The sequence below is a fragment of the Coloeus monedula genome (genome assembly GCF_965178545.1).
Source record: "Coloeus monedula genome assembly, chromosome: 14".
NCBI lineage: Eukaryota > Metazoa > Chordata > Aves > Passeriformes > Corvidae > Coloeus > Coloeus monedula.
Window position 1 is genome coordinate 2,931,799 of NC_138794.1, and position 72,089 is coordinate 3,003,887.

Below are 72,089 nucleotides of genomic sequence, written 5' to 3' on the forward strand. Positions count from 1 at the left end.
TATTCTGACTGAAGAGATATTTAAGAAGCTCTTCTATTTCGCCATTAACTATTAAGGAATAACGATCAGAATTCTAGAAGAGGGAGCAATCTCATTTAAATGAATCTGTAACTCGTAAAGACAGAAGGCAGGTCGGTGACCTAAGAGCAACAGTCTACTTGAGATTTAATTTTCATTATGTTGTTCATGAACACCCAGAACACTGCACTATAATGCACAAATGGATACTGACATGGATCCTGCCAATTTTGCTCTACAGATCATACTTTTACATTATCTTTCTAATGGGCACTATATCTTTAGCTTGCAATGACATGACTCCAGAGCAAATGGCTACAAATGTGAACTGTTCCAGCCCTGAGCGACATACCAGAAGCTATGATTATATGGAAGGGGGGGATGTAAGAGTGAGAAGACTTTTCTGTCGAACTCAGTGGTATATGAGGATTGATAAGCGAGGCAAAGTGAAAGGGACAAGAGAAGCAAACAACAATTACAGTAAGTAATATTTTTGCTTTTCCTAAGTTTTTAGCAATTTGCACATCATTGTTTCCTATTCATTGATTTACCATAACTTCAAAAGCGTTTTGTATCGTGTACTGGCCATTGTGTAAAACAAGTTTTCCAATTAATTGTATAGCAGGACATTTGCTATTGATTTTGAAATGCGTCATTTTAAATACTACATTGTAGATCTGCTAATGTATTAGTTACAGCTGGGAGCTATTAGCAAACAGAGAGCCTATTTTAACAAGTGAACTAAGGTTGTAAGTACGAAAATGTATAACCACCAACTCTGCTCATAAAATACTCCTGAAACATTAAACCACATTTATGTCGTGCACAAACTACCTAAAAGTTTGGTGTGTGTGAGTTAACAATTGAAACACAGCAATACTAGAAAGTTCAATGGAAAGAATTATGTAAACTCTCTTGCAAAATCTTTTAGATAGTTTGCCAAGCCAGGAACAAAATCTATTATAGTTTCTGCAGTTCATTATTACAATGATCATGATGCTGAAAAAATATTCTCCCCCTTTCTTCCACAACCATGACTCATCTAGAGAGAATGGACATACAATATTTTATGAAGCTGAACCAAATACAAATTCTGAACTGGAAAAAGAATTGTTGTACTAATATGTATTTTCCACACCAATACCTATATAATCTTTGATTTATACTTGAAAGGATCAATTTTTACAGTCACTATTTTTGCCACTTTGTCTTTTGTGTTGTTACAAATGTATTGTTTATTTAGAGAAACATGACATCTGCTTGAAAAGACATTACTAACATGCGACAGGAAAATATATAGGATTATATTGCATATTTCAAAACAAAATTATAAGGAAAAGGGGCCAGAGACATGCTGGTCTAGTATTTAGAGACAAATAAAAGGACAAATATATTTCCAAGAATGCTGTTAAAAATAGTTTTAATTTGTTGTATATAATAGTGTGCTTTTTATAACAGCAGCAGCCAAAGAAATCCATAAATCAAACTTCAAGAAGTGTTAGTGTGGTTCAGCCTTCAGCTGAGTGCTTGTTTTCTATCAGAAGTGCACTTTCGCGTGCTACGCGCCGGCCTCGTGGGCTTCATAATTTATTTCTTTACTTCATGACTACATTAAGTGCTTGGCAACTTGTGTGGCTAAATCTGCATTGACTAATGTTACTGTTTCTTTTAAAATTTGTTTCCATATGTCTCCTTTCTTCCTACACTATTACATAGTGAATAACCATATTCCTCTGAAAGACAACACATGGCCAGCAGCCAACTAAATTATTTGGTCCATATTCAAGAAGACTCCCTTTGAGTTTCAGGAGGGCATTGCTACAACAGAGATCCATAGGGCTAGTTTTGAAGTGAAATGTTGTTCCCATAAAAATCACTGGAAAAAATGTTACTGACTGTTGAAACTGATCCTTCTAAATTAATGCAGATAAGTGAATATTCACAGTACCCAATTTTTTTCTGTTATTATTTACAAACACATTATGAAAGCATCTAGAGCTGACTAATTATACACAGCTGCTATTTTAGTTCCATGATGCTCAAGAAAAACGTTGTTAGCAATTTACCATTATTTCAAATTCAAGCAGAGGTTCTCAGTTCTCTGAAGGATCCCATTCTGCTTAAACACATTAATGACACCTTTAAAGATGCTGTAGTAAGCCCATTAGAGAACACCAGATCCTCTTGTGCCAGTGATTTTTGTAGTCTCTTGCAGTTTTCTGAACACTTTATGATAATTTAGTGGTATTAAGTAACTATCACAAATTAAAGATAGGCAAACTTGAGCCACTAAACCCTTATGTTTATATTGCAGTGGGAGGAAAAAAAAAAAAAAAAAAAGAATCCTTTTTCTAGTAAATGTAATGAATATGAGGAGAAAAACCAAATGAAATTGTAATGGTTATCTGGTAACTGATGTGCACTGTGATGAACTGTCTTGAAATTTGGCTGAGGTATGTAGGAAGTTCCCACCATTTTAAGTCTAATGATCTAATTTATCTACTGTATCTTAGGGAATAACATCCAAATCCTTTTGTTGGACAAGTAGAATAGGCAAATATAGACAAAGAAGATGAGAAAAATGTGAACATTGAAAACCTGGATTTTCTGAGAAACTAAAAAAATTAGTATTATTATAGAAACACTTTTTGTCATAACCTTTGTTCAACAAAAGATGTGAACAGCCTTTCTGAAGATGTGCTTATGGCTCTCTACTAAAATCCATAACCATAAAGAAAATAATATTATATGAGGGGGCAAAAAGCAAACAAACAGGAAAAATAATCCCCAGCTGGACTAGTACACTTTCCCTAAGCAAAAATTTTAACAATAGAAGACTAAACAGGCTATTTTTATCCAGGGTCCTTGAAAAGCATAGTTTTAATAACATACCCATGAAAAGGATGTGGTTTTGTCTGTATTCAAATGTACTTGTTCCACAATTTCCAGTCCTGAAAGTCAGTAAAAGGTAAATCACACCTGTTTCTTAGGATGGAATGCCAGAACTGCTGCAGTCTAACCAATCAGTGGACATGAAAAGTGTTGCTCCAAGAGGTTTCTTCTCATTTTAACCTATTTTTCCACTTACATAATAAATAGAAGGAATTCTTTTCCCTTTTGAATGTGCTAACTTGTGCTACTAAAATAAGAAAAAAATGTAATATTTTTACTATCATATCTCAGCTTCATAAAGGAAGCTGCCCTGTCAGTTTTGTAGGTCAAATGAACTACTTCTTTTCAGCCCATGGGGTGTGAAGCATGAATATTGTGAAGAACAATCTTCACACTGAGAAATGTCTTTAGAAGGATAACTTCATCACACCTTTGGCAACTGCCAAAATTCACAGAGGCTCTCCTATCAGTTGGGATTATAAGAATGCCAAGATGATGAGGAATTAGGGTCTTTGTATTTCAGACTTCTCCAACTACAGAATAAAAAAATATATATACACCCACACACAGTGAAAGTAACAGCACAAATAGTGAAAGTGTTAAATTCCTACGGTTTTAAGTTAACAGCCACTGTACTAAATGTGTGTGGATTCAAATTTCATGACATAACTGAATGCTGAAGCAAATCCTCACTCACCAATTGTAAATAATCTGTATTTATCATTCACTTGCTTCAAAACACATTAGAATTCAACTGCTTGGTTAAAGAAATCCATGTGTGCTGTCTCAGTGCAAGCAAATTGCCAAATCCTGTTTACAACAGTGCTGACCTTGTTAGGTACCCAAAGAATATGGTTCTGTGCACACTTCAGAAAGCAGCAGAGCCTTCTGGTGGACATAAAGGTGATAATTCAAGAGTGAACTAATCAAATCAGAGGACAGCGATCTCCACTGAGCAGGGGAAATCACTTTGCACCTGACAGCTTCGCTTTCAACCTGAAAGCTAAATGGCAGAGTGAGAACTGAGAGTCACCCACTGAAAAACTAAAGCTTAGGTCACCCAGAAAAATCTGTCATTATTCATAACAAAATTTCTCTTTGACAAAAACTTACTATAACTTGCTGAAGTCTAACCCTTTTTAACAAAAAATAAATTTTGCATCTTGCTCAAGGAAAAGAATCCAAGCGGGCAACCAAAACACACTTTTTGAATTCATGATTGTAAAATGTGAGATTGATGGAACAAATCTTGGAGACAAGGCAATTTGCTAACTCTGTACCTTTGATAGAAAAGTAAATCTCTCCTTAACAGTGTTCACTCCTTCCTTCATTTCAGTTTGTGTTTCAGATTTTCCTTAATTTTGTTCAGAAAAAAAGGCAGCAAAAACCAGAGTTTGTTTTGACTCTATCCAAGAGGATTTATAACTATGACTGGATGATGCTTTAGGACTTTCCATGCTCTGTTGCCTTTGGAATCTCATTTTAAAGACTTCAAAGGGTCTCTTAGTTACTAGAAAAGCCTTCCCGGAACCTGAATCCTAAGATGTCTGATCCTATCATATTCCATGTGTGCTCTAAACCCAGAAAATGCCTATTTCCTCTTCTTTTCAGTGGATAAAGCCAACCAAAAAAAAGAGTAGAGAAAGTAGTCTAGTGGGATCTTGACATAAAATGGCTGAAATCTTGATTACAATTTTATCTTGGAAAACTACTTCCATTTTGACCAAAATCCAACAAGTCATAGTTTTCAGCAATATAAAAGAACTCCAACTCAGTTTTGCTCAAATGTAAACCCTAACTGACCATAAAAAACACTTTATATGCATCTTAGTGGTTAAATACTCCAACTTGCTTAGAAACCAGACTTGCATTAGCATTTTATATATGATTCTTAGCATGAAAAAAATGCATGTATGCTGTGTTTCTGTATCAATTTTATTTCTGTTGCTTAAATACATATTACATAGAGAACCAAGAAGATTCAGCTTCTGAAAATCAGGTATTTCTAGGCAGGTATTGATGGACTAGATTCAGTTACGGGTTATGTGCATTCCAAACTAACAGAAAGTCTGTCCCTGCAACTGCATTCATGATTTTTCAAGAGGTTGTTGGTTCAACCAACACTTTGGTGTCAAGAGAAGACAAACCTTCACTAACATTAAAGTGCTTTTGTGTCACATTAGTACTCTGCTAGATTTTTCAATTCTAACAGCAAGAGGTTTAATTCAAATGGAAATATACGCATATCCTTCTCAAAACCTAGCCCACAGCACCAAGGATGACTTTCTCTGCCACAGTGATTAATCAGACCTAAATATACCAGACTCACCTGCTGCCTCTCCAGTTCTCTGTCTGGCACTGGGGGTACATACCAGCCCTCAGGTTTCAACCAGCAGAGAGATCTATGCCTATCCCTCAGCCTGCACCTTATCACAAATACCAGGTTTTCACCCTCACCTGCTGCTGATGATGGGTTTTAGCAAAGATGCAGACAACAGAAGCAGCTGAGTTGTACCTGTCTTACAGCTTCTATTGACTTTTTTGGTAAGTGTAGCCTTTGGGGAGGTGAGGAGAAGAAAGCAGGGTGCGAAGCCTTAAACTGTTGCAGCAAGATTCTTCAGGTCTCACGTATCAACATCCAGATCAGTGCTCAGCTGACATAGTATGACAGGGATGCCACAAAACACAGATAAAGCTGTTTACAACTTCTGAATTTACCTCCTGAATCTTCATCACCTTTCCTATTCTTAGGCATTTACCAGCTGAAAAATATGTGTAAAGCCAGACGGTAGCAGTTGACACTCACTTTCTTCTCACTCTCATGAACAAAAATGATTGCATAAGCTCTGTGGGGGAAAACTCAACCCCCCTGGGCTCAGGCCCAGGCAGCAGCTCCACAAGTTAACATACACCAACAGGGCTATGCCTGCCTGGGAGAGCTTCAAAACCGACCTAACATCAGTCTGAGAAGTGAAAAACATCTGAGTCTATAGATATTGTCCCCACTGATTCCTTCGACCTTGATACAGCCTCGTAGTTCAGCTGTGACTTGGCAGTTTTTCCTGAATCTCCCAATACTGAGATTTATCAGAAATGAGAAATAGCACATTTTTATGGAACAATCAAACAAATGTAGCAGCCAACTGCAGAAGCAGTTACAGGATACATTTAAAAAGATAAATTGCAGCCCCTTCTCCCCCACAGCTTTTCCCCCCACATTGTTTACAATTTCTGAACCTTCAAAAAATTCAGTATTGTATCATTGAGTATGTTATTGCTCCATCCTGAAGAAAATGTGCTGAAGTGGCCCTGACCTGAGACTCAAGAGACTTGAGGCTAATCCAAACTTCTAAGCAATTTGCTTACAGACTTTGGGAAAATTCTTCAAACTCTCTGTGCCTCTAAGAATTATTCACTTCTCTGTAAAGAGCTTTAAAAATTATTAGTGAAAAAACTTCCAAACCGCAAAAGAATTGTGTGTTAATATTATAAATATTAAATAATTTGATAATAGAACATTGATTGACTAATAGAAAATTAACTAGAATACCTCAAGTCAGTAGCTAGACAGAAAAATACAGAGCTACGATGAATCTTAAAGAAGAAATTTCCATACAGGCAAATAGAATTTGGTAGAAAATTTGATTCCTTATACAGTCAGTCTTGCAAAACAAAGCCTAAATCCAGATATCCCCCTTCACAGCTTCCAACTTTCTGTATTGTTTGAGTATGTGAAAGTGATAGTTTGAGATTTCTAGGATCCTGGAATACAGAACGGAGTTGGCTTTCCTCTCCACCTTCCTTAAAGCTTAGGGCTAAGACATCCTAAACCATATAATTATACTGTTCCACACTACAGGATCCATCAACTAGTAGTATATTTTGGAACACTTTTCTCATCAAAACAGAGTAAGTTTAGGCAAACGTAGGCTGTTACTCTTCATGGGTGGCACACTGCTTTCGTTGCATAATTGACTGTCTGTGACTATATTTGGCAACTGTATTTCAATTGTCTTGTTTGACCTTTGACATTATTTTTAATTCTGGATATGAAAGAAAGATCAAGTTAGCCTTCTGGTGTACGCAATTTAGAAACATTATTAATAAAAAGGTAATAGTGAAAATTTTTATGGCAGTAACATAATAGAGGTTAACAATCATAGCACTGAATTGTCACACTTTAAAACTTTCATAACACATGACATCATTTATACAAATGGAAAAAATTCTTTGTAACAATTGGTGTTGAGAAGTTAGAAGTGAATATTCAAGATGTGGCTCACATCACATCACTTCATAAAAACACACCAAAAAAGCAATAAAAATACCAATGCAATCAATAGGCTCTTTTGACTATTATTTAGCTTTTAAAACAAAGTACAAAACCAGGATGAAGTTATTAAAAGGTCTAGATACTCTGTTCAAAACACTGAAATCCTCCTTCTGCATCCAGTCTTTCAAAATTAAGCCCAGTCAGGATACTGACAGATTAACTCAAATGAAAAGAGCAAACATGACCGTTCCATGGCATTAATAACAACAGTAACTTCAACAGGGATCAACACACCCCACTCATCTCCATTGCTTCAATAATGACACTTTTTGAATACCCCCATAACCAGAGGGGTTTTTTAATGAAGGTGTTTCCTAGCATTAGTACTTCCATTTTTGGTAAACTGGCTTGCTTCCTTTTAAACGTGTCAACAGACACTGGGAGGTGCTATAGACTATAAAAAGAAGGTGATCAGACTTTTCCTTGGCCATTTTGATACCTTGGAATTTCAGTATTTGTCTAACTAGATGGTAATGTATTTCAAAGCAGAAAAAATAGCCTCGACTGTTAAAAAGACACACATTTTCCTTAATAACTTGTGCTAATTTTATATGTTTTATTATGACCTTTAAATGCCACATGGGATTTGATATTTCAATCAAAAGTAAATGTTTACAGCAAAAAAAAAAAAAAAAACAACAAAAAAGAGAGAACTTTATGATTGTTAAACACAGAAACTCTTTTAGGTGAACATACATATTTACCTAGAGCTGAAAAATATTAGAGGGAAAAAAATAACCACAATCAACATCAAATTTGGAAAAGGTTGTACGTGAATCTGTGCTGCAGCCCCTGAGCTGCTCAGGTGAACTGGTGCTGTTGTTCAGGGGCTGTTTGTGTGCACAGCTGCAATGCAGTGGCACATCTGGAGTTTTACGTGCCAGGTGTGTGGAAACACTCTGCAAGAGCTTGGTGGCTTCTCATATAACACATGCACAACATCACACGGTGATGATAGGTTTGCCCTTTGAGTGGTCCACACAAACTCTAAGGGTGGCAATGTTCAGGCTCTCTAGCTAGCCACTAAGCAGATGGATTTGGGAGAAAATGCCAATCTAGTCAAGGGAAGAAGGCAGCAAACAGTGGAGTGACTCCAGTGTTTGTGAAAACAAGAGTTGTACTCCCTGACAGAAACTGAAGTAAACCAGAAAGGATAACTGAATCCTGGAGAGTGCAGTCAGTACCAACACAATGGGAAACTGCAACTTTCACCAGCTTTCAAAAGCAACTTTAACTCCACCATGCTAATTTATTTCCTTTGGAATAGCCCAGGCAGCTTGGGGACTGCACGTAATGTGCAAGATGATACACAGAAATCCAAGCAGTTTTGGAGTGCTTATTGGTGAAATTTTACAAGGATTTAGGGAATTAGATATGTAAACCCAGCACATAGTGATTCAAATAATGAGACTTGCTTGATAGAGCTGCCTAACAACAAGAGAGATTTATGCTGTGGGAAAGGCCAGCACAAGATTTCCCTCAGCAGCAGCCCTTTATGTTTGCTTGTGGGAAAACTGCACCTGAGAAGCCCTGAATTCCCACTGAATTCACATCTCAACTGAATTCCACACCCCACACTAGTGCTTGCATTAGTTCAGCACCATCTTAGTAATACCACACTAGAACACAGCACAAAAAGAAATCTCTGCCACGTACTAAGCACGTCTCTGACCACATCTGAACCGCAAGAGTGACAGAACTCACACGGCACTCTGCCTGCAAACACTGCTACTAATTGAAAGGGAAATTGTATACAACTACAAGTATTTTGAAACTGACTGGTGACAAAAAGCCATTCTTCCAATTCAAGTATGCTCTATTCTTCTAACCAAACTTTTTACATTTTTCACTCACCATGGAGATTCTGGTCAGTATTTGCAACAAAGACTGAACACCAAAACCAAATAAAAAGGTACACGATTTCCAGGGCAAGCAAGTTCTTCAGAGCACTCTAAAACACTGTGTATCAATCAGAATAAAAAGAAACAAACTTCTTTATGCCCAAATTATGATTCCAAAAAGACAATTCATCCACTAAGGAAACAAAACACTACCTACCATACCAGGTAAGGGACCACATAAGAACTGTGGAGAAAGACCCACCAGGAAATGGATGGAGAGCCTCTTCCCTGTAAGGAATCCTCCTCTCCTAACTGCTGGCCAGCTACAAGGGCCTGGCTCTGCCCTCCTTTCTCTCATCAGCATGTAATCAAGTACACAGGTGTTTTGAGTCTCTTGCTCTGTTTTGCATCCTGCCACTCCATCAGTACCCCACTGTGTTTCATTCTCTCTGAGCATCTGCTTCAGCAGCCAGGAAGGGAGTTTTCTTATCAATGCTGTAAAAGACAGTCTGGCATGTTCTCCTACCTTACTAACAGTGCAACAGCCACATAGTTGGGTGAATTTGTATTGGACTTTGTAGTTGATATTTATTAGTTCAAAGGAAATCAAATGTTACATCAATTTTGAGAGTAGCCTTAAGAGAGTCTGCTCAAATTATAAAGGAAATGGCAAGAGTCCTAGGCCACTTATACTTGTCCCTTTAAATGTCTTTTAAGTTGAGCAATGAAAATAATACAGCTATTAATAAAACCAATCTTTTAGATTATTATACACCAATTTCAATCAGAATGTTTATATGAGAAAACTGGTGCTCAGCCTCCTTTACCAAAACAAAATTACTTAGCATGCCTTCATTTCTGATTGCACCCTTATGTGGCTTGGGAAATTCTGTCTATATTACTGAAGAGACTGTCACGCAACTAAATTAAAGAAAAAAAAATTACCACATCTTTCTAGGAAACTATTACCACATATTTCACAGAAATCATGCTCTGTTGATTTTTTAGCTAAGTAATCCAGTGTTTTGAATTTGAATTCCTCTAATTTAATCATATTCTTCTAGGACACATTCTGATGAAAACTTCTGAAATGGCAGTTTCATCCAGAGGGAACACAGGAAGCAAAACCAGTCTATACCAAAACCACAAAACTATCATTAGACAAAAAGCAGAATTTTCAAGTTATTCATAACACATAAGGCAAACCCCTCTAATTTTGGTCGATGATGAACAGCCTAACTCTGATCTAGGCAGGTTATTCAAGAGAAACTGATGAGTTACAATGGCTCTAACATTTAAGCAGAAAATGATCTAGTGATAAAAGAGATATTTATCATAACTACCATGAGAAATTATTGGAGAATTATTCAGAACTGTTCAATATTTGAAATGGAATACACTATGTTTGTCAAAACAAGACTTTTTCTCTTAGATAACAAAATATTGCATAAACACAAGTAGGTATCTGTACACTGTCCTTTTCACATAGGAACCCAGAGCCAGTTCTCTGAAAGAGCTGACAAGCACTCAAGGGACACTTCAAGCTACCTTAAAAAAGGGCAATACTTAGGCCTAACCCCACAGAACATATACAGTGCTTAAATTTCTACATCACTTCAGGTGGTATCTACAAAAATGTGCAAGTAGCCACTGCTATGCAACTGTGTGAGACAAAAATAACAGAACCCACGTTTCCTTACTTAGTCCTAATCACTTGTAAGTGATAATCTTGTATACATAAGACATTTTTCTCCTGCTAGAGCTCCATTAAAATTATGAGTGCCCTTACGAAAATCTTTTTCCCTTTCCTACTCTTCACATTGCTGTTCACTTTTTTCTGTCTGTGCTACAACTTTGTTTAGGGTATCCTTATTCATATATGATAAAATTGAATAAATATGAGTTTTGTGCAAATTACTTCCCCAACAGACTACCCAGATTCAAAAATCAGAACGTAGGTGATCAGCCCTTTTCAGGTGATGTAGGAAAATGAAGAGTATTTCTGTCTGTATACAGCACTGTAAATATTGAAGATTTTGGATCACAGTTTATTGCCTTCTTGTTCACACTTCAACAATTCAGTTATGGGTGTTTTCAGCTGAATTGAGCTTAGCAAGGAGAATTTTTTGTTACAGAGCTCGTTTCCCGAGTTTACTCTCCAACACCAGACCCGTCACAGTGGGATGGTTCCTTCCTTTGTTTTCCTTTTAAGAGCTATCTGGCAGCTGCATCCCAAACTAGCCTCTGTTAGTGGGTTCCTAAAAAATTATATATACACCATCTCTTGTAATCACATGTGCTGCAATCTACATCACAGGTGGTATTGTACAAAAAAGTCTGATTTGAGCCCTGTGAGACCGTGCCATATTTGTTCCATTAACATAGATTTCTACATGAAAAAAACAATTCCCTCTCTGTGTGAATGGTATTTGATTGAAATACATTCTCAACAAAAGAGAGATGTAATTAACATGAGAAAGTAATTGTCAAGAAGTACAGCATTGGCTCTTTCCAACAAAAAGTCAAAATACAGCTCTTCTATTCATACTGACTTAGGGATGAACTATGGACAACTATCACTGATAGTCTACATAGTGGCTGTTGAAAGTAAAAAATATTGCACAGCTGTGGAGGAGTTAAGTTACTGACTCGTGGAAAAGCTATCTAACCCTGTGATTCATTAGGAAAAGTTTGCTCAAGAGTTGAAAGACCCATATTAGGAAAGAGACAAATACATGCCATTTGTAAAAGTCTGGCTCTACTGAAATCAGTAAAAGTTTTGTTACTGATGCCTATCCATGGCTCAGGAGTTATTTAAAAATGTGGCAAATAATAACTATTGCTTCTGCAAATCCATGTGCTTTTACTTTAAGATACCATTTCATAACATTGGTAATAAATACTAGGCATAAAGAAAAAATGAAATTCCTGCTCCACTATTAATCTCTTCCTGACTTTCAAGTCAGAACAACTTATCTATTTTACCAATATCTATGTAGGAGTAATGCTGCTATCTCTATTTATTCTACCCAAGATATGGTCTGAAAAGCGCAATACATCAGAATATACCCAAATTAGGATATTCAGCTTGAAAAATAGTTAGCTATCACTTTTCAAATATATGTGCAAATTTATATTTTTATATGAAAGATATAACTGGAAGTTTATTCCAGGTTTTTCTGACCTTTATTAAAACCACAGATTCACATTTCTATACTGGCTTAAAACTGATAGCATTATTTATAGTTCATATGTATTCAATAGTATAAGTATAATCTCATTTTGTAAGATTTTTTCCTACCATAGAACATTTGTATTTACATATGAACCAAGAATACATTGATAGTCATGGAGGAATTAAGGTGACACAAAGAGACCAAGTTAAGAACAGCAGAATTACTTTGTTTCATTTTCTGTGGTAAAAAACAACCATCATCTCAGTAAACTTTGGTAATGTTTCCCCAGCTCTTTCCTGCAATACAGCTGAAGTCACAGATATTTTATGCAAAGAAATAAAAGGTTTCTTCACCACTTTAAGTGCTTGGAATAGCCATAATTGTTTCAGTCAGCGCAAAAAGCATAGCAAATCCTTTACTAAGAACAGGTTTTCTTTATACATTTGAGAATATACCACTACAAGCACAGCCAAGCCCTGTGCTCTTTTAACTGTACACTCTTCAAGGCAGTTCAAAAATTTCCTGCTAAGTTTAATGTTATGCAGTCACTATTCTTTTATGTTGCAAACACTGGGAGATAATAATACCATAAGGAGTAGAAATGATCATAAATACAAGGCAGACTCAAAAAAGGCTGTCAAACTGAGTCTGCCAATCACAGAATTATGCAAGCTTAATGCAAATCCTCCACAAAATAAAAATGTAAGAGCTGCAAACCCTTTATTTGCATGTGCAGCTTCTGCTACCCAGTCCAGAGTCTTATATTAAAACCCCACTAGCCATTACCTGAGTCATCTAACTTTATAAACCTGTGGATGAAATCTCTACCATTTTATTCCACTTCCTTAAAATGAACATTTTATTCTTCCCTGCTTGAACAAAGCCCTTGTTTAAGCCCATTAGCTGAAATGCATGTTTCCAAATATCTACAACTTATAGACCAGCTGTTTTCCAGATTTTAAGGGGTCCATATATTCTGCTACAGGTTGCTTATGTACTACTTCTGTGGAGCTCATCAAAATTTCATGACACCTATACATATAAAAGCAAACTGTAGCAGAAAAAATGGAAAAGTGGAACATTCTCAAAGGCCCTGACTGAAGCTGTTCTCTAAGGCTTGAGTGGTATGAAACCTGCCATTTGTTTCAAGATCAAGAGAAAAGTATGTCTTTACACTTATGCCAATGCACTGCGCTGTCATCTATCAAGCAGGTTGTTTGATTATTGTCAGAGATGGAAATTTGGAATTCTACCAATATAACAATATGGATGCCAGAATGGATCTGAATTTAAGTTATGAAATCCTTTAACAGACTGGTCACAGACACCTTTATTACAGTCACCATACAGTGATAGAGCAGTACCCGTGTGCTTTGAGAGCTGAGAAAATGAAGCACTGCAGTTCACAGGCACAGGAGAGCTCACATCCTTCCTTAGGCAGTTCAGGGCCACAAGAAACTTTCCTTAGTTAAAAGAAAAGGTAAAGGTAAGGCAAAAGTAAAGTGAAAGGTGAAGATAAAGAAAGTGAAGTGGTTTCTATCATATTTTACATTCTTTCCTATGGTTAATTGAGAAAATACTTTATGTGGGGTTCTTGGTGATAATGCAAAAGAACAGTGGGTAAGAACGCTAAGCAACTAACTTCATAGCTGCCCTTTCTTATGCTCCCTCTATATATCTTTAGCTGATATAAACTGATAATTTAATTGAAATAAATATAACTGCACTGATTCATACTTGGAGATATAAAAAATAGAACAAAAGCAATGGGAAGCTAGATCGTGTGCAACCAATAATATCATAAAATGTGTTAAAGTTAATTAAAACATTTAAAGAAATGTCATATAATTTGGATAATCCTATGCTATATTAACTGTTTAGTACTGATTACTTATTCCATTGCCTTTTTTACATTAGCTGTGACTGATAACTTCTGTTCATAATATAACATCAAACTATTCTGTCACAACACACTGGAACATGAGTTCTAGAGCTCTGATTTCTACTTTTAGGGTACAAGTAACTGTCACTGAAAAGCAAGGCCCCCTACTCTTATGTAATCCAAAAAAAGCAAAGCATAGAAAGGCTGTGGACTCTAGAGAATATTTACATTACTCTAACTGAAACAGTTTTCTCACTGACTTCCTGGTATTATGCACATGGAGAAAAATAAGAGTGTGCACAGATACTTTTATCACCAGACTCAAGATGATTAACACCTCATTTCCTCTACATCCTGGCACTCAAAACTGAAAAGAAGTCCCAATTTTCCAACTGGTCTATTCAGCTGAATTTTAAAAGGCAGATTAAAAATCACACAAATGAATACAGAATAAAAGAGAAATGTGGCTGCAGCTCCTACAGTCTATTTGCTCTGGTAATAGCAACTGGTCCTGTAGCAGAGGAACAATTTTCTGCACTGGTGCTGATGCTGCTGTTTTTCTCAGTTTTGATACGGAACTGTAAAGTGAGATAACAGCTAAAGATAACTGGATGACAGTGACACATTTACAAATACCTGGTCACATAAACAAAGTGCTGCCTGTGTGTAATGGCAAGTATTCTACTGATTTCCCTTAAGTGAGGCTTCCAGTCAGGCTTAAATTTTAGACTGATAAAAACAGTGTGTAATTAGAAGGAAATTAATTACTTTAGGAAAATTATGACAAGGAATTACTTAAGCTATTCGAAAAAACAACAGTGGTAGGATAATTGACACACATTTTGATCCACATACTGAGCAAGAAAGGAGAAACATCTGCTACAAAAATTCTAATTTATTTATCAGAATTGAATTAGATTATTAGATTGGTGTTGATTTTGAGGGGGTTTTAATTTTCTCCTATTAGTTTTTAACTTAGTCTTTGGTCTTATACAGATTTTGAAAGTTCAACTAAATCTAAATTATTTGCCAGAAGCAAACCAGAACAATTTGAGAGACCATACATATAAATATATGTCCAGCAGTGTTTTGAAGGCACGAGTGAGCCAGCTGGTTTCTATCAATTCCCACTCTGCGATGCAGCGAGGGGTTAGTAAGATTTTCTTAGCAGCTTCTTGCATTTTGTACCTTGGAAGGAATTACGTAGTGCCTGCTTGTGTTCTTCTAGACACATAATTGATATATTTAGATGTCCGAGTTCAGCACAAAATAGCAGATCTGATCTGGAAATGGAACTAAAATCTACTCAGTTGGGTAGTGCTTGCCCTACATTTTACATAACTACTGAGAGTGGGAAAAGACATCTCTCTTCAATAGGGATTGCAGTGTTTATGGCTGAGATGATCTCTTAACTATTTGAAACAAAATTTCAAACCATTTAAAATTATTTGCTTCTTTGCCATAGGCGCCATAGGATACTGTCAAGCTCTGGAATACTGCAGCCACCTTCTTTCTTATGCAACCACTTTCTGAATTTTACTTCTTTTAAATAAATTTGGTTACTAGCTACTTCTGAGACCATTTTCACTGTTAAAAATGTGTTGCACTATATATTTAAACTGATAACACATTGCAGAATGTCATTATGATCAATCTACAGGTATTTAATATTTGCTTTTAGTAATTTGTCCCAAAAAATGTATAATTTTAAGTTATCCTGAAAGAACGCAGGAAGGCAGTCCTTAGACTCAGTTTGTCCCCAGAATATGGCTCTGCTCTTTCTCCTGTCAAACCTGTTTCAGGAACCAGAAAACCTGCCACAGAAACAGCTGGAGACAGTACAATACACAGAACAAACCAGCAATGCCTTGACCTCAGGGAATATTTCACAGAAAAAAGAGCAGATTCTATGCTGGATTTATTTTTGCCCCCTTTAGGTGAATTAGTCCAGCACGCATTGCCACGTTACATTTAGGCTGATGTTGTGACCACCTGCAGCCAATTCACACAGGTGATATACAGGAAATGCACCTGGAATTAGTGTTCCTCAGAACACAGTTCAGAGAATAAATCCCTTGTACATGGAGAAGGCATGTGAACATGGACTCCTTTTTTTCTCAGAAGAAAAAGTTTTCCGTAGAAATGATATGACTAATTTTATGTCAACTGTGATCACAAACTCAGGAAAGGGGAAGGAAAACCAGCTCTTTACTAGATGAAAACACAAAATAGCAGAGTAACAAAAATTTTAAAAAAGACAAAGTAATCTATTTAAAGACTTTTGCATTACGGAAGAATTTGAAAAACAGGAGGCTGTGGTCTTATGTGGAATTTTCCAAGTTCAGATAATCAAAATAGCTGCAAACACTGAAACTGAATTTGGGAAGTTTTGCACCTCTAGTTGGATAGATTTTATTTTGCTGTGAAAAGGTTAATAAGCAACATTTTACATTTACTTTGGTATTTTGAGGCTACATTCTGAAAGTCTGAGAAGCTTGAAAAGATCATTTATTCTAGTAAAATTGGCACAAAATATTTAAATACTAGCAACATCCTTCGTCTGAGCTGTGGGGAAAGCACTTGTACAAGTTCAGCTCTAAACTACTAAATCATTAATTTTATTACTGCTTGGAAACAATTACATTTTGTAAACAGTCATTCCACTCTTTTTTTCCATTTTTCATATCAGTAAATTATTAATGCTGTAATAAGAGAGCACTTCTTCAGACTGAGGATTAAGACTTGGATTTTACATGACAGTATTAATTCTAAAAAATAATATTATTCCTCATTATAACCATATGTTTAGCTTCAAGGCAATTTTTATTGGAGGGAAATGTAGTTTCCTGCAAAAATGAGAAATGGCTACATGCTGTCTAAGAGGCTGATCAAGAAAATATTTATATAAAGCACAGTGGAGATCAGTGAAATAAAGGCTTCTAATAAGTTTAATGAGACATTCCCAAGAGAATGACTGCCTGGGGCAGCATGTTATTCAGTTGTTACTACACACTGCTATTCACCAGTCACACCTCTAAATTGAAAAGCTCCATAATTTTTCAATCTACTTTAGTGAAAAATGTCACACCCTTTGATTCTGAAGATCAAATCAAGAGAAATACTGGAAATACAGTGGTCTGAATTACTAGTGTTCAGAAGAGACATGCACAGAAGGTGCCAATTGAGAGTCAGAACATTCTAGACCAATTCTTACTACGCCACCATTTTCAATGAAGAATGAAGCATTTGATTTATAAAACTATCTCCTAACTCACCAAAATTAACAGATAGTTAATACAAAACTGAGGCCAAACAGGTTGTAAAATTAGGAAAAATAGTTGAAAATTTTAAGGTACTTCTCTTTAGCAATTATTAATTGCAATACGGTCATAGCAATTCTCACTACAGTAATTAGGGAGGTAAATCCTGAATGTTGTAAACTGATGAGCACTGCATTACATTTATTCACTTTGAAAAATAACTAAAGAAAAGGTATTATGGCTTTTAATATTCCCCACTGCAGAGCAAATGTGTTAAGTTCAAAGTAAAAAGGAACGTGTATTTCCAAACATCAGTCTGGAAGTTGAAACCAGACTCTTCACACTATAGTATCAGCCATACAGGGTTGGAAGGGCAGATTATACATTTGATGATGCATGAGAAACTGTATAAATACTTTGAACAATGCAGACTTAAGAGTGGAACTTGGCTTACCCCTTCCTTTTCTGTCATAAAGGTAAACATCCACAAGTCCAAGTACACATTCAAAGGGCAGATCTTGTAAGTAAAATAACAGCATTTCTAAACAATCATTTTAGTTTCCTGTCATATCTTCCCTCTTATGTTTAGTTCTCATCTTGCCTTTTTATATACTTTTTTCACAGAGTTTTCAAGTTAGAAGTTTCTTTTATAAACCTTGACATGGCTCAGATCCCATAACTAATTTATCTGTCAGCTGTTATCACCAGGACAATGGTTTATCATAAAGTTGTTCCATCTAGCAGTGCATGTATCAATCAGTTTGTATGACTGGAAAACTGGAGAAATTTATGGATAAGGTAATGCCAAATAAAGAAAATTTAAAATGAACAATAAATGAAAATCCAATGGAATACAAAAAATACTTGAATGGATTTCTGTTTAGCACTTAGTTGATTTTCTTTTTAATACTGTATGCCTACTGGTTTTGTGCCCAATGAATTGCAAAAGGGTAATTAGACATCAGCTACTTACGCTTAATCAAACATTCTGTACATGGACTAAATCTTATAAGCAAATTCTGCTGCTTGAGGATGTTGAACAATGTGCTGCATCAAGTCCTCAAGGAATACCTCTCTATCGTTAATCACGGTTCTTCAGACAACTACAGTTTTTCCTGCTTGGAAATTACACACGGGACAAACCCACGAGTTCTGAGTGCTTTGAATATTTCTCCACGATATCCAGATGTCTGGCACCTCACTGAAGCAGTAGCTTCAACTGTTCTCCTGAAAATCCTTGACAGATCCATTATTTCTGTGCAGATCATTTTTACAGCCATATTAATATTTAAAGTGCTTCAGAGAGTCTACACATGCACAGCAAATGCACAAAGCCCCTAATTAAGAACTTTTTTAGCCTTCTATGCTGTAAATAACAACATATATGTGTTTATGCCATAAGAGTATCACAAGGAGATGATAAAAGAAGAAAGTGATAGTGAATGTAGGTACCAACTTGTTTTTTGTTAACTTAATTAATTGTTCATTAAAATCATATCCACAGACAGAAAATTCCTGGGGTGGAGAAATTTCATCTCTGCTTTGAAAGCCACCATAACATATACTTGTACATTTATTTCTACTTACAAAGATTCTGAACAGGAGTTCTATGAGGTACCATCTAGGAAACTCCTTCATTCTCTTGCTAAGTAAAGTACTTAATACAAATGCAAAGTTTATTTTCTATCAGTTTTAATTTAATAATAGGGAAAGATAAAAATTAAGTCATATTATAAAATATCTTAAAATCAGTACCTTTATGTGCAGTAATTTTTTTTACCATTAGTTTTCACATTTGAGAAAGAACGAGAACACAAATTGTTTTACCTACAAATGAACTTCAAGATGCATCCATTTAAAAATACTAAGACTCAAAATAACTTAAACCAAACAAATACTTTAAAATATAGACACTGTATTTAAAAAAAGAGATAGAAAAATATTTCCTGAAACCTATTATTTTCAAAACTATCCAATAAAAGTATTCATTTCACTGATAAGACTCTTCTGGATAAACATGAGAGAGTAATACACCAGCTAATTAATGTATTTACTGTGCTGGCTCACCAAATGCACACATGTACCAATAACACCATTAAAGTTTTCGAACATTGACCATTGTGATTTGTATTTTCTTGCTTTAAGAGGCACAAACATTAACTTATTAAGTCCCAGAACAAAAGAACAAATTACATTACATATCATTAAACAGTGTCTTGTAAACAAAGACAAGATCATTTTTCTTGGCCTTGAATCATTTGCAAAGGTCATTTGAATTCATAAATATGTGCTCCAAACTCAATCAATGAGAAACACAAGTTAGTGAAATTAGAAGTTACATTTTTTTAAACTTATTTTCCATCCAACTCTTTTCTGCCCCCTCTGTCCCTATTTAAGGTTTCACATACTTTATCTTAAGACAATTCTGCCTAGGAAAGGGTGTTTCACACATTCCCTACAAGTGCTTAACTGTCAGTGCCAGCCTCCCTACCCTAAAAATCAGCAGCAGACTGTTTTTCAACTACACTGCACAGAGGGTCACAAGAAATAAAGTGCTGTACATATCATATGTGCTCTCCCAACATATGTACCTGGCAGAACAGAAAAGTACTAGGATGAAATTGCTGTCAGCTTTCTGAAAAATGTAATGGATGTCAAAACGTCTCTTTGAATGGATGTCTACAGAAACTGTGACTAACCAACTGAGGAGCAGTGACCAGAAACTTTATGTGATAGACATTGAGGGGATACCTGCAACATATGAAATGTCTGGAAGCAGAGCCAGCTGATGACGGACTGAACACAATGTGTACTTCACAGAATCTTCCTGAACAATCCTGGCACACTGGGGCAGTTCCCTAGCATGTGATAAGAGATTTCTCTCTGTGGTTGTGCTGCCCCTCCTCTTCCAGAAGCCTCTTGACAGGTTCTATCTGCCTGCAGGATCTGCAGGCATGAGCAGCACTTACTGGTTTCCTTACAGCTCTCAGCAGCAAGAGCTGCAATTGCTCTTTCAGCCTCTTAGCTGACAAATGATTAAAGAGAAATGCCCTGATTTTGCTAAATCACAAGGCTCTTGCTACTTTGTTATAGACAAGATACTGTTATCAAAAAGAAACTGCCTTTTGAGCTATGCCTGCACACTGATGGAAATTAATACAGTCTGGAAATGGATTGTGCAGCAATAAAAGCAAAGATTTGTTTCAACAAATACGACATCAGTGTGCTGTAAAAACAAAAAGAAGTCTAACAAATAAAAGGAAGATGAAAATGTTGATTTGAAAATACTAATCAAATCAGAAAAAACACTTAATATCAGGTGATCAAAATCATCAAATACCACTCGTCAGGAGACAATGGTACATGACATCTCACATGACAATGCTCAATTTTATAACAATGATATAACTAAATGCCCGTTTTTCTACATTAATTTCCAGCCTGAAGTACTGTCCTGTTGTTCAGGCTACGGTTATGGAATAAGTCTAGACATAAAAGTGTCTGCTTGTAAAGTACTGAGCAACTGTCATTATAGACCAGAATGCCAGGAAACTCACCTCATTTATGACATAAATCTTCTCCAAAACCTGACACATATTTCACCCACTAAAACTGTTGTGTCAGCCTAAGGGCTTGGTTTGTTTCTTTTCTACTTACTTTCTTTTTTTTTTCCTACTGGTATCAACTATATCTGTTATTTAATTTGCACCAAGTGGTTACAAAGACTGCTGCCACCATCCATGGGCAGCCTCTCTGAAGACAAACTATAGCCCATCTCTGCTGAGTGTCTTTTACTTACACCAGACGGAATTTCAGCTCTGTAGGAAACTTCTTTCACTACAGGAATTTCAAGCAACATTTGATACACTGACCATACAACCATATAAAATTGTTTGGAATTTCATGCTGATTTTATAGAAAGTACAGTTGTTTTCAATTTTGGATGCCCATCTCTAGGTTGGTTTTTTTTTCTTTTCCTGGCTTTAATCTCATTTCTTTCCCAGTTACTTTGTGGTATATCTTAGTCTTCTCTTAAACCTCTTCTGAACTTTTCTGGGGAGGCTTTAGATAAAGCAACTGAAGAACATGGTTTACAATTTAATTTTTAAATCAGGGATATTTAAGACCTGGTTGAGGCTTGGCCTTCTGAATTTCTCCTTATCAACATCTTATTAATTTATGCATGTCTTTAAAGTAATTTTGGTTATTGGAGTATGAAAAGAGTATTTCAATGAAACAGTCAATGTATAAGAATTTTCTCTTTCCCATCCTAGCCTGGTGATTTTTTTTCTTTTCACGAATAGATATTGAAAGGATTAAACCCCTTACTTCAAATGGAAGCACATAAGAACAGACCTGCTCATGTAAGACAAGGAAAGACATTGATGTCTCAACTGTGAATAAAGTAGAAAAACAAGTACCCCAAACCAAAATAAAGTAACTCCAACAAGTTAGTATGAACATCAAATCTACCTCAGGAAAAAAGAAAAAACTAAAAAATAATGTAAAAATTGTAACAATAATAATATTGCTTTGGACAAAACCTTTTGGCATTTCCTTTTTTAAAGTAGTAGGATTTCTTACTACTGTAACTTCATCCAACATCAGCTTGCTCAAGGAACTCTCAATTTCTATTAGCATGACTTGTTTAAAAAAAAATTTTGAATCTTTCATTTTTTTAAATTCTGTATAAATAGAAAATTCAAACATATTTTTAAAAAAAACCCCCTCTCCTTAAGTTAATGGCCAGCACAGGCAAAAGAACAAATGGATATAAGCTGTCACTGAAGAAATGCAGATTGCAAAGTACTACAAAGTCTCTAGCCATTAAAATAAATCAAACTCTGGAACAGCCTTCGGCAGAAACACTGGGGGCAAAGAAATAACAACTCCAATTTAGTATTGGCAAAGTTTATGAAAAGAGAATTATCTGATGCAATTCCCAGGCTAGCAGAGCACTGGACTTGATGACCCAGAGATCCCTTCCACTGTTGTGTTCTTTGTTTGGCTAAATGCAGATGTTCATCTGGTTTTTAGCCTCACTGTGGTTTTTCTAAAGCGAAATTTAAATGAAAGTTAATATAATTTTTGCAAGTTTCAGTTACAAATTGCCCTTTGTAAGAACTATTTCTAGGCCTGCAGCAGAGTGGAACTTGTCAAAGAATTCTAACAGCTTTACTGAAAAGCTGGCTTAGCCTTATAGGGGAGCACAGAAGTACAAATGCTCCGAGATGAATGCCCAGCAGTGCACACATCATGAGAAGAGGTAACTGATCTGATAAAGAAAATAGGAAGAAAACAATATCCATGTATGCTAGAACTGATACATCAGTAATATCAAGGAGAAAAGCAAAACAGAACGTGAAAGAAAGCAAGGGACAAGAGGATATAAAAAAGTATAGGGAAGGAGAAATATAGGTATTTAATGTCTTTCTTAAAAAAACTAACTAATGAAAAACTATTACCATGCAGCTGTGAAAAGTCAATGTCAGCTTGAAAGGGAAAAAAATGAAATGTTTTGTTAGAGAGGAAATTCAGGTGACAATCTAACACATGCCTCTCTCCCACCTCCCTCACTTGTCTCCCCCGTGCTCAGCTCTTGCAATTTGCCTCGAGTAGGCTGCCTCTGAAAGACCCCGTTTTGGAGAAGGAGTCACAGTGCAGTTGCTGTGGCACAGAGTTCTATCAATGACTCAATATGGAAAGAAACAGCTCAAACTCAGATGTATAACTCTAAACTATTGCTTAAGACAACATTAATAATATTTAAGCTTGAAAACAACCCGGTGCTCCTTAATAACTTGCATAATCTCCCTGCCTTCACTTTTTTTTTAATATTAGCAAAAGAATATTTTTTATGTTGCAGGTAACTTAAATTTATCACAGAAAGTATTGCTGATATGTACCAGTGAGATGAAAATAAAGCAGTTTATAGAAAACAATGCTAAATGTTTTCTGGTTTTGAATAAATAAGTTCTCAGGACAGCCTTTAATGATTTTCAAGTACACGTATCTTTACAGCTCTGATCAGTCATAAAAGCACACAAAGGTCAAGCAAATACTTTATCTTATTTAAGACACTGTCATCTGTTTTCTATCACTTGCAAGTTCTAAGGTTTACACTCTTTCAAGGAGATGATACTGCTACACAAGACTTCAAAATAAAGGCTTTACACAGTTTCTGTGAACCTTGATGGCTAACTACATATTCCAAATGAAACCCTGATCCTGATAAATTCTAAGCTACATTGATTCTCTGAAAATAGAGAAATTACTTATACTGACATCACAACTTCAGTATATACTTAAAAATGACCACCATACACTTTTAAAGTGGCTGTATGCAGACACAATCACACAGGGGTTTTTTAAAGTCTAGCCCTTTCTTCACAGGAATACACACAATTTTTCTGTTTGCCAAGAATGATTGCTGCAGGTTTTCAATAAACATGGAAAGATTACAGAATATTAGTTCAGCTAAACCTTCTGGTTGACTGGAGAACAACCAACCATTTTACAGCCCTTACTGTGTACCTTTGCAGGTATTCTAGAAATCCGAACGGTGGCAGTTGGAATAGTGGCAATCAAAGGAGTGGAAAGTGAATACTTTCTGGCAATGAACAAGTCAGGACGACTCTATGGAAAGGTATGGATGCAAACTTCTCTCATGGGTACATCCCTACAATCTTAAAGATACGTATTTTGAGATGTAGCATCTGTATGGTTTTTTTATAAAACACATTCCTAACTAAGTAAAATGTATTCTGCACTTACCCCATGCATCCCATATCAGATTTTTATGTCCATTTAATAAATGTAATGATTAGGTCTTATATATTTCTTCAAAATGTGGAATACTAAGGGGGAATAGACAAAGCTAAAATACTCAATACTCAGATTTCAGAAGTCAAATTTATTTATTAAAATATTCATAATATGCAGGGTCTGTAATGCATATTCTTCTCCCATCCTTCCTAATCTAAGTATTTAAAAAGACACTTGTACTTACCCAACCTTATTTTATTATTTACTCTCAACAGAAAGTATGCAACGAGGACTGCAACTTCATAGAACTGATTGAAGAAAACCATTACAATACATATGCTTCTGCAAAATGGACACACAAAGGAAAGGAGATGTTTGTTACACTAAACCACAAAGGGGTTCCCATGAAAGGTAAAAAAACAAAGAAAGAACACAGAGCATCCCACTTTCTTCCTCTGGCAATATCCTAATCACAAATGATCTATAAAGAACTAGTTCCAGCAGGAAGATTAATTTTAAGAAGACTGTTTGACAAGATATCAAGAGAGGCTGGAATACTACTGAGAAACTGAACAAGCTGGACTTGCGCATTTATGTTTATTTTTAAGAGACTACATGAAAAAGATTTGAAAATATACACAAAACCAGATTTACTAACTAAAAGTTGTAAAAAATTCTAAAGAGTTGTACAATCATTATCTTAGTCATAACTGGGTAGTTTCTTAAATTAATTTACCCTGAAGAATAAGTCATTACTTGATTATCTGATAATATTTTATTTAAAAAACTATCTGCTTCTTAAATATGGCTGCTATAATAATAATAAGCAGATGATAATGTTGTGTAAAATATGTCAGACTTTAAGGCTGCTGGAATGAGTTGTCAGATTATCAAGTCAATAGAAAATGTGGAGGCTGAGCAGTATTTTAAATACTTCCCCCAAGAAACTGATATCCTATACATAAACTATATGATCAAAAAAATATAATCTTGTAAATGTTTATTGTTGTATTCAGATAAGAGAGTTAGTTTGGAAAAATTAAGTTTACTCTAACACAAAATGTTCCTATCTATTAATGAAACAAATACCTAATGCTGCTCTAAAAGATGTTTCAAATAGTGTATGTAAAATAAAAATAGGAATAAATAATGTACTTCATCTCACTTTTCACAAATTAACATTTTATATAACGATGAAGCAAAAATTCAGACATATTAAGGTTTTTTATGTAACATATCCTATCTTTTGTATAATTCCTGTTAGGGCATACAGCTTTCAATATTGTTTTTCCATTCTTATACATGCTTTTTTCTGTTGTTACAGCATTAAACTTTATTTTAAGTTGTATTTGAACTTTACTGTTTTAAGTTATTTAAATGTTATTTATAAAAAAAAGGATACTTATTAAGCTGCATCTGTTTCATATGCTTTTAATTCTAAAGGAATAACAAAATGGTCTGGCTGAGATGCATGAATTTTTTTCTGTGACCAGACACAAAGCCTAGTACACAACCCTCCTGCCAACATACATTGGATGGCAGACAAAAATGACAGCCTGCAGCAAATCACACAATGGACATCTCAAAAGAAACAATGCAAAAATTTTAAAAATCTATGCCACATACTCTTGATAATTGCATTACTGGCATCCTCAGAGTTATGCCAGGTAAAAGAAGGTTATAGTTCCAGCAGGCACTGGAAATAATCCTCAGATGGCAGAACCTCCCCTCACAGATACAGAAATACCTGCAAGCCTGTGGGACTGGTTTGAAACTACAGCTAAAATCAGTGTGACCTGCTGAAGAAAAGACATCTTACTTTTCTAGCTATTGAAGTGTTCAGCTAAGCCCTACCTGACTTAAGCATTGTATCATTTCATTCTGTTCAGTTTCCCTACACATTTTCTTGGTATTGTGATAACTGCACTCAGATAAAGATCACCAAAAACTAGCTAAAGCAGCTGACATGTGATTGGGATAGAGTCAAGTTAATTAAAATGTTCTAAAATGCTCTACGTTGAATAACAAGTTTCTAGAATCAACCATTTCTTCCTACATGAAACACTTTCATTTTAAGAGCACTCAGAGAAGACGGCAACAATTTTCTCTGACCAATATTTCTTTTTTTAAAAAAACTTGCTTAACAAAAGGTGCCATTTGTAAATCAATTATGATATTAGTCCAAAATCAAAGAAGATATAAACAGATGCATGCAGAAAAGTTTGTCAGTACAGCTCTATCAGTAAACCTTCACTGTGCTTTTGCTAGTTTATTTATTTTTCACTGAACACAACAGACTGTACTACAAAAGAAGCTTTTTTGCTGGTACCTCTCTGCACTGCTTTCTGTGAATATATAAACAGTGAAACAAAGTTCACACTTGTGATCAACATTAACATACTAGCACAAGTTCCTGTATCTAAACTAGGTTAGTTGAAGCTTTGAAATGAAAACGAAAATGACAAAACCTCATTAAGATTGTGCTTAAAAGCTTTACTAAAGTTTTAATTTAAATGTATGTATGCACGTTAATATATAAACATAAATGTAAAAAAATCTTAAAACCAGATGCAGACAGGCTCTTTTAAACAATCTTTAGATTATGTAATTCAAGAATATAGAAATACAGTCAAACAAATCTTGAACCCAAATTGTAATTAGCCCTTACAGCCAAATGCTTTATATAATGAATCAGTGTTACCACCATTTTCAGGTAAGCCAAGGCTGCTTTATGTTTTACAGCTGTCATAACTGAAATGTGTTCTGTGAGGGAATTGTTCCTAGAAAGACACCTGACTGCAAATGCTGCAATTCGTCAGTACCACACTCATATGTCCTTACAACTGAGCAATTTTCAATGTATCTTTATCTTAGAAAATCTCTTCTGAAATACTGACTCAAAAAAAATCAGTTTAGTGCTAAAACCAGAGAAGAATAATCAGAAAATGTATAGTGATTATCTACAGCAGCAAACTATTAAAAGACAAGGATAATAAGAAGAATCTATTCGATTTTAACAGGAATTCAAATAGATGTCAGAAGTCTTCACAAAAGCCTCTTACATCAATTACATCACAGTCCAACACAATCCTAACACCAACGTACAATACACCATGTAGGAGGAAAACATGTTTACACATAGAGAAACAGACACACCTGTCTGGAAATGGCTCATTACTAACCTTAATAATACTAAAGGTTCAAGACAGGCCAAGCAACAGGGGTTATAAAAGCCAGCCTCAAGTGTGATTTCTTTGCTTTTCCTTCAGAGGCATTGGCTTTCCTGTAGCTTTTCTCATTGTTTCCCACCAACACTACACAGCGTGTCCGGACTGGGGCTCAGAAGGGAAATACAAGCTCCTGTGGGCAAAGCAGCCACCTGCAGCAGCCAGTCACATTTCACAGACACTGCTCCATTCCACAGGATCTGCAATCAGAAAGGTTTTACTTATTTACTTCTGTGTTACTTCTGGTACTGCTCACAAATGAGCAGATCTCATCTGAGAAACCTCAGAGAAGACTGCAGAACGTCCATTCTGGGAGGTTTTTAAGATCTGACCAGGCAAAGCCCTGTACAGCCAGTGTGGGGCCTGCTTTGAGCAGGAGATTGGACAAGAGACCTGCAGTGCTCTTCCAACCTGAATGAGTCTGGGATTCCATAAGAAAGTTTTTTCTTGAAACAATCCCTTCAAACAACTACACAAAACTAATTTTCCATGTTAGAGGGATACTTACACATTTGTCGCATAACTTGTGAGTCCTTAAAGGTACGGAAAATGGTGTAAATACATTCCATAACAGAATAAAAATGAGAATTGGACAATATCCATGACCTTTAAAATACATTATATGGTACAATACGGTCTCACTTTTAGTTCTGTTGCAAGTACTTTAAAACATGGCTCTGCATAGCATCTGTAATAATCACATTACTAAATGATTAATCAATTAAAATACACTTGTCTGTGTTTTAAATTACTTTTTGACAAAATATGTATATTCTCTTTGAATAAGCTGAAGCAAAATGTAAGTTGACATTAAATCAATAAAGTAATGAGAACATCAGTATTTCATTGCACTCAACAACCAGTATCTGAGCAGTCTAAATACTTCATAAGCCTATGAATGCTAGCTCCTCACTACAAATTTTTCAAATACCATAATGATTTCATAACATTTAACATGTAGAAAAAGGAAGTGACAGGTTAGATGATTTTCCCCAAATTAGGAAAACAGTCATCATCAGAGATGAGATCCATACTTAGAAATAGTATTTGTTAAACTAACATTTAATAACAAAAAAAAAAAAAAAAAAAGGAAGTACAATTTTTTACATCACTAGATGAGTTTTAGAAGGTAACAGTTATTTAAATCACCTGTTTACTTAACACAGCAGAGGTGGTGAATTTACTAGCAGAAAAAGAAGCTGAATTCTCTATGCTGATAATTTTGAAGATTAGGACGGTATTTAAAGAAGAAACTAGATTGGAAAAATATTTGAAGAGTTGCACAAGGTTTTTACATGACATTTATAATAACTTTAAAAATATTCCCACAGCAAAATTTCTAAAAACCCTTTTAAACACCATACATTGAAATTCATACAACCACAGAATTTAACTATAAATATTTGGGGGGTGTGGGGCTTAATATATTATTAAAACTACCAAGTGTTAAGTCTTGAGCTCTGTATATAACTTCACAATACCTGTCTGAGGAAAGCTAGCTTGTAAATCTCAACCATTCCAGACACTGAAATTCCATAACTGCTTACATTCCAGGCCTAAAAAAGGAGATTATCTTCAATTCTGTCTGGAAGACCAATCCTAGCTTACCAAGATTGGTTGTTTCATTAGGAAATCTCTTTTATTTAGAGGCCTGGCACACGAAAAGATTGACCCAATACAGAAGGAAAAACAAAATTACTCACTTCAGATGAAACCACTTTCTCATGAAAATAATTATTTTACTTCAGAGCTAACCAGAAAAGCAGAGGAATTAGAATGAAGATGCATAAATTTGTCACATGAGGGTTAGTGTCACATAAGTTAGCCTGGCTCACGTCTCTTTGCACCCCTCCCTTCAGGAATTTATATACATTGCTAAGTTTCCCCCTAAGCCTTCTCATCTCCAGGCTAAGCAGTCCCAGCTGTCCAGCTTTCCTCATGGGAAACCTAATCACCCTTGTGGCACTTCACTGGACTCTCTCCAGAATGTCCATGTCTCCCCATGCTAAGGAGCCCAGAAGTGAACACAGTACTCCAGGTGTGGAGTTCTACTCACCAGTGCTGAGTAGAACAGAAGATCACTTCCCTTTTCTTCCAGCTAATCCAGTAATATCTTTATTACCCCAGACATGTTTTTTATAATGTTATATAATCAGAATTCAGGACCAATTCCCTTTAGAATTACAACTGGCTGTCCAAACATAAACACAATTCACTATTACCTTGGACAGCACCAGTTTTGATGGACAAGAATCCAGTCCTCAGCTAGTGACTGCTGAGTTTTCCGGGTTCATGTACTGGCCTTTGAAACCTCGCTCTGCAACAGATTTCTTATATAACTTCCAGCAAGCCACTTTCAATGTCCTATTTGATAAGACTAACAAGTCTGAGTCTGATACACACTGCTACAACATCAAACATGCACAAATTACCTGACTAATGGAATTACCTGACTAATTACACCAGGGCAGCAGAGGAGCTGTAGCTGTTTGTACTCATGCTCACAGTGACTTCTGTTGCTACACAGGACACCCCTGTGCCACAGGCAGATCAGTATCTCTGCTCAGTATCTCAGGGTGAGCCTGTTTATGTCTGCTTGAGTTGCTCTGATGTTACTGCACAGTACAGGAGAATGGGATGAGATTGTTAGAGGAAAGGGAACATTTGAAAGCCACGGACACTCAATTGTTGTGTAAGATACATTAATAGGACAGCGAACTGGCCTGTGCACCCTGTTCCTATTGATTTCACCAAAACCCAGGCACGAAAATGGATCTGGACAAGTAACTAACTTCTCAGTGGTCATGAAAGAGAAAAAGTGATTATTAAACAAAACTGTGAGCACCCTGAAAGCCTAAAGCAATAAGGTGGGAGGGGTAAAATAGTAAGGGTTCTCCCTTTTATGTTACTGTCACAGGAAAAAACAAGTCATTATATCTTGGCAAAAAACATGAAGACAACTGCTGCAGTGACTTCAAAATTGTTGTCATTAAAACAAGCTCCCTGAAGTCAGAAGTGTTAATCAACAGCTGAGGTGATTTATTGAACCTGCTTCACAAATAATCACTTTCTACTTGCTTTCATATTCTTGTTTTTATATATTAGTAAAGTACCAAGATCTAAAAAGAAATATGATTCTACTGGAATGAAACCACTGGATTTTATAAAAATCAGGCAAATGTTTCCACTGGGTTTAGATTTTTGGGTTTAAAAAAAAACCCAAATGTTCCTGTGTTCAAAAACACAGATACATTTCTGTTTCTAAACACTGTACTGCAAACCGAGCAACACACAAAAAATGGATTTTGTAAACAAGAATTTCCTTTCAAGATTGTAACTTGATGAGAGTAACACAGACTTTCAATTTTAAAGAAACCACATTAATTGTACTTATAAAGAAACACCAAAGTGAAAAAGGAAAATTATTCAGGGAAGCTAACAGGCAATGCATAATGACAATAAGATAGTTCGCTTTATTAAGTCACAGTTATGCATAATCTATACAAAGCTTCTATAAAGCTACACCCATTTGTAGAGAGGAAATCCTTCAGCTAGGTCTCAAGAGGAACTCTCTTCTTTGCTTGGATAGCCTCACACAGTTCTTTTACATCCACATTACAAGAGAAAGCTTTGTGGAAATCATGGCACATGACAGAACACTTCCCATCCTCTGACGTGTGTGCAGTACCTCATTAACTGAGGATTTCCTGAGTACAGCATGTTCCAAACCTTCTCTCCTCAACATTACCAGACACAAGAGACAACCCTCCATCTTCTCCTAAGCATTTAACCCAATTGTAGAAAAAACAGTCATTGATCAGAGTGGTATCATTGAAAACAGTAGGGGCTGGGGACTGGGAACACAACCTTACAAGTTTTTGCTCAGATATTTTCCTCTGAATTATTTTGCAAAATTCAGAAAAAGCACATGAGCCCATGAAAACAAAACAAATGAGGGGGAAAAAGACAAGGATAGGAAAAGTTATGGTTATGGTTGGTGGAGACTGACAAAAAGATTAAGAGAACATTGGTTGCATAAAATTGTGGCTGTAGATGCTTGAAGGAAAACAGTAATTTCAGGAAGGGGGAAGAGAGAAGAAGTTGGCTACCCTGAAGGAACAAAATGATGGATAACATTCAGAAAGGGAGCCAAGTTAGAAGCAACATCTGCACAAGAAGCTTGAAAAAAAGAAGTTAAAATAGTGGCCATTAGAAAGAACAGAAGGTTCATGAAAGAATAAAAACCAGTGTTGGCTCCATCAGGACAGTGAAGACAAGGGGGTAAAAGTTAGATGCTACAATGCAAGACATAATGAAAATGGCATCCAGATACCAGAGAAAGGAGTAGAAAAAAGAGTAGCTGTCATTAGTATAAAAAAACTAACAAATCAAACCAAGATGGAGTACTAGCAGCTTCTTTAAATACTCTGTAATATTGTTTACAGCTTAATCAAATGGACGTATCAATATATTGCCAGGATATATGTTTAGAGTTGATCGAAATTCACAACTAATTTTGAATTGCTTTAACATTTTGATTTTGTGCAGAACGAACTGAAAATATTGATGGTATTTTATGTTGACAATTACGATTTTGCACTGTACCATAAGATTTATTCCAAAATCTATGGTCACATGCTTTATGTGTTTAGAATATTTACAAGACTGACTGGCTGCTGCAGAACTGGCAGATGCACCAGCGTGTATGTTAGCAGTAGCATCTTTACTGGTCTGATTTACTGTGGCAGCCTTAAAGCTTTTGAGATTCAATTTCTTCCACACACATTTTCTTGATTTTAGACCTAAAATTAAAAAAAATTTAATTTAGAAAAATATTTATGTGAATTTTGAAAATCACCCTATGAATACCCACAAATGAAATTATAAGTGCTTTATTTCTTGTCTCCAATGTGCAAATTTTTATGCCACTGTCAACTTTAGGCGTGGGATCCAAGCCTGTTAACTGAAATAATTACATTCATATACTTAAAGTCAACCAGAACAGTTTTTGCTATTTCCCTTCTGCTTCTGCTTGGGTTTGCACATGGGTGAACATCCTTACTTTGTGGTTGTTCCAGTTCTGGTAATTTAATATATTTGCATATGTTTTGTTGAGGTTGTGAATTATTCTCGCATCAATACTTAATTTACTTTATTCCGTGGTTTTCAGTCATCATTCCACCAGAATTCTGCACAGCTCCCACACTGCAAGTCTCATGCAGACACAGAATCTGTGCCATAGCAGTGGTCTCCTAGAGTCCTGGGATTTTTTCTGGTCTGACTAAATTTCAGTTACATCCATCCATTATCTATTTATAGTGGTTGCACATTACAGAGAATGCTGTGGGCTTATCCAGCTCTTCCAAGTTAAAGGCCCTTTAGGAGTTTGGAGCATGTATAACTTTGATGTGAGTAAACCTTCTCTAAATTAAATTTTTCAGGGTGATCTTTTTCTACATACAATTTTCTCTGTCTGTAACTAAAAAGAAAATTCTGCCCAACAAACAGTGACTGACACAGAGAAAGGTTTTGAGAAAATATTTGTTTTACATCTACTTCAAAAACATATTTCTATTGCATTTGTCAATCAGTTTCAACATACAAGATAATGAAATCCACATTGTCATGAAATCTAAATAAATGAGCACTGAAGATAGAAATCTGCTCTAAATCTAAGTTTTGGAATGGATATTGAATGACATATGCAATCTAAAAATCATAAACTTTTACTGTCGAAACATGCAGATATTTAATGGTAATATAATACTACTTCCAATAGAAATTTCTAGTACAGTCTGAGTTGTGTGAGAATATTTATAAAAGGTGGCTCTTTTTTACAGGCAGATACATTCAATGCCACCTACAAACAGTTGCTTTTGCCATTAATGAAAACTTCCATATTTCCAATTCAAGTCAAAATTATAAAACCATCTAGAACCTTGGCCCTTCACAGAGCCTTGAATTCTGACTCTACCCCAAACTGACTTTCCCAAGGAGAAAGCTACTCTGACCTAGCAGTGCACCAACCCACCCAGGAACAGGCATCACTGCCTGAAGCAGATCACAAAGGCAGGACAGACACAGCTCGAAATCAGCTCTGTTTTTTTCAACTGTTATTTAAAATCCTGAATTCACAAGAAAAGACTGCAACTTCTCATTTGTCTTCTCCAAAGTATTTAATGCCATAGCTAATTCTCACTGAAGTGATTAAAAAACCTAGAACTTACACTTTTCATGGTTAAGTCAGTCATCATATTTACACAGTATTTGGAATTTCCATTATCCAATATATCTGAATTCATGTAATCTTAGAAAAATTGAAGGACTTAGACTGGTAGAGGTATTTCTTAGACTTAGAGGTATTTCTTTGACTTCTGAGCCAAACCATATCCATAAGACAGGATGCTGTGGACTTTTTACATGCAAAGTAAAAAAACTCACCTCTGCATTTCTACCATTTGACTCCTCAGCAATGCATCTGGGAACCTGAAAAATTTATAAATACTTATTTCATAATTAATTCTATTTCTCACAATGAAATAAAAAATATTTTCAGCTAAGACAATTCAGGCTATGAACTGTGAGTATACTTCAGGTAAGGAGCAAAGGTCTAAAACTGATACTTTGGGTGACTATAAGGTACTCTTGGAGATATAAAGAAACCAAAGTACTTTTTCAAGCTGGGTGTTTTTTACCCCCTGAAAACATACAGAAATAGGTGCAATTCCACTTCTGTATCCAAGGAAAAAAAAAAAAGAAAATTGATCTTTCCTGTCTTATCCATAAAAAGAATTAAAAATATTTAATACTCCTTTGCTTTCCACATCTCACTTGTCTGAATCAGAGCTTCCTCTGCGGTAATTTGCTCAGTAACAATGTCTTAGAAAAATTAGCCAGATTTAGCTAGAACTAGAAGCTGGATTGATGATTTTATGGATTAAAAGCTCAAATCAGGCACATATATATATATATATACATATATATATCTATATATATGTATCTACATCTAAATGGGTCTCCACACAAAACTTAACACACTGTACAGTCCCCCTGCACCACTGGAAGGGCTGGAAGGTTTAAACGTTATCATTTTGGGCTCATCTTTCCTTTATTAACACCACCATCTGCAGAGAACATGCTTGCATAGACTTTTGCCTGCACTTTGTTTAGGCCTAAACAAAATGTTCCTAAAACCCAGGCAGAACTGGGACTTCAGTTTATTAGGCTTTTTTAAATTATAAACTTGACACCTCACACTCACAGACTGAGAGAAAGCCGTAAACACTTATCTGGACCAATGCCTGTGGGGTGCTCTGTACAAGGGCAGGAAGATGTTCCTCTAGATATGCTGGGCCACATTGGCATGAAAACACTTTTCCAGCACGTTTCTGTGCTTCAGTGACATGTGTTTATTCTCTTCTCCAAGTCTGAGAGTGGACTGATGCTCACACAGATATTTACATATAACACTAAAGGAATCATCTTTTTGTAACTTACCCACCAAAGAGTAAAGTTCATCAAGAGAGATACAACTCAGCCATTCCTTCTGCAGTCAGTACATTGTAAAAGCAGCTATTTCTGAAAATTATACAAATGCAAAGATTAAATTGAGTAATCTGTGAACTTTATTTTGCATAAAGAATTGCAATACAAGTATAAATGCATTTTACATCTAAGAATCTCTAATTCTGGCAGCACTGCAATGCAGACTGTGATTTCCTCCTCTCTCATATACTGCATTCAGGGATGATTACATCATTTCAAAGAGCCAGAAAAACAGAAATAGACCAGGGAGGCCCATTACAGCAGACATAGAGTAATTAAAAAGACTATAACTTTTTAGTTAGAGAAGGAGATAACTCAAGAAAAAAGGGTCATTATGTTTCTAAAGAGACAAATAAAATCATGTGCAATTTAAGTTCTCGGAAAGGCCAGTAATGCCTTCCATCTGTTGAGAACAGCCTTGGAAGCACAGGAGGAAACTCTGTTCCTTGATCTAGCAAAGAATTTAAACCAGCAACTTAAATATTTGAGCAAATTGTTGAAACCAAGGGTAGTTGTTTGAACTTAATCATCAAATTGATCACTTTGCTGAAATAACTTAGTAAGCATTAAAACAGAGTAATCAGCGTGTTTTTAAGCACTCTGGTATTGCTGAAGGACAGTGACATGTTTTTAATAGCAGGGCAGCAAGAAAAATGATTTCTTTAAAAAACTAATTCAGTGAAATGCTATTGACTGTAATGACACTATTAATACACACGTTCTTTTTGTGATGCTGTGATTTCAGGGTAAAATGGTTAAGTAAAAACAATTAGAAAATACAAACAAATCAATATTTTGTTTTGATATTATCCTAAATTAAAGTGTTTGCATTTTTATGTCAGGTTCCTCCTGTTAGATATATAACTTTCACAGAAAAAAATTAAAATTTATAATGAAATGTTCCACATATTTTCAAAGATTTTTTTTTTGTTTCTTTGTTCCAGTGGGAGAAAAAGTTCTGGTTCAAAGCTCAAAAGAGCAAATTTTCTGGTTTAAAGGATCTGAGTGAATCAATACTTCCAAATAATGCAAGCAGGTCAAATGGAATGTCCTGCTTCTTCCAAGAAGAATGTCATTCTGACAAATCTCTGGTAACCACATTATACTAAATTCTTCAACAAAACATAATGGCATATATAGTCAAAGATTTCTCTAGCAGTCTTACTAGTGTAAGGAAAGAGAGAAAGCTAAAATCAGAACTGATTATTCCCCCTTTCATCCTCATCAGAACCTTTTGCCTCAGTGTTCAGGACTTTATCTTATGTTAGAAATGCCATGGCCTGATCAAATCTTTTAAACAAAGCTTGATTCAGTGTCATCACTCAAGCACGGTTCCAACCACAGAAAGTTGCTGTACAGCAGGCAGACACTTTCCTCCGTGCTGTAGCTTTGAGGAGAAAAAGAAAGTTAACAGCAGAGAGGCTGCTCTCTTAAAGGTTTGCCATTTCTACAAAGCTCTCTTGCAGTGCCCGAGGGTCTTGCAAATACAATCTATGCTCAAACTCAACTCTCAATATTTTCATTCATCGGGTTTTGCTCAGGACCTGACTCCTACGTGTTCACTTCTCCACACACATGGGTAGTTAAAATAATAGCCAATTGGACTCACCAAATCTCAAGACCCTAATAATCCTTCAAAAATTAAAGGAGGCTTTTGCATTTTCTGCTGACAGACATTAAGAATTGCTCTCATCCAAATGTCTTTTAAAAACTCCTAAGATAACATATATTACCAAATATTTAAACTTCAGACAACTAAAACTGACAGTGAAAGCCATCACTAGAGCAGAGAGCATATTCACTGTAGTTTCTTCCAATACATAAAATACCACTTCATATCCTTAGATGTTAAGAAACACACTAAATATGTGAAAGAAATGTAAAGGCACTTAATCATGAAGACTGAACTTCCATTTCCTTCTCACTATCTCCACAGTACTATACTATTATTGTTCATGACCTTCTAAAATGCACACTGAAGAAAAAGTGACAAATCTGCCCCTATTCTCATGTATTTGGTATTTTGTATACAAGTTGGAAGCTATGTTAGGGTTGCAGATTAGCCAAAGTTTTTACTGAAATCGATCAACTGGTATATGCTGTGTTCAGTATAATTACAAATTCTAACTTTAGAGTTACAACTGGGCAGAAACCAAATGTGAGAAATGCTGGTTTGAAAAAAATGAATTTGTCTTTTTAGTATATTCTGAAATAAAGAACCCCAAATGAAAGTTATATGACAAACATTCCTAAAAATGTCGTCTGTGGCTTTTTCAGTTTACAGTTTTTGTGTAAATAATTGTATAGAATATAAGTATACAAAGAAGTAATTCACATTTCAGAGCCTTATTTTAAGTAAAGAGGAAGCTTGGTTTTTCTCAAAAAAGTTCTGCATTAAGCATCCGAAAAAATAATTCAAATAAAATAAGATATGGTAAACTTAGCAAAACCTACTGTAATTAAGTTTGGCAAGAAAGAATTTTAGAAACCATTATAAAAGTCTTTTTTTTTTTTTTTGCCCAATAAACATTTTTTACATAATTAACTACTGCACATCACAACATATTATCACAGCATAAAGTGATGAAAAAATACGGATGGTGAAATGTTGCTATTTTTTCCTACTACTGCAATGTGTTACATGTTGCCAGCATGAAGAACTGATCAAAACAAAACAAGTAACAACAATGCTGGTAGGAATTCTCTGCCACTGAATGTAATACCACTGAAGTCAGCGAGGGTTTTAGGGTGTAACTGAGATCGAAGTTTGGCATAAGAACTGCCTATAATGTCAACTTTCCCCCCAAATATATCAACTAATATATCACTTTATTTCACTGGGCAGAAATATTCCCTACACCAAAATTACTCTTCTAGTTTAGCCACTTCCACCTAAAAATGCAGTTACTAAAGACTGAGCATTGGGTAAATGTTGGAGCAGCATCCTCAACCCGGCCAAGGAATGCCACAGAAGAGATCCCATGTCCCCTTTGGGGAGAGATGCAAAACAAGCAGAGAGGCATACAGCAGCACAATTCTTCCAGCCCTCGCTGGCCATAAATATGCTCCAAAGATACTACTGGGTGCGGGAAAAATACGGGGGGGGGGGGCGGGGGGGAGAATGTGTCTTTCCTGGAGTTCTCACAGGAGTAAAACAAAGCCGCAGTGGTTTCCAGGCGGTACCGCCTCACGGAGGGGGCAGCGCTGGGCACGGGACACAGGGCAGGAAACAGCTGCCGCGGGCCCAGCTGGGAGCGGCGGGATTCTCCCCCCCTGCCCAGGTAGCTGGAAGTGGTTTCTGGCCAGGTTCTTGTGACACAAAACCCGGAACAGCCCATCCGGGCCGTGAGGCGCCCACACACACACACACACACACACACGAACCCTCAGGCAGAGGCGACCCGGCGCGAAACCGCGCTCAGCCTCGAGCTGCTTCCGCTCCCCGCGGCGGCCGAGCCCGGCACTTTCGTTCCGGGGCCTGCGAGGGCCGCGCGGGAGCAGCGCCGGGCGGCGGGTGAGGAGCGGGCGGTGCGGGGGGGCTGCAGCCGGGTGAGGAGCGGGTGAGGAGCGGGTGAGGAGCTCCCGCCCCACCGCGGCGGTGGCGGCAGGAGAGAGGAGGCAGCGCGGCTCGGCAGCGCCGAGGGTCCGCGCTCTGCGCGGGGCGGGCTCGGGCGGCCCGCGGTAGGAAGCGGCTTTGCGCCCTCAGGGCCCTCGGTGCCGCTGCGGCGGCGGGACGGGGGCCATTCAGACACGCCCAAGCGGCAGAACCGCGCTGTTGTTCCGCTGGCAGATGCAGCGGCGGAGGCTGTGCCCGCCGAGCGCCCTGCGCCACCTCCGCCCGCAGAAGAGAGCGCTGCGCTCCGGAGCCGGCCTGCGCTCACCTCGCTGGGCTGACAGCAGCGAGCAGCGGCAGGAGGGAGCCTAGAGCACCCCGTGAGCTTCATACATCCCCCCGAGATGTCCCGGCCGACGTTCTGAGTTGTCCCAGAACTGCAGCTGGAGTGTGGAGGGTACCCTCCACCGGCAGTGATTTACCGGGGCTTGTAGATGAGGTGCAGATGGAGTTATTAGTTAGTCTTAAAAATATGTGTCTGAAGTGACATATGGGTCTTAGAATTTGCGTGAACTGTAGTCTGTTATTTTCTGAGAGTACTGTACTGTGCATGTACTTCTACAGCCGGGCACAGCTATTATTTTGAGGTCACAGCATATCCCTTGTCAGTGTCAATAACAAAAGTGCTTCAGGGTGTCACCGCTGAGCGCCACAGAGTGCAAGACATTACACTGAAAAGAATCAGCTTGCAGGCTGGGAATGCATGTCCAATTCCAGGGCCTCTCACCCTCTGCTTCTTGAGGAAACTTAATAATAGCACAGGTTACTCTGAGATGTAAAGTATATTTGCTTTATCTCAGAGGAACTTGAAAGCAAATTGCACTAGAAAATTCGTATGCATATTAGATTTTGTGTTTATTTGAGTGGACTTCCCTGACCTTTCAAAAGTTAGGCCCTGGCAGAGGGGGATGTATCATGGCAGGCATGAGTATTTAATTTTACCAGAAAATAACCATTTTTTCTGGGACTGATTTTAATTTTCTGTTGGAAAGTTAGCTGAGTTTTTTGAATTCTATTACACTCGATTTTATTTAAACAATTTTGGATTACACTTCAGGACTTATTGTTTGTTTGTTTTTGTTAAACATGACTTTGCTGCATCATTTCATAAGTGTGATCCTTGACGTGAAAAAGTAAACCTAAATTAGCTGAAAGTAAATACTGAGAATAACTTCTTTCATTGCAAGTGATGCAGCACAAAGTGCAAAAGGCAGTTTATAACTACTGCAGGCTGTGCAGGCTCCTGACTGGGGGCTGCTTTGACGATGAGAGAGCACCCCAAGTGATCAGTCAGAAGGGACTGTGACAGCACAGCAGCACTAATTCTGTCTGCCCTGGGGTGGGCACACGGTCATGTTTCTAACGCATTGCTCACAGTACATGGTGAAAATTCTGTGCCAGCTGCAGAGGGTGAGACGACAGCTGTCCTGAAGAAAGCCTGAAAAAAATACATCAATGTGCTAAATAAACAGAAACTTACAGAAGTCTAGACTGGGTCACCGCTTACTCCCTGGTACATGGGGCACCAAAGCCCTCTTCTAGCTGTTATTTTTCAGCCTGAAGTTCTTCTTCTGGGAAATTTCTTCTATTTCACAATGTTCTATCTAAAAGGGATTTCATTCAGGTTATTTGGTTGGCCCACACACAAGTTTCAGGATGGAGATCTAAATTTGTATAATTAATTTTTCTCTTATGGATTTCTATCCTGTAGGCATAGAATTCTTTGTCAGTAGTCTTGCTAAAGTCTGATGGGATTGCTCATCCAGGTAAACACTGCTTACCAGTGTTTTCATAAATTTCTAGGCACAGATCTCAACAACAGAAATAATAGACTTCTGCAGGAGTTAAGTGAGTGGGATAATGAACGTACATCTGTATGCATTGAGGATGCAGATCTCAGGTTCTTACCAACTGTTTATCTCATGCTCTCCTGAAATCGCTTGAATCAGATGATTTTATTATTCTTTCTGTTCTTGGAAATACCTTTTTTGATGAGATTTTTTTGTTAAATGGGATAATACAGAATAATTTCCAGTAAATTAGTTCATAGTAATTGGACTTTTATTTAACAAGATATTGTCTGTTTCAGCTAACCATGTCTTTAAATTCATCTATACTTCTAAATGAAGACAATGCTCAAGGACCAAAAAGAAATACTGAGTGTTTGGAAAGCCTAGAACTGCAGACTCCATCATCATTGCAAGATAACCCATTTCAACAATTACAGTTAGCATCCCAGGAAGTACTGGAAAAGGCAAAAAAGAGCGGGAGATCAAAATGCCCCCGATGCAATAGTTCAAGGATGTTTTATTGTTATACGTGCTTTGTTCCTGTTGAAACTGTCCCTACCAAAGAAATTCCAACTGTGAAGGTTAATATTTCTTACAGATTTTTGATAATTTACTGTGGACAGAGAATAGTCTGTCTGCAGCCATTTCTTTTCTGACTCACTATTTACAGCGATTCATCTTGAACATAGCTATAAGTATGAATAAAGTTAGATTAAATTACTGGTCTTACTTGAGGAATTACATTTACAAACACTGAAAATGTTCCAGTCCTCACATAAACATTTATGTATCTTCTAGATGAGAATATAGGCTGAAGTCACGCAGCTTCTCATGCAACTGCCTTTTCACTTAGCTGTTGAAAGTTTCTGTATGGTGCTCTTGCACATTCTTCAGTTTCTAATAACTCTGGCCAAAACACATTATATTGTGAATAAAAAAATTGTCCATAACCGAGGGTGAATTTACATAAAATGAGCTAAAAGACATTCCTATATGTCATGGTTGTATAATTCTGATAACTACTGTTAAAATATAAATAGCGTAATGTCTTTCAGCTAAAATACTTGGGGAAACTATCAGAGAGGACTGAGACATTTTGCAAAATCAGTTAGGATCTAAGATGCATTTTGAAGACACTGGAGTTTGAAAGCATAAAAAGTAGTTTAGACGTACTTTGGAAATTTTACCTAGTAAATTTAGGTGTATTTTCATTGGAACAACCATTTTCACAATTGGGTGAACACCTAATAGAGATAAGTATTCATATTTAGAACCATTATATTGCTCAAATTAAGACCACATCTAACTTACCTTATTGATTCTATTTCTGGATATTTTACCACACTACTGCTGGCAGCATTCCAAAGTGAATTCATTGCTTACTTAGGTATTTACATAAATTGAATATAGAAGGTGCTTCTTTTAACTTCTCTCTACTTCAGTTCTAAACCTATCAAAAATTATCAGATGTTTTAATTACACACCCATAGGAATTTCTCCAAAATTTTGAGTAAGTTTTTGTACAAATGTCCATATATATGATGATAAATACTGCTTTTCTCTTTTTTTACTCTAGTTACCTTTGAAGATTGACATTATTAAACACCCAAATGAAACTGACGGCAAAAGCACTGCTGTGCACGCTAAGCTCCTGGCACCTGACGATGTGACCATTTACAAATATCCTTGCATCCCAGAATATGAGGAAAAGAGACATGAAGTAAGAGATTCTCCAGAGATAGCCAGGCTTTATGCTGGGGAGGTGCAGCTTCCTCCTGCAGTGCTACTGCACTGCTGGGAGGAAAGCACTGTTCCTTTAGTGCAGTCCATCCTGTGCTCTCTCAGGTCTGCAAACACAGTGCTCTGGACTGTAACCATTTCTCCAAAGCTGAGAAAGCCTGCAGCACACTTCAACCACCTTGAATTTCCTATGTTCATTGCCTCACATAATGGAGAGTTGGATTCACTGCGTACCTGAAGAAGTATTTTGCCTATAAATGAAAGCATTCACCTTGCAGCAAGTTAAACAGCAGTTGAGTGTTGTGCTCATATTTAGCAGCTGCAGTATTTAAACCTCCTTAAAACTTTTAACATTCACTATGACAGAGAAAAACAAATAAAATACAACTCTTGTCTGTCATAGCATAGAGCACAAAAATAGTAAGCTATGAACTTGGATGTGTATGTTCATTTAAATGGCAAGCTATTCTTTTTGGCCTTCCTGCCCCATATACTGCAATGACAAGTGACATTTGAACTTCCTTGGGGCTGACACCATTGTCTTGGCTGAGAAATCTTTTTATACAGAAGTGTTAGAGTTGTTAGTAGAGGCATGGAAGTAACATTAATTAAAAATCTCTATTAAGGACCTCGATTCATTATTTTAACATGTTTTTTTAACATGGATTAAACATTATATTAGACAATGGAATATTTTTAAGATATACTATTTCATCTTGTCCTGACTTAAATGTTTACAGACAGGGATAGAAAATTTCTGTTAATGTAATAATTCCTGTTGTGTTATTAGATTTTGTTGACGCTCAAATTCTTTGTTTTCTTCATTCAGATAGCACTTATATTTCCTGGGCCCAATTCAGTTTCAGTAAAAGATATTGCTTTCCATCTCCAAAAGTACACTAAGAAAGGTGTCTGTGCTACTGATAATGACTGTTTCAGAGAGCCACTTCTTAAACAAGCAAAAATAGAACCTGAAGAAGGAAAAAATCCACATCAATGCGTCTCAAGCAGCAGGAGTGAAGGCACTAGACTGAAGAAAATAATATTTATTGACAGTACCTGGAATCAAACTAACAAGATAATAACTGATGAACGACTTCAAGGTAAAAAAATACAAGTTGATATTGAGATGTTATTGCTACAGAAGTGATTAAGGGACACGTATCTGTAACAGACCTGAGCATGGTGTAAGCTTATATGTACCCCTATATCTGAGTGTACATGAAGGATTCAGCAGCCTGTTCCAGTGCTGTAGAATACTTCCTGAGCCACAGACTCCATTACTTTTCATGTCATACAATTCGTTTTGCAAAAAGATAATACCAATATTAAGAGAGCATTTACATTTATTTGCATCACTTCTCTATTGGAGCAAATTTCCTCAATGTCAGAGAATGGGAGCTGTCACGTTAGACAGTAGAACAGTAGTTTGAATGGCCTCTGAAGGAAGCCAGGAAGATTTCCACTGCAGGTGGCTGGCTGCTTTTTCAGAGACCCACGGGACCATTTGTGCAGACATTGGTGGCAGACAGGCCCCAAGAAGGTAAATGAGGGATTTAGGAGCTTCAGCACAGGTTTGTCATGGCTTGGGTTCTGTTTCTTGTGCAGTTGGTACATGGATATTTCCATGATCTCACTACTCCAGACAAAAAGGGAATGGCTGCTTGCCCTCCACACCCTTCCAACTCTGAAAGCAGAAACTGGGAATTCCGCAAAAATTTTTTGTCTTAGGTTCTTTACAAGAAGTTTACATTTAAGCATTCTAATTAAACCCACAAAAGACAAAACAATTTAGCAATAGCATTCCATTTCTTTTGAGATTAATAGGAGTTTGAAAATACTTTCATTAGTGCAAGAAGTCCACTTAGCTGGGTGGCACATTGTCAAGTTTATATGCTATAAATATATATATACACACTACTACTGCTTCACACTGGATCCTACAAGGAATTTCACAGACTTTCTTACATGGAAGCTGAATGTTGCCTTGCTGTCTAGTCAGTTTATTAAAGAATCCCACATGTTAGTATGATACATTGGCTAATTAAAATTCTGTTATAAGTATTTATTGTAACACAAAACATACTCTATCAACTACATTGAAGTATTACTGTGAAGATTAGAGTACCTGCATGTTGCAGGTTTAATATAAAGTATTTGAAACTTATTTTAAGAGGAGGAATTCAAGGAAAGTAACAGGCAGCCAGGGGAAATGAAGATTTCCATGGAAGCCTATGCATATATTAATGAAAAAGTCTTAATTGGTGTTACTGTGGAGCTCTTAAATGGTTTCCAGTTTCCCTATGACAATGCTGATTTGGTGGAGTGCTCTCTCCTTTCTAGAAAATCTCAGTTCCAGTTGTTTTCCAATCCTCTGGGTCCCTGAGCACCTTTCAGGATTGCTGTAAGGTTTCATAGTGTCATGCAAATCAGTTTCTAGTATGGGGAGAATTTTACCCATCCACACATTGGGTGTAGCAGTGTGCACAGCCCATGCAAGCATTGCTTTCCTTAGTACTTGACATAAAGAACATAAATTGCATTAATACCCCTTTTAGAGATTGCAGTTTTCACTTCCAAGATGAATGGGGCAGAGTTTCCTTAGGCATAAACTGATGAAATTTTTATGTTGTACATACATGAGAAATAGAGAACTGTGTTCATTTTTCAGTTCAATTGCAAATGAAGTCATCACCCAACAAAATATTCGTCATATGCTAAAGTTCAAAAAGGAGTGTTCATAATTCCAAATAAAAAGTAATTGCCATACTTATTAAGTTACAAGAAATACTGGATGAAAACATTAATGAAGCCAAGAAAATGTAAAGAAAAGCCTTGTGTTTTGTAAGCCTATATTTATATAGACAGTAAATCTAGCAAATAGTACTGCAAGAGAAAGCAATTGAGTACATGAATCTTAAAATCAGCTAAGAGAACTTGGACAAAAAACTACTTCTATATATTGGAAAAGTGCATAATATATCTTTAGAAAACAAAACTAAATCAGTTAAAGACAGGAAATATATAAGAGTTGGTAATGTCTAGGATTGATTACTTCATTAAAAGTGATCCCTAGATCAGAAAGCAAACAGTTGAATCTAATGTTAATGCTGACTTTCTCACATGAGTGATGGAGCTTATTTGCAGTATCACCATGGTTGTTAAAGAAACAGATTACTTTGGTATATTTTCCTGTAAGTTTGAACTGCTCTGTATTAGCCCAATGTTTTATTAGCTTATAGATTAGCATTGTAAGGTTTCATATGAACGGTGCACATTCGTAAGCAAACATTGCCTTTGGCTGTGTACAGATACAGTACACATGAAACATGCTCAGTAAACTCTAACCCTTAACCCCCTCTGGTTTTTTGGGATTTTTTAATGAAAAACTCCTAAAATCTTTTGTTTGAAAGTAACTGATCCTGCATTTATGGTGAGCTCAGTAGTGTCCATGGTCTTGCCTTCAGTGAACTTTTGTTTGTATTCAGACCACAACTACGTGGGAGTTTATGCTGGAGGAATCATCCCTGAGATTTACTTCACTGCTTTTAGGGTGGAAGCACTGCTGGATTTGATGGAAGCTTTCACTTTGGTTAGGGCTAAGAATTCAAGTGTTGAAAACTCTTGAGGGCAGCAAGCTTAATACAGTTTCCTACTACTATTTTAAGTTTCATATGTGTGGGATTATTAGAGGTATTAATTGGACTGCTGTGTTGAGGTTTTGTTTCTGAAATGCCAATTATAACATTTAAATTCAGGGACAGACACTCCTGTTGTTCAGTGGTTTTTTTAAAATGCTGTAATAGAGATTTCTTCTACAGTGCAAGCTATCATACATTCCTAACTGCAAAGCAAACAACTAAGTCCCTCTTGCAATTACACTGAAAAGAATTAAACACAGTTTGTAGGTTAGAAGTATAGAATTACAAGTGCTGGGCTATAGCCCAGTTTGTACTTCTGAATTTGGACCTTACTGAAACTTCTCTGTCCATAACTTCCAAGCAATTCTTAGACCATATTGGCTTTTGTACTATTACCTGTACTAAATCATCCCATGAGACAGATGATTTGTGACAGAAAAAGATGACTTTACAGTCTGGTCCTGATTTTGTTGACAGGTGTGTACCCTGTTCTTCATGACCCAACTGTCCATCCTGTTTACAAAGTGGTAACACATTCAGGTAGCTTTAGTTTTGAATAGTTTGTGCATCTTAGCAAACAAAAACCAAGATCCATGTTTAAAATTCATCTGAATAATAGAATAGTTACAGAGACTATAAGTAGATTAAAGATTTTCTTGTGCCATACAGACACCAAATTCTCTTTCATCTTAAGTGGGAATGCTTTTAGTATCTAATAAAGTTAATTACGAGATGCTGTCATACTTACTCCTGAGTAATTTCAGTGAGATTTCAGTTACTCAACAAACATAAATGAAAAGTTCCTGGCTCTTGCAAATAGTCCTCACATCAGCAACACTAACAGTCTGAGGGATTCTGTTTTACACATGAAAAATATTAACTTTGCAAAAGATTAAATAATAATTTTATGAACATTGATGAGTCTTGGTAGGTGTGGGTTTCACTCTTGCCATGGGAAGCAGCTCTGCAATTTACTGAGGGCTGTGTGACTGTTTGAATGAAAGGATAACCTGTAATTAATTGCAAATATGAAGATTATAACCTAGGACTTACAGCAGTTCATCAAATTCCAAAGTGGTCCACAAAGGAGGATAAAATTACCTTGCTTTTACAGATGAAAAATGGAGGTACAGGAAGAAAAATTATTTGCATGCAGACACTGAGCAGGCTAGCAGCAAAGTCAGAAAACAAAACTAAAGTCTTGTTTGACTTTTCTGGCCACCAAACCACATTGTCTAATCTATGTCATCTTTTTTCCTTGACAGGATTACTGCAAATTGAGTTGAAAACAAGGAAAACTTGCTTTTGGCGTCATCAGAAGGGAAAGCCAGATACATACCTTTCCACAATAGAAGCAATTTATTATTTCCTTGTGGACTATCATCAGGAGATTTTGAAAGAGAGCTACAATGGACAATATGATAATCTGCTTTTTTTCTTTTCCTTTATGCATACATTGATTAAAGATGCCAAGTGTTGTGCAGGAAAAGAGTAAGGTGTCTGTCTACTGGTGCATGACACGTCTTTTTTGTAATAATAAACTGCACAAACATAACTGGGGGTTTTTTTTTTGGAAATAGATTGTACTCTAAATAATGGCAACAGTGTTGCCAAAAGTGAGCTGCAGATCTTGTCCCGCATGTTTGAGGTTGTAGAACTGCTCAGATGAGCAGTCTGATTAGAGTTACTTATTTGCAAACAGTTACATTTTGCTAAATGTTGCTGTACTTTCACCTACAGGGCTGATGTGCTCACTGTGATGAGCACATTTCCTGGCATGGGACTGGAGGACTTGACCCCTCTTGCCATAAGAAGTGATCTCGTTTAACTGTAAGAAGGAATTAGCATGCAGCTTTGTATTGTTGCTAATACTTATGTCAGGTGTTTTCTTGGTGGTTTACACAGCAATACTGATTCCACCTTCATGGCATCAGAGGCTTACTGAAATGGGCAGATGGTGTTCAGTTGTGGGGACAAGTGGCAGCAATACAAAATGAAAGAGCACATTAAGTGAATATGAATTACATACTTGCAAGATGAATGCTGGAAAATTCTTCTAGTAATAAAAAAGTGGTCTCTTTAAACACTGTTATACAGTGTATGATTTCTGTAGTACCATTCATGTACATTCGTGTTATATTGGGGTTATTCTCAACTTACTGGGTAATCTTGGACTTCTTCAAACAATTCAGTTAAGTGTTTATTACTATTATATAATATCATTATTTGGGGGAGCACTAACCTAACAAATGTCACTAGGCACCAAAAAAAAAAAAGATGATTGTTCTGACCACAACATTTCTGACAAGGCTTCCTTAAGTTAGGCAGTGTGAATCTGCTCTGTTTTTCCTTTTGCAGTAATGGGGCAGATTGGAACAGAGTAAGTAAGACTCTGTCTGTGCTGATGAGAGTTTTGTCAGAGGTGTGGTGCTGCTGGCAGAGTCATCACGTGTGAATGTAGTTTTGCCAGTGCTGGCAGAGGTAACAGACCTGAGCTACAACTTCACAAACAGAGTTATATGAATACATTTTATATCATGAAAAAACATTTCATTAGAGGTACAATACAAGATGCATAAATATTTCTGAATATTCTCAGAAATGTGTTACTTAAGACAAAATATATCTTGTTAAAGTGACAGACTGAAAAATTACAATAATTTTTAAACAAAACATCCAATTTTTGTTATCACTTGTTGCGGACTTTCTAGGAGGGCACTCACACACTCTGGTGACCATGTAAATAGTGTCTTGGAAAATACTTCAATAAAATCTTTTTACACTCACATAGCAATCCATACCAGCTGGTTTGTACTGGATTTTTAATGCTTTAGGATACTGAAATCTTAATATTGCTTCAAACACTAGATACAAATACACTCTCTTACATCGTACTTCAGATTTGGATCCTTATGTGCACAAGTGCATATAAAAATGCACTTCAGTGGACAACAAAAACATATTTCCCCATTAGCAGAATTAAATGCTGATTATGTTACATGAGTGAATGTGAAATGTGCATGAAACTATAACAGCACCACAGCAAACAGAAGCTCAAAGTCAGAATGAGAAAGATAATTATTATATCTACCTATATACTGAGTTCATGTGCCAGGCAATGAGAAAAATCAGCAGTCATGTCTCAGTGCTATTGAAACAACACTGCCTACTCATTTGGTTCTTAGTGCTATTGAGAGGTTATTTTGGCTTTTTAAAATGATTAATGTTATTTCCTTTGGTATGAATTTTGGTAGTCTTTTGACATTTCCATCTGTTCCTGCATTTCTTAAACAAAGATTGTTGTAATGTTTTTTTTTTTTAAATCACAAAAGTATAATAGCTCGAGAAGGAAACTTTCACCCACTTTAAACAAACAAAAATAAAATGAACCCACTGACCTAATGTTTTACAAGAACCAGAGAGAAAAATCTGGGGGGAGAGGGGGAGTTACTTCCAAGACACATTTCCCTGAAAACATGTTTTTTATTTAAGAAGCAGAGGTCAGATAAAAGCTTGTATAAGCTGTTCTTTGTTACTTTTGGAAAATAGTTTCGTAAGGTGAAAAATTGTTTCCAAATTTAAGTTTTGTGTACCTCACTTTATTTGAGCAACGGGAATTAAGATTCTATTCCAGAAGAAAATTAGTTTTAACTCTCAGATTAAATTAATGTACAGAAAGGATTTTAAATCTGGCACATTGTGTACAGGAATTTGGTTCAGATTCTTTTTCTTCCAGTGCAACCTCAGTGTAATGCAAGAGTCATTTGCTATACCAAGGGACAGAGGCACACCTAATATCTGTAATTCGTTATGGTTTGCTGGTATTCCTCTGATAACCTTTCGTGGGGGCAGGAAGGAGGTTATTGTCACTTCTGCTGCAAATCTGTCCTGTCTGAGCTGCAGATGTAGTTGCCCGTTCTCTCATATGTATAAACATATTTACATCTTCTATTTAATTTTGATGTTGGTATAAGAAGACAAACCAAGTCATCCATCTCACCCCGAAAGCACCTCAGTACCACTGATACATTTTCCCAGCTTTGAGACTAAAGAAAAATTTTGTTCCACTAAATGAAAGCGATCAAGTGGTTAATCCTTTCAAGTGCAATTAGCAGCACTGACCTCCCTGTTCTTTAAAATGAGGGTCATGGGGAGGTAAAGGCCAGTTCTGGGCCTTTTCTTTCATATCACAGTACCCCTTCACTATCTCTTCTCTTTCCAAAAACATCAGAGACCAAGAGGGAAAAACAGGCTTCTGCTTCCATTAGCAGTAACTTAAACAGCCATAAGTTAAAGGGGGAGGAAAAGGAAGAGCATCTCTATCTCCTCTCACAACAGAAGACATCTGGCCTCCTGTGGGGAGGCCCCAGATAACAAAGAACCTGTCAGTGCAAACCTCTGCGATGTGTGCAGAGAACCATTTTACCTGCAGTCTGGCTCATTCATTTCCTGCCACTGAAGCCATCTGCTTTTGCTTATTGTGGGTATTTTTGTTCTTTGTTTGGCCAGGAGCATGAAGTGGCTTCACTTTAGCATGCCTGTAAGTTTGGTCAGAGGGAGTATTTAATCCTTTTCTCAAAATGAATAAGAGAGGGAGCTGCTGCAAAAAACAATTCCTTTCCTGGAAGGTAGCAGAAATGTCATCCAAGCCGAGGTTGAATAAAGGGTCATGTCAGTGCATGGAGTAAAGATACATTGAGATTGAAAAGAGGTGCCAACTTGGAATCTACAGCACAACCTCCCAAAGCACTTGTAATCTTACCTGATTTAAATCCTTTGCTACTGCTTCTTGCCATTTTGAGTCCATCTGGTTTTCCACATCTTCAGGCCCAACTGCAGAGCAATATAAGGATCTGTTCTTACCTTTCCCTTGCACTTTGTGTTCCAGTACTTTGCCTGAATGCTTTAAAAGTCAGTCTACGTAAATGATGGTTACAGCACACTTGTATAAAATGTAATGTGATACAAAAGTCCATGCTACCTATCCCTACCTTTGAAAGTGACAAAAGAAGGAGGAGGGAGGGAAACTTTCTATTAATTTCCCATCATTTGCTATAATGCAGTTAATACACTCCCACGTACCATTAACTTGGGTCTCAGAGTATTCTGGGGCACAGAAGTTAATGGTGATTGCAGCACAATTACAACAGGAAAGCTTTCCCACTAAGATCAAAATACGTGGCAGTTAAACCCCTGATCTATTGATACCAGAATATGAGGTCACCTACTAAGGTACTGAAGGATTCAACATAGTTCCTAAACTGTTATTCCTTGTCTTGAGGGACACCATTTAGTATAACTCCAATGCCGTCATTAAGACTATTAACTGGTGAAAATTAGTAATACCAACATTTAAAGGAAGTGTTTATATGAAAAATCCACCCCATTCTTCCTGTTCACTTGTTGGGAGACATAACACATAGCTGTCATTTTATGGATTCTGAAGAGAAATGAGATGCTGTCAAATTTTGAAAGTAGTGTATCACATTAAAGTAAAACCACTCAGTGGTGTGATTTCTTCACCCCATCTGCCAGAAATAAAGTCAAATATTTCTGAAGTTCCAGAGCAAGAGGTGGGAACTCGTTCCCTAATGCAAAACAGACAGCAGACTGTATTTTCACCTCATGGAAAGTGGAAATTTTTGTCTAACTTTAGCAATGCTGGTGCAGTTGCCACATGATTTTACTGCTGACTTCTCAGACCACTGGTGTTGCAATAGGATGTTTAGAAATATACCACAGAAGAGAATGTGCTACACCAACATACCCCAGACTGAGTCCTGCTCTACCTCTGATCCTGTGCACTGTGCTTCCTTTACCTGTAAAGTTAATTTCTGCCTCTGAATAAAAGTGCTTATAATATAAAGCTGGGCCCATACGCCAGTTGAACTGGCATGAAATCTAAAAGCTTTAGTATAATTTATGAAATTATTTGCTTTGGAGATGGATATTAATGAACTGAAGAGAATCATATTCTTTTAAATTTTAAAAAGCATCCTTTTTTCTTTTCTACAGAAGAACAGTACTTTGGGTTCTAGCAAAATTCTGTATTTCAAGAACATCATAATATTTCTTTCAAAAATTATTTTTGAGGTTTCAGTTTCTCGACTGAATTGTTTGCCAAATGCAGCATGAATTTCAGCTGACCTGAAACTGCATTTCCTAGTGATGTGTTTGTGCAGCTGAAACATGCAGTATAGTTTTTCTGTTCACAGGTTTCCTTTGGTCAGAATCAATGCTACAGTCTCTCTTTTTTTTTTTTCCTCCATATTTACAGGAGACAAGGAAGCAACTTGATACAGCTTCAATTGTCAGAAACATCATGTAAGGCACCTCAGTCTACTTGAAGCAGTTGGATCATGTTACTTCCTTTTTTAACCTCACACGTGTCTGAGTGTGGTTACAATATTGGCATTGATCTGCATACCTGTGTTGGTTAAGAATACAAAAGTGCTTGTATTCTATTCTATCATGACTGTGTTGGCCAAAAAATAGAACATAGAAACCTTTACATCACCAAAAGCTTCCTCTTTTCCTTGAATATGGCTTACTTTATCAGGGAAACTGGTTTAAAATCCATGCCTGAAGCAGCTGCCAGGAAATTTGCCAACAAAATTATAGTGCCAGAGTCTCAAATGCAGAATGCTCTCTAAGGTAGGCATGGCTGAGGTGATTTTGCTCATTTTAAAAGGAGAATTCATTGAAAAAAGAATGGAGTAAGAAACAAACAAAAAAAAGTTCTTGAATTTTTTGAAGTCCATGAAAACTAACAAAGTAGATTAAAGGTAACATGAAATGCTTCAGCTGTTCCAACATATGGATGGTCTGATGGCAATGGCAGGATTTGTTTTTCTGGGCCTCTGCAAAGTTCTGCCCACTCTATATGGGCAGTGGTCATTTTCAGCTAAACATATGCCTAAGCATTTATCTTTGAGGCATTGATTTAGAAAAGGCATTTCTTGTTTATATTTCTATATGTTGGCACTTTTCTTGTGAGAAGTTAATATACCATAACTAACACTATACTAAACCCTGTCACTGTCTTTTTAGCACCTTGTTTTGTTTTCCAGAGTTCCAGTGTTGGCATGCTACTGATAACAGAATTGGGATCTTCCTGTGCTGCTGAGTTTACTGTGTCATTTGCACCACTGACCAGAGCCAAGTCTGTATCTCAGACAAAAAGGAAATATATTACAAAATGTGTTATTAGGAGAAGCCACTGCTTCAAGTTATCAAGACAACACCAAAGCACATTAATCAAGCATACAATAAATGATGACAGTTTGTTGTTTCATCTGAATGAAAAAATTAAATCCATCTGTTCATGTTCAAACCTAGAATCCAATCTTGGCAGTTCCATGTGCTAATGAAAACTATTAAAAAAATTTCATGCATTCTCTATGCAAGATATCATAAAAATAAATACTCCTTAGTCTTGAGAGGCAGTGTTATGCAAGGCCCTGCTGAGGTCACTAAATAGAGCACATGTGTGGAATCTGAAGATGACGTGCATTATGTTATGCCACATAAAGTATTTCCACACTGCTCGCTCACAGGCCAAACCTCCAATCTCTGTTCTGTTCAGATCCTCAGTTCCATGGCTCTGCATGCAAGAAGTGCTCCATTTACACCCTACCCATTGTAGCACCAGGAATTAGCATTTTAGTAATTCAAGAGATTCCACCACTTGATAGTGGAACACAGCTCTAGAAATTGCTTTTAATTCCTAAAACCTCTGGCCATGGTGGTCATGAATGGTATATTTCTAGAGTAACTCTATTGATAAAAATACAGGGTTTGTTTAGAGTTTTAGCACCAGCAGTATCAAGTAGATTTCCCTTATCCTCCTCATGCTTACTGAATCCTGCAAGGAGCTCTTAACAGGTTTGTGAAATACAACATCTGCATAAGCAGCATTAATCCCTGTGCCCAATGTACTCACCCATGTGCCTAACAATTTATTTTTTAAGTTGTTCACAGTTTTTCCAGTAAAGTCAGGCTTAATGGTCTGTACATCTGTTCAGTCTCCTAGAGTCTGTATTAAAATCAGCACCACGTTAAAGCTTCCATTTCTCTTGACCTTTCTAACCACAGGGCTGGCTATGCCTTCCAGGAGCCTGGCAACCAGAGAAGGATTTTTGTCTGTACCATTTTCTATCTTCTGCAACAGCCCTCCAAGTGACTGAGGTGCATGAGCCAAAGGAATTTAGTGTACTGTTACATGGAGAACAACATCCAGGTCTAGGGCAACCACAGGTCTACTTTGAGCATAGAAGGGAATAAAAGCAGTCTAATACAGAAATGTCTGATTTCCCTGCTGTTTCCAAGTTCCTAAAATGCATGCAAATGTAATGTCAAAAGTACAGCATCAGATACATCAATGCATGCAGATTATCCTCACTGACAGCAATGAAGCTACACCTGTCTCAGATGTTTATGAAACACAGATACATATCTTGTTTTTCCAATCTGAGTTTATAGGCAGCTGAAAACGTTTGACACAGAGTCTTCTAGAAGCAGTAAATTCAAGATCTCATGGTACTAAGCTTGTAAATCTTCCTTTATGAGCTATCACCTGCATAGTTGCGTAGAACAAAATCATCTAGTTTGACTCCCATCCATTAAAGCTGGGTCCAGAAATGCAAAGCAGCTCTAAGCCAGATAAAGCAGTGAAGAATTCTTCTGTGAAGGAAATATGGTCAGTGCAAGGTGATACAAAGATCTGAAAAGGTGCTGTTGAAATTAGCAGATTGCCACCTGTCAGTGACCAACAGAGTCTCTAGTTAAAGAGTTGGCAGCCTCAGAAGGAATTGAAAGGCAGAGGCAGGACAGAGCCATCTTTGCCTTCCTTCCTAGTGCTACAGCTCATATGCATCTCCAGAGAAATTGTCACAGCTGTTATAGCCTTCCTTACTTATTCAGTGTGGAATATATAAGAGAAGACTCGCCATCCTTACAAATTTAGGACTTATACCAAAAAAAATCCAAAAGACACCATTAAGTGAGTGAAAATTAAAACCAAAGATCATTAACACTAAACACTGATTTTTTAATGTCTATATTTTTAACAATGCAGCATTCTACTTGGAATTTGCTATTTCATTACAAGTAAAGCCTCTGACCCTTTAAAAAATAATTTCTTTAATCTTCAGGGTAAGAGTATATCAACATCTTGACTAAAAACAAATTTCTAGGACTTTGAGTGTTTTCTGTTGGATTTTTTTAATGTGACTATACCAAATGAATTGCACTTAACATTACTTTCTACAGCAGCCTGCTTTGCTGGGGGAGGCAGTTTGGCAATTCTCCTCCTTTTTCCATCTCCCTCTCCTCTCAGAGGCCCCTCATCATGATGACCCATTCATTTGGCTACGGGCTGCATGCAGCTGCCTCTGAAAGAAGCCAACTGTATTCTTGGGTCAGCTGGAGAAGTCAGCTTGATTACAGCTGTAGGGATGTACAGCACTTCCAATGCCTGTAACTTAGGGCACAGAAGACCCAGGCTTCCCCTCAGGTTTCAGCAGAGGGGCAGAACATACCAGCTACCTGCATAGCAAGTGCTCAATTGCTTCAGGCAATCCAGTGCACAAAAACTATTCTATTTAAGAATTTTCTGCTACGTATTTGGAACCACTGTCTTCTGTTCACATGCCTTCATAGGCATTTGCAATTTTTTGTAATGAAAGAGGAATGATTAGCTGGCACATTTCAGTTTAGTGGCTTATACTGTGCTGTAGATGGGATGTGTGAAAACTGAATGTTTCCTGATTTCCATTAATATTTTCCATGTATATTTATCCTACAGAAATTAAACTGTCCTGAAATATCATGACACAGACTTTTTTGTTATTGTTGCAAATGAAAATGAATGTTGGCCAAAGCTTGCCATTCTTAGAGAAATCTCAGACTGAATAACTGATTACCCTGCATAAATCTTGGCAGTGCTGGGTTACCCAGTTTTAGGAAAAGCAAGTTTGGGTTTGTTTTTTTTTTTTGTTTTTTTTTTTAATGAGAATTAACACAGTGAGGGAGGCCCAGTGAAGTAACTTCAGTGACTTCATCTCACATTTCTTTGCTATAAACCAGTACTATTCAAAGGGTAAAAAACCAAAACCATTTAGGTTTTGGCCAATTCTTTGTGTTTCCACTATCCCCCATCCTGCACTGAAGGCCTTCATTATTTTTTAAGATGAGGAAGACTCCCAGAAGACTTCACAGATACCAAGTGATTCATTATTCATCAAGGTCTAATCATAAAGGACAGGACTGACTTACACTGGAGGTGGAATATTCATCAATTACAAAACCTCAAAATTTCAGGGTATGACAAATTGTGTAAACCTGATGAAATTAGTCTCAGGGCCTTGATTAACCCTTTTGCCTTATGCTGTATCATTACAGAAGAATGAGCATTACCAAGTGTATGCTCTGAAGCTGACTAATGGTTGTAAAGGTCTGTATTTATGGGCAAAACCAAGAAAGGAATGACTGCCAACATCAGATGAGATACAGATGGCATATAAGGAGAGAAGAGGTATTTGACAGTTTTAGTATTTGGATTACAAGTGCGAATTGGATAGATTCAAAGGAAGCAGAAACAAGATTTTGACATGATTAATGTAAAGTGAACAGTGAAATATTCAGTGTAACTCAAGACATGAAGTAGCTTGGAAAGCCTACTGTTGAGTAATTTGAACAGCAAATACCTGAATTCTCACCCAGGGTAATGCCAGAATCAGACTCCTTTATCACATCAATAGCTTGGTCTAATCCAGCTTCACTGCAAGATCCAACAGATTCCACAGGTTTCTTTCCTGCTGCAGATGCTGTGCCATATCCACCCAAAAGTGACATTGGCAAAGATCAGGCCTAAATGTGAATATATTAAATGAGCATATTGGTCAAAGCAACAGTTCCCAAGTCCATTGCAAGAATCCCAAAATAAATAGCTCATTTGTTCATTTGCTGTAAGTTCCCATGTAGTTTGTTTGGGAAGTCAGAGTGCATTATTCTTCAGCTCATTGAAGTTTACTTTAACAAGCTGTGAAGCTGATACAGAAATGGTTCAACAGTTCAATATTGCATTGCCTTTCCTTTTTTTTTTTTTTTTTGAAAGCTTCAGGATCCCACTTGGCATAAAAATTACATTTCAAACAGATTTTCAGATACACTTTGGAGAAAACTTTGTTTTTCAGACATTTTTAAACAATTTCTCTTCTCCTCCTCAAACTACCTTAACATTTTTCACTAGCAAAACAAAGATGTTCTTTGTTTAAATAACATTTTCCATCTTGCATGTTATGAAACAGCACATTTCGCATTTCCTCAAAGCCAATTGCAGGGTGAGATCTTTCAGTGAAGGCCATTCAGTGTTTTATAAAATATTAACTTACATGGCTGGTTTCACGAGTAAATCACATTGCTGTTATTGGTTTTTCTAGTTGTTTTTAAAGTTCACTTGCCAGATTTAGTGTACTAGGAACTGTTTACATACAGCAGGGCTAGAACTTGGGCAAAACTCTGCAAGTTCTCTTATGGCATAAGATCACCACTTCAATCAGAAGGAATCAACTGTCTCAAGGCCACTGGTTTGTACTCCATGCCAATATGTGAGTGCCAGTCATGACCCAGTGAGTGGCCAGCCAGAACTGAACTGATGGCACATTCACACTGTTCCATGAAGTGCCACATGGAAGTGCTTGAGCTATGGGTAAAGGAGCTACTAAAAAGCAGGGTAAAAATGAGGAAGAGCTCTCCTAGCACATATATATTGCTTGCAATCCTTCAGTTGGCTGGCTATCTCTATAGTGTTACACATCATGCAACCCAGACATACTTTGATTTCTTTGCTGTCACTGGCATTTTAGGAGTTTGTTTGCCAAATTTTAATTCTAGAAAACCCACCAGACATCTATATCCAGTTGTCATAATTTTTCATTTTTTATACTACCAATACGAGCAAAATTCTGTCAGGGAGCCAGTCCAGTCATCCAATCTCCTGCAACATCTTATTTGTAAAAGTTTCCAAAGTAAATGCCTTTGTCTTTTTTCACACAGAACGAACTAGTGGAATTTCCTTACCACACACACAATGCATGACAGGATAGCTCCATCCAGAGGAACCAATCAAGACACCCACAGTTGTCAAGAGGTGTGTCAAGAAAACCTTCTACACATGAGGCTCAGCCAGAGAACTGTTTGGTATTTGAGTAACAGGCATAGCTGCTCCACCTACAGCTGTAATCCCTGCAATCTAGCATGCACCACATAAGGGAAATAAATTTGAATTAATATTTCACGAAATTATATCATTCCTAAAATATTTACTAAGTGAAATAAAAGAAAATAAAAGTTCATTTAATCACACAGTTAGCAGAAGATTGTTACCTATGACCACGATTGCGTTTGGTCATGTAAGCAAGCATGCCTTTAGAATTTTTGCTAAAAGATTATACAAGCATAATAAGAGCTGAAGTCATTTGTTACTTTGCAGGACAAGACCCTTACTCTTATTTCTTTCCAAAACCAGTCCATAGTTACAGCAATGGCTAGGATTACATATACATTTGACTAGATAAACATCCACAGCTTATTTTACAGCACTGCTGCTGGCTGGAAAGTTTTGGATCTCTGCAGTGTGGTTTGTGGGATCCTACAAGGTCTTGCAGACTTGTTAAGGAATTTCTATAGGGCTAGATAAACATTCTGCAGAGTGCTTTGTTGTTTCCTCATAGTTTATGCCAATTTTTTCCATTAACATGCAAGACTGCCTGGTGGAGAGTGTTCAGCAAGTGCTGGATGTGCGTGCAAAAGACTTTCATCTGCAATGAAACAGTTCAAGGATTGCTCTCTTGAGACTTTTACCATAATTGAGGAGAATCCTGTAACACCAAGACTGCATACTAATCCAGAGGTGCAGCTTGGACCCAATGCAAAACCTGATCATACAAGCCATGCATGCTGTCAGCAAGCCAGCCAGTGGTGCCCAGGTAAGGAACGGTGCTGAGTCCAGCACACCTGCAAGTGAGCATGGCTGCTCTAATGCTGTATTGCCTTTAGCACTGAAATACCTTTAATGCTAAAGCACTAGAAATTAAGACAGGGTACAGTACAGAATAGAAATACGAAAGATACTGGTCTTCTTGGTGATTAGTTTAGCTGAAGGAAAGATCCACCAATTTCAGATAGAAGACAAAAAGTCAGGAATTTTTTTGGAAGGAATTCTTAGAAATGGATGTGCTCCAGCTCCTTTTCCTGCCATAGTCTGTACCTCCTTCTATATCAACCTTGTTAATTATGAGAAAACTAAATCAGTTTGATATGATAGCTTTGAAATACCAAATAGGACAGCAATTACACAGAACATGAAGTTGCAATAGCTGTGTAACTTCACAGTACGAAATAATTGCTACTTAGGGACCTAAAAGATCTCTTACTACAATTCCTCTAGCCAACAGTTGTTCACGTGAGTCTCTTAGGAGTAAAGCTCTATGATCTAAGTCAGATTCTCAGTTAAACAAAAACTTTTTAGTAAATCCACAAAAAAAAAAAATCCTTGAGACAACATCAACATGTCTCCTAATCAACACAAAAGCTAAAGTCACTGATCTCCTTTTCCTCATGTTCCAGTCCTACCAAATTTGTTCAGCTAAATTGTGTAATGTAAGACTGCTTCACTCCCCTTGCAAAAGGCCTAAGGTAATTATGGCCCAGCTCCTCCTAGGATGCAACTGGATTTTGAGGAAAACAGAAGGGCCTCTTGTGAACTGCATTCCAAATTTCATATGACAGACTACAGTAAAGAGTACCTAGCTATTGTACAAAAGCCACTGAAGAAGCATTAAAAGCTACACCCCAATACAGTGCCCAGATATGCCACAATTTTGAGAACGCTGGCAGAAGGGTGAACATCAAGGTGTGGATATTCAATCCCATACTTGGCAATTCATGTAAGAGTTGCTGCTGCCAAACCAACCAGACTGTGAAATGCAGCTACAGGCTGAGGAAGGTCAGAGATTTCAGTTCATTTTGCAATGGTAAGACCTGCAAAATTAAATTATTTAGATCCAAAATGAAATATTACATTGTGTTTCATACTCAAAGCATAAACAGACCATTGAGCAAGAAAGGACTGTTTACTTATGTTGTTTTCCTTTTCATACAATGAATTAGAAATATAATAGTTATAGGAAATTTTAACCTAATTTAAGTCTTTTCCAAAAATACATTGCTAGAACATTTCGGGATGACAACTTGTAAGAAACAGAGCCAGAACAGCTCCTTTGAAGCCACTGTTTCTCATGTATGGGAGAGAGTTGTGTGAATGTATCTGCCAGAGTTTCCAAACACATTTTGCCTACAGAGAGTCAAGGCAGGCAAAACAGCTCTGGATGCATTAGAAGAGTGCCACAACCTAAGTGACAAACTGGCAGAGTAGTGCCTTCCCCTCTTCTCTTTTACCAAAAGTTTCAGGCCCAACTTTTGAGAATTTCTATGGGCCTCCACAGTATTGGATACAAAATCCTCCTTAACAAAGCAGCATTAAAACTAAATTAAAATTTTCAATTATTTTTTTCCCGTAAGTTTATTGTAATTTAGATCAACTGAGGCAGTTGGCAAATTCATAACAAGAAAATTGTTTCGTGTAAGAAAACAAATGGGAAGTTCCAAAAACATCTAACTAGATCAGTGCTTTTTGAAACACCAATTTTTAATTTCAGAACAATATTTGATTTGAACAAAACAAACTTTTTATCAGCAATTAAGATCTTTCACCCCTTAGATAGAAGTGTGACCTTTAAGAATTCATGTTTTCATACTATATATTTTCCTATCCTCTCAAAGAATAGTAAATTAATCAATAACAAGGATGATGTGGGTTAAGCACATTTACCTTGCAAGAAGTGCACATGCCCATTGTGGCACCCAGAGCCATGCCCAGAACTTCTGTTGAAGATTTCAGTGCTTCTACTGCTCCTTCCTCCTAAAGCTTTGACACCTCAAAATACACCAGGGGTATTCCCAAATCAAGAAGTGTTCTGAGTAGACAGCCCTGCCATCCCTCCTGCACAGTGCACAACTCCCAACTGAGCTGAAACACATTAGGCAAAAAATCCCCCAAACGAACTAAAAATCAAAGAAAAAAATGAATCATGTAGTATTGACATACTTCAAACTATTTTACAATTGCCAGAAGGACTGAGAACAAATAGTTTATCTTTAAAGATGAAAGATTTCTTCTTTGTTTGTTACTGTGAGTGAATATCCATTTCTGATTATTAGACTTCTGCACATTCCTCTCTTATTTTCTGGTTTTTGTACTTTTTCTGACACCAATTCAGCAAGCAACTATGAAAGTAATTAGCATCCCAGCAATTCAGCTCCAGGATCCATTGACATATATTTGAGTACATGTTTTCAATTATCATCAACACTGATGCATTGTTTGTTAATATTAGTTTAAAATGCCTCAGTTACTGCCTTAGTCTTTATTGTTTTCAGGCTTATTTCTTAATACTCTGCCCTTATAGAAAAATACTTAGCACATTAGTTCAAGTTGAAAGATTAAAAAAACCTTTGCTAGATTAGTGCTGTCCTGTACTGTGCACATTTAAAAGTATTTTGGCTATTATATTCTTCGTGGGCAAAATTTTTATATTTTATCAAGGTAAATATGAAGTTCTGATTCTCCCACATTTTGATTTTCAATCTTTTGATATAAAAAAATGCTCTGAAATTCCTACATTACCTCATTTAGTAAACACACAGTCATCCATTTGATATTTGAAGAGCACATGGTGACTTAATTTTAAATAATAAACCTTTAACCTACATCACTGAATGAGTTGGAAGTATGATCCAAAACAATATAGTCAAAAAAATTCATGATGCTCATATCATAACAGATATAACCATTCAACAACATTCTTGGAACATTTGCCAAGGCCAAAGACCACGTGCTGGCTGGCATCTGCGAGAAATATTTATGGGCTTTTCAGGAGTCTAAGCCCAAAGGCTTCAAGCTGACAGTAGGGAAACTGTCACATAAGGATACAAACAATCCTGAGATGGAGCAAGTTTTAGATATTTTATCCTGAGGAAATCTGGGATTAAACAGAATAGCTTTATGACTGTATCGCTGTGGCTTTTATTATGACCTCTGGAAAGGATGCAATGTAAGAAGCAACACAAATTTCCCAGAACACCTCTCAAGTACTCATTTGTAAGACAACTGAAAAAAGTTAGCTTCAGTGATTTTACACCTTATGTAACCTTCTGACAAGTTCCAGGACATCCATTAGAATTTTTCCCCAGAGATGGTATGGTTTGAAAAACTGTAAAGAATTAATGAAATCCAACACCTCATTTCTTTCCAGAGTAAGTGCTGAACAATTTTCTAGGATGTTGGAAGCCTTAAGGGCAGGTAAAAAAAAAATTCAGGTCTAATTACTATCAGATTGTTGTCTTCCCAAAATACTTCCTTTCTCTGCCTGTAGTAAAGATGAATGCCAGTTATGTTCTACCTCTAGTAAGAAATACCTCTTTTTAATCAGTTTTGAACAACACATGCATCTGGATGTGGATTAAAAATAGCAAAGAAATGCATCTGAGGGGGGATTTAAAAATAGCAAATAAAGGTAAATATGGTCTCTCCTGATAAACTCTAAACTAGCTAGAGATTGGTACCTCAGCAAATGAATTAAATTCTTCAATGAATATTGCTGCTTTTGTAACTGACTGAACATTACAGGACTGGAAATGTAGAGCTCTTTTCTCTTGAATGAAACATAGCACAGTCAAAGGAACATGCTCAAATAAGGACAGTAGAAAACAAAAAGGCTATAAAATTGTTTCCCTGGCCCTAGGGATAACAGATTCCATGATCTAATAAAGAAGGTTGAGAAATATTTGCCCATATAAGTGAAGGCTTTCCTACAGGGCTGTTTTTCAAGAGGGCCTGATTCTGCACATACCCCTTGTTCTTCACTGCTTGTAGCACTAACATTTCACACAGGATCCAGCTCTTAACTTGCTCATATTACTCATTTTTCTCGCCAAGACCACCCTCCTAGCTCTGGGTTACTTAACTATTGAACAAATTCTACCTTTGCTTTTCCTTGAGAGCTATGAGACTATGTTATCTCATTTATTTGCTTTTCCCAGTCTTGTGTTTTGAAAGCTACCCCTAATCTTTTTAATGTGTCAATAGCCTTTCATCTTTCAATAAACACAACCCATCCTGCTGTTGTAAGCTCTATCTATTCCACAGGTTTCCCAGCTCTTTCTTTTCTGTGATTGCAGACTTTGTCTCTACGTGAAGTTTTGGGGAATATTTTAGAGAAATGCTAGAATGAAGTATCTTATCTTTTATCACTGAAAACATTAAATTGTGATTCAAGGTCTATTTTTTTCACCACAAATTACAACTCAGAAGCCAGCTAGATAGCTTATAAAATCTGCTACATCTGCTCCAATAACAGACAGATAACTGTGGAGTGCTAATCAGCATGACAAACCCATCCTCAGACATAAGATTTAACCTAGTGGCTTTATCAACTGATGAAACACTCTCCTTTTTTGGGAGATATATTCCTTTTTGGACTAATCAGGCAGAAAAGAGCTGGTCCTATGCAAAGGAAAAAGCAAAGGATACAGGCAGACATACCTGAGGTTGCATGAAAATTTCACATCACTTCTCACTATTCCATTAATTCTGTTAAACCCTTTCTTTTGTCATTTTATCACTCACAAAATTATGTATACCTACTGTAGAGACAATAGGTATAAACATGAAGTTGGTGCTTATGTTGGCATTCCTATATAATGATTATACAATCCTTTGGTTGCCAGTAAAATCTTTGTGCATGAATATGCATCATGAATTTAAAGTAAATATGAAGAAAACATCATTTAGTGCCAGAAGTAAAAGTTTTGGGGCAGGAACTCAAATTGTAATCTCATTTGTAATTCACTTTGGAGAAGTTATTAACCTTGTTTTGATATCCTATACATCCCTTCTAATGAAATTGAACTCGAATCTGTCATAGTGAAGCATATGAGAGAAGGCAGCAGCAGACAATACACTTGAGAATAATAAATACAATTTCTGGTATGAGAGGCAAATGAAGGCCAGGTGTGACTCCCTGGGTAGTGTGGTAACCACTAGTCCAAGCAAGAATAAATCTGATCACTATTTGATTGAAAAAAGGATTGGGAGAAACAAGCATCAGCCCTAAAATACCTGCCAAACCTATAAAGAAAAAAACTATGCAATCAGAAGAATGAAAAAGCACTTTTCTTTACTAATCATAAAATAAAAACAGGCATAGAACCCAAACCCTTCTTCCACAGAAGTTGTCACAGACACCCATGATAGCAGAAGGCATTTCCTGCTCATGCTTTTGCATGCATAACTTGTATACATTGTTTTTGCCAGAAAACTAATTTTGGAATAACAGACTCTCGGCCAACGTGAGAACAAAGTGTGTACCCCAGCATTCAGCAGATGCACATGGGACTGCCAAACTAAATTTATGAAATAAAAAATATTCCACTTGGGCAAATATGGAGAAATGGTTCACCAAAAAAATTCCAAAATCAAATATGTCAAATTCCCCAGAGGCTTTTCACAACCTTTACTGCATTAGTAGAAATACAGACCACAGTGTAGCATCTGAACATTGTTAAAAGATGCAGACCACACAAAGAGCTCAACAATACTTCCTTGGGAGGAAATATTAGTGCTTCCAGTACTAGTCTCTTTGACCATATGTGTTAGTGGTTTAAGGAAATGTTTTTCCCTCTTTAGGAAAAGACTAGATCATTTCATTAATCCAAGATAATACGATATTCTACTCGGAGACACATTTTGTCATCACTCGCACAAGGTTTTGTTAAATATACCCAAGTAAGCTCTGAGCAAATCAACATACAGAATTAAATTCTCTGATCAAGGCAAAGCCCAAAATAGCAAGATATTCTAATCTCACTCTTAGAAATGACAGGAGTTTAATTTTCAGTTGTACTGTCATTTTAGAAAGTTTTTGTTAAAAACTATAAAACTCACATACAAAATTGCCCACTGTTAATTAAGGAGAATCTTCAAACAAGGTTGATACTTTGGACAAAACATAAGTCCATGACCTTGGAAGAAGACAGGAAGGGAGGACTTTCAGCTGCTGTACAAAGTTTGGTTAAGGAATGAGCGAAAGATTTCCTTCTCTGCTCTCCCTCTTTAAAATCAACTTCCCATACTGCCAGAAGCTGCTTTCCTTGAACTAATAGATGTTTCTACTTTTACTCATTCAACTTGAACAGGAGTCTTGAAGGTAGTGAACCCTTGAAAAGCTGTGCCATACGTATCCTTTTCTGTTATCATTTGCATTATTAGTTCATTGCATCATTCTTTTTAATGTAAAGTGCTTAACGATCTTGTTTATGAGAAAAATACTCTTGAACATAATCAAAACCTTGCTATATGATTCATTTTTCCATTCCATACATATATTTCGACACAGATAATGACATCTGGAGTTATGCAGTACACACAGGCCCTGATCCAACAGCTTTTGAGAACAGCCTATGCTCATTTCAATTGGCCCTGGATTGGGTCCCTAACCTGTACTATACTGGCTCTTTATTTCATACATAATTAATATCAGAGGAAATTTACCAGTAACAAAAGGCATATGGTGATTCACCAAGGACCCTGAAAAGTGAATTTTTAGCCTTTCATTTAATTGGAAAGCAACAGGACATGTTAGCAAACCTGATTTACCACTGTCTGTGACTTTTCAATGTTAGTCCATACTACCTTTCAGGAGCTCACTTTATTTTTACATAATTATTCCTAGCATAGCTCATCATTAAAATGCCAACTGGTAAGAAGAAATATAGATAAAATCTCTTGTGCCTCTTATATAGATTCCAATTGTAGTCATAATTCTCCTAGATTGTAAGGATATGACTCTCCCTGATCTTGTGCTAATCTTTAATACAAAAGGGTGCTGTCCCTGGGAAAGGTTATTAAAATAATGCTTTACACCTTCCTGGTGCAGAAAAAACCCAATCATTATGAGAGATTCCTATTGTATCTTACCTGTCTTTATATTAGGGGCTGACTGCTTCAGCAAAGTTCTGTCATGATGACTTGTTTGTCCTTCTGAAATTAGTGGAATTACCCACATGAGTAAATAGAATGGGATTTGGCCTTCACCTTACACTGATTGCTATAACCCTTGGTCTGCAAAATAACACCGACCACTAAATGCAGTCAGTTGTATGTACAAAACAATTTTGTGTTCCTACTAAACCTATTTTGGCCTGATATATTTCAGATGTAATACACTTACCACTGAAGGGGGAAGAACAACAATCAAACAAAAAATTACAAAAACCCCACAAAGCAAACACACAAAAAAGCACAGAAAACAATCATTTAAAAAGATAACCTACCTAAATCATAGACTGTGTTCTTTAAAAGCTTAACATGGATATGCTTCTCTTTACAAACACATCCTTAGCTGAAAAATAATTCCAGTCTGCCAATATGTAAATGTTTTGCATGACTGTACTTTGGTTTAATGCTACCTGCAGGCAAATATGGATTCCTGTCATTCTTCAATTCACCACGTCTACAGAAATTAATTTTTCTTCTTAACTACGTCCAAAATACACTTGACTGAAAAAGAATCAGTTTATCTCAAGAAACATCTTGCATACAGAAAATTGCAGTCAGCACACAAGCAATATCAGTTTTCACAGATCTTAAGGCTATCTCCTAATTTAACTGTATATTTAGTTCCTTTTCTGCTCCAAAATAAGGGGCTGAAGAATATAGGAAGGCATGAGAGCTGCTGCTATTACAATGGAGACTGCAAGGGTATACCTTAATGATGTAATATCAGGGTTGAAATACATTTGATATTCTCAGGCTAAACCCCTGCTTCTTTCAAAAGAAAACCACTATATCTGTATAAGAAGCAATGCTCAGCTCTCCTGACCTTGGGGCAAAGATGGAGTAAGGGTCACCAGACCATTTGGCCTTTGAAGTACTTGCACTGCTTGAAGCCCTTTTGTGTATCACACAGAGCTCACTTATTCCTACTTATCAGCTCCTTTATTCAATACATGCTCATTTGAGTCCATGAACTCTAGCACTTGAAGTTCTATTGCTAAGGCAGAGCTCAGTAGCTCAGGAGATGGGCTGATTCTCCAAACACATCCTTTAAAAACATGAGTTTAAAGGATAGCAGTAATTTCGGAGTATCAACATTTTTATAAGTCTTTTTGCCCCATATTTTACTGCTTCAAACAAGCAAGAAATTCCCTTCCCAACATTATCATGTAGGCATTGAATGATAACCTTTCCGCAGAATGATTAAAACTCCCTAACAAAATCACTGCTTAAAAAACCAAATTTTATATGTTTTTTATCAAAAATGTTTGAGTGTTGAAATTCACCTTTATGGCCCAAATTCCTCTAATGACATGACCAACAGTCCCACAACCTAAATCGTCCTTTTGTTCAAAGTGAAAATATTCTTTCTCAGGAGAAACAGCTTTAATAATTTCAAGATGTTGTTGGAAAAAGGCTACTGGCTTGAGTAGCCGTTCTACTTGGCAAGTCCTTGTAACCAGTGCTCACCACACCCTGATGAGAAAGCAAAATAAATAGTTGTCGAAGCTTTCATGTATTGGAAACTTTTCACATGTTCACCACAGATTTGATGCCTGCTTTATACATGCTAGTAAATCAAATTTGCATATTACTACAGACATGAGTTACTAAAGCTTTCTTTTACAAGTTAAGGTTTCTGTGTAAAACTAATAGCTTACTCTGATGCATGACCAAAGAAAGTCAGCAATTTTGTCAGGAAGCCAGAGATTAAATGAGCTGGGAGGCCAGTCAGGGAACTGGTTACAAAACCATATGGTGCTTATTTTTGAGAATAAGAAATCAAGTACTTCTTCAAATGCAAAAACACCTCATGATTGTCTGATAAGAATCACATTGCACAATGTGTTTCACAGATTAATTGCACTCCAGTCAATCCCAAGGAAAAAGATAGTGATACCTTCAAAACTTAAATTCCTTCCAAGTACATCTAGATTAATACCATGTCTCTAGCATCCCTTCATATTATTTTGAAATCAGAAGATCAAAAAAACCCAAACAAATCCTAATGCCATGTTCTGAAAACAATTTACATTGAATTCTGACCTTGAACACTGTACCCTAAGTTTTTGTTTCTTTCTTTCATTGCACCATTCCAGGATAGCCATCTGGACATTAAGCTTGCCAGTTTATCTCATTTGAAGTCACACATGTTGGCTTCCATACACATCCTGGAGCAAATCACAACATAATAGTGAAGTATGGCAGCCCCAGAAGTCATCAATACAAGGTAAAATAGAAATAATGTGGTTGGATGCTTCACCTGGCTCTCCAGAACAGGCCACTGCGTCTACCCACTATGTGGGGGACAGTGGCAGCAAGCATTCTGCTTCATAACCCACTGCCCAGGTTGGTTCCTGATGAGACTTATTCCTTCCTGGGTAAATTCCCAAATACTGAAATGATAGCATCTTAAACTGCTTCAACTAATGGGTCTTTACAAACATAATTGCACCTTGATATCATCTTACCATTATATACTGCACGACCTTTCTTTTCCACATCACACTGGAACTTAGTCCTCATCTAAAAATTATATTAACTTTAATGCTAACCCCATAAAATCTACCATTCATACTTAAAAGTGTTCTATACCACTACTTTAAAATTGTGAAATTAGGAAAATCTCTGAATTTGTTTTTCTTTTCCTATATCTGGAATTGAACACTCAAAATTCTTGTTAATGAAGGAATTAGTTTAAAAGCATTTATGGATATCATTGTTAAAAAGGTTGTTACCATGCTTATAAAAGTCACAGCGCATAAAGCGCTCAAAGACAGAATGATCTCTGAATAATACTCCAATTTGTGGTTTCATTACTTATGAATGACTTTGCTTTATTACCCCACAACACTTTTGTAAGTACTCCATGACAGACTTGCTCTGACTTCAAGGAAAGACAATCTTTATATTACTATAATGTTGACTACTTTTTCATTTGTTAGAGCAACAGTGATGTTATTTGTATTTTCCCTGCACATTATTTCTAAATGCTGGTGTATGATCTACACCTGACAATTGTCAAATTCTGCAAGATGAGGCATTTCTACTTTACTCAGAGCCTCAGCTCCATATAATTACTGATCATTCTTTCATTGACTTCATCATACTCCTAGTGCTTATAATTGAAGATTTTCCCCCCAATTTCATGTTTAAGAAAGCAAACCAAACAAGTTTAATAACTCTTACTAGAAATGGTAACTCTTACTAGAAGGGGTAGATAGGGAGGTATGTCATACACATAGGTGCCTTCAGAAGTAAATCTAATGTATTAATTACTTGGAGTCTGAATTGAAAAATACTGGGAAATCATTAGCAAAGAGAAGCAAATACTCTAAATCACTGATTAAAAACAGGTAATACCGAATCATGAAGCCACTACTCCCTAACAGCTTTTAGTAAATACCTAGATACATGCATCTTTCACTAAGCATTTTATGCTAGTAGGGACATATGTTTGAGCCCTCCCACGTTCCAAGCAGAATTGTACCTGGAATAAGACCTGAACTAAGTCCCACTTTTTTACACCGTTTGGCAAATCACACGAGGTACATGAGGGCCTAATCTGTTCATGTGTGAGCAGTACCTGTGCCATCCAGTTCCAGCTGGCTCCAAAACCCACATAAACAGCCTCTCACACTCCAAAAGCTGCCAGCCCAGCCCAGGGCACCCCTGCTCACACATGTGAGCCACTAAGGCAGGAGATGGGAAGAGACATGGAGAGACACACAGGGAATGCTGAGGAGACAGGCACCTGGTGAGACCCTCCTGGAAGCAGGCATTGCTTGCCAAAGGGAGTTCTACATCTGAGGAACAGTAGCCCAGGGATGACCCACACTGGTGTAGGGACAGCCATAAGGGGTGGGGGTAAAACAGTTGTACACAAGCCCAGATTCAAAGGGACTGGGATGGACTGGGTATAATATGCAGGGGAAAAAAAAAAAAAACAAACTGAGGAAAGTTGAGGCTAGGAAAGAAGGAGGAACATGATATTTCTCTTAAGTTGGACCTGGGAAGTAAGGAGGCAGCGTATTTTAAATTATGTTCTCTTTTTCTGAATAGTCAAATCAATAATTTGAAGTTTGTGTTAATTAGAAATGAATTAACTAATAATTCTGGTAGTTCCATGACAGAAAGAAACCTTCTAGATTGTTTTTTAATGACAATGTTTTGTTCCAGTGCAAAGCAAAGTAGAACTTTGACCAGAATGTTTAATAAAGTGTTAAGCAGTGTTCTAGATTCTAAGCCATATTTTCTTACTCCACCTGGTATCAAAACCCCTGACAGCAATTCCCATTGCTTTGGCAGCTACTGCTGCAGTCAGCCCAGCAACGCCACCACCAATTATCAGCCTCCAGAGAGATCAAACAGAGAGTAAAGTGCATTCTATGTTCACTTATTCCATCACATGCTGTGTCTGCAATATGCCTTATCTTCAAAAGCACTTGAACTTTAAAGAGCATCAGAGACTAAAAATTGTTAAGTACTTCAGAGAAATAAAAAAAAAAAATTATCTCAACAATACAACATTGTTAAACAGCTGGTTTGGTCTAGAAGAGCAGGTGGTCATCTGTACAAAAGGTACCACATGTAGAAAATAAGAGAAAAATGTTAGAAAAAATAAGTTAAAACATGACTAGAGGCACTTCTTCTGTTCCATGGGACATAGACCTTAACTCAAACTTTGATAACAAAGGATGTTGACATTATTTGTCCACTTATGCAAATGCTTTCCTTTACTGTAGCTCTTGTCAGCTATCAATTCTGACAGGTATGCTGCAGCAGGTATCAGAGGCCAGGGCTCAGTCTCAGAATGGACAAGTAGACTGCCAGAAGATCCTTTAAAAAACAGTGACCATCCTTCTGAAGCAAGATGCAGCAATGCATTTTTTATACTGAAAATAACTGATCAAGCATTTGGCAAAAAAACCCAAAAATGACTGAACTAAGGCTGAACTAAGATGTACATAATACATTCACTGCAAATTTCAACTGCCCTTGGCTGCACTGTATTAAGGCAGGTGAGAGCAAACAGAAGTCCTTGATGTTGGTGTCTTGTCCAAGCAGAAGCAGGTCTAGCACAATATCTTTTTTGGAAACATCCTGGGAATAATCTAGTCCTGAGCCCTTGGGGAAGTTTTAAAAGATTCTGATCAAGTAAATTCTGTAACCAGAATGCTCAGATGCAGTTAAATTGACTTTTATAGGATGGCTTAAATATCTAAAGACAGTACCCAAATAAAATCTGAAGGAATCAAATGCTATTAGATATCTCTTAGAAAGATCATGTTGGAGAGCTGAACTGCCTTCTTACATTAGTAGTTCATCTTCACAGTACAAAATTTTATTCTTTAAATGCAACTGAACTTTCACAAGAGAAACTTGTTCTGCTGTCACTATATGACCAGTAAAATCCCTGCCAAAGTGATTAGATGCCAGCACTACTGATTTGTACCTATAACAAGTAAACAAATATCATTGTAGATAAGTTGTGACACCATCAGATAAAATAACATTCATGGATGACACTCCCTGGGGTTCAGATGTCAGGACACAACTTACAGAAGCAGAGCCAAATCCATAAACCAAATCAATTAGATAATTAATGTAAGTCTCTTAACAATGGCATAATGGACATCTTAAAGTAATAAATTTTCAAACAATACATTCAAAAGTAATTAAAATTTATACCAGTGGCTTGAAACTTAAATGTGTGTTGGAGGACAAATTCTGGAAAAAATGTGTATCAAAAGTAGTCACTCATAGCATAAGGTGCTTCTTGCAGCTGCAGCATTTGAATTATTTATTTTTTTAATCCTGTGGATCAGCTGACAAGCCTATACTTGACTCTCAGCCCACTTGCACATAACAGGGACAGTGTAGAGGGCTGCTCATAGCTATTCCAGGAATTTACAGCACAGATCTGCTTGGTAAAGTAGGGCATTGATGAGCATATACTTTATGTGAACTGGAAAATAGGTCCAACACTTCAGCTCCCTTCAAAAGGAAATATGTTTGAAACAGAGACTGCCTGCATTGTTAAATTGTACAAAAATGCTTAAGTAGCATGCATCTCCTCCACTAAGTTAATACTCAAAAATATTTTCAGTTGATTGTTCCTCATTCCAAGAAGTGGAGGTAGCCCCAAAAACATTTACTAGAATGATGCTTTGTGTGAACACTGTGTAGC

At 36.8% G+C, this 72,089-nt stretch overlaps 2 protein-coding genes across 2 annotated transcripts; both read left to right on the forward strand.

Annotated features, from left to right (window-relative positions):
• Positions 1 to 212: 212 nt before the first annotated feature.
• Positions 213 to 24,637, forward strand: FGF7 (fibroblast growth factor 7; the record flags this gene model as incomplete). Its single annotated transcript, XM_082290834.1, has 3 exons — positions 213 to 498; positions 23,945 to 24,048; positions 24,443 to 24,637. The coding sequence occupies 3 exons, from the start codon at positions 213 to 215 to the stop codon at positions 24,635 to 24,637; spliced, it is 585 nt and encodes a 194-aa protein (XP_082146960.1).
• A 16,010-nt stretch (positions 24,638 to 40,647) lies between these two features.
• DTWD1 (DTW domain containing 1) lies at positions 40,648 to 47,721 on the forward strand (the record flags this gene model as incomplete). The annotated part of the gene is made up of 4 exons (XM_082290891.1): positions 40,648 to 40,923; positions 41,919 to 42,062; positions 42,912 to 43,185; positions 46,989 to 47,721. The coding sequence occupies 4 exons, from the start codon at positions 40,648 to 40,650 to the stop codon at positions 47,216 to 47,218; spliced, it is 924 nt and encodes a 307-aa protein (XP_082147017.1). The 3' UTR covers positions 47,219 to 47,721.
• Positions 47,722 to 72,089: the final 24,368 nt, after the last annotated feature.